Consider the following 72,089-nt stretch of genomic DNA (forward strand, 5'->3'; position numbering starts at 1 on the left):
ATTCATAATGAGGCCCAGAAACTTCCCACAGGATGTACGATGTTACAATGCATGCCTTCACCACACATGCTTTTGCCATGCAGTTTTTACCACGTTTGCTTTTACCACGCATATGTGTTTACCATTCATGCCTTTATCGCACATTCACATTTAATAGCATTACAACTACCTGTACCCCACAAACATTTTCCACACATGCTATTACCTCATACATCTTTACAATGAACATTTCTTCCATAAATGTGCTTTTTTAGAGAGCAAAATCAAACAAACACAAAAATCAATGCCAATATATTAAATGGGCACATGTAACAAACTTTTCTTTTAAAACTGCAACACACTGACCATTATTTTAAAAAAATGTACAGTTGTATTGCACAACACAGAACAAAACCAAAATTATTATTATCAAAGTCACATAAGACACATTTTGTGTAGTGCCTTTGAAGAGAAAAACTTAGTACACATGTCCCACTGTCCCCAACCAAGATGGTGAGCATACATAGTAAAGAAGTCAATAAGCACAACAAAAATCACTTTCAATAAAAAGAAGAACTTAGTCACATAGTTTTTCATAAAGAATTGAGGATTTCAACAATTATTTTCTTATGGATAGTAGTAAAACCATCAAAAAGGTATAAAAACAGATGACTGTCATATTGTGTCCAGTAGTACACTGATCAGTGATGTGACCATGCACTCCTGAGAATTGCTTAATGAGACTGAGAGCTAAATCTGAAAACATTGCCTCCTACATTCCAAAATAATACTTCAATCTAAAATATATGTATGCTAGTAGCACATATTATTAATAAATAAGAAAAAAAAAATTAAAGAGCCTACGTATTCAACTGTGAAGAATAAATCAATTTGCATGTTTGTGTTAATTTTTAATGGGTCTACTTAAAATATCTACAAGAAGTAAGTAGAACAATGTATATATTTTAAATTCTATATTTGAAATAAAATCGCTTAGTTATACTGTTTAGAACATAATAATGAGCTGTGATAAGTTATATTTTTTTTAAAATGTAATTTGATAAAAAATAAATTGAGCATGTCATAGTCAAGAAAATCTTTATTCGGCAAAAGATTGCCACAAAAGCACGAGATACAGATAAAAAATCAATAAATACATATAAACAATCCCATAGTAAAACAACCGTTTAAAAGTGATACAATACAGCCCTTACTGTAATAGCAGCTCGTATTGATTTCTTACACTAAGAGCAGATCTAATAAAGTTCAGGACTGCACAACGTGTTTCCCACGAGTTATGCCCATTCAAGAAATTCATTGCAGACCGTTGGTCTTTACAGCCTGCCAATTTCAGACAAGGAAATAAAAAAAGCTTTCCTAGGAACAGCATACAAAGGACAAAACAATGTAAAATGGCTCATACTTTGCTTAGTGTATTTGGTCACAGTGGCACGGAGGGAGTTTGCACACCCAGCCGTCTAGCCTAGGGGAAGCCACCTTAAAACGTATCAGCTCCAACCTGAAATGTGTTAGCAGGATACGGCTCTACAGCGGCTGTTGTCACTGCCACCGCTGTTTTCAAATGTACAATATTTCACAATTTCAGGGACCTGGAAAAATCAGTATTGTGATCCTTTATCAATGACTTAGCATTCTGTCTCATATGGTCTTGGTCTAAAAAAAGGTCTAGGAGCCCTATTTTCACCAAAGAAGATTTCACGTAAATCAGCCAAGGTAACTTTCACATTTCTTGGAGAGCTTAGCAATCCCTAATGCAGTCTCTGGTAAAATCCCCTTCAGGATTCAACCAACATTTAGCCCACAATAACAGTGGCACAATTTTAATCTGGTCCTCCACAAAATTCAAACCCAATTCCTCATGTGAGATTAAGCTAGCACTATTTTTTGGTTTGGCCAATAAACGATGGGCAAAACCATTTTCAACCTGCTGCAAGGGGTTTACGTCTTGATAGCCCCAAACCTCTGCCGCATAGATGGCAGGGGAGATACATTTTGCCCCACACAAATTAATCAATTGAGGTTTGTGTTTTAAGGTCCTAGCAAAGCAAAACATTGCTTCAACATTCCTCATCCTCTGAGATTTTAAATTTACATGGGAACTCCAAGAAGTGTCAGAACTAGAAGTGATCCCAAGATAATTAGAAACATATGTTTGTTGCTAAAAGTTCTCCCCTAGCCTATGAGTCATAGTTTTTAGGTTCCTTGGGCCACAATACATAACAAAGGCTTTAGCTTGATTGATTTTTAAACCCAACCCCTCCATAAAAACATTAAAAGAATTAGGCCCTCATATGAACATGGCAGTTTTCATCGCCTTGTTCAGGCCGGCGGTCATTCTACTGACCGCCAGCCCCCCTGGGATCCCACCAGCCGCGTAGTAAACATTTTGCTGGGCCGGCGGGCAGAAACATTGCACTTCAAAAAATCTTTGTTAGAAAAGGGGCCCATAATTTGACATCTGATTTGAAAACAACTACTGTAACCCCAACTGGACCAGAGTATTTTCCAAAAGCTGCAATATTTAAAGCCCTTTCCACTTCCAATACCTCAACAGGCAATAATAATCGAACGAGGAGTGGTTCTACTGGCTGGGCCTCACTACTTAGGGGTGCCAAGGCATCTTTATAATGCATGACCCATTCCAATTCCGGAATGAAAATTTGAGGTTTAGTGCTGTCAGAATTAAAAAAAAAAGGGACGGTTGACCACCTCCCTGAAATTTACATTATTTTTTGTGGCAGCTGCTACAGTTAAATCCTTCCATAATAAAGCCCTTATTTCATCCTTCCTTGCCTCCACAATGCTCTTGTAATCTTTCCTTGCTGAATGAACCTCCTGCCAACATCTGGGGGTAGCTCTAAGGGCGTTGAACAACCGTTTGTGGTACCTAGAACATTCCTTATTAAAGTAACGTTTGATAGGAGTAGGACAAGGGGATTTCGAGAATAAAGGGCATCATTAATTGCAGTACATAAAACTTTAAAACCATCCAAGACTTCCTGATTAGGAGGCGCTTCAGACTGACATAATTCAATGGAAGCAATATTTTCCTGTACAATTTTTGGAGAACAGGTGGGGGAATAATTTGATCTCATTTAATCCTCAGACCCTTGTTCTTACTAAGGGACCAATTTGGTATTGAAACTAAGATGTTTAGGCTAGAATTAATATTAAGAAGAGTGCAAACAGGGTTAGGATCGCTCATGCAATTTGGTACAATAATATACCCTAAAATTAGATGCTGCGTATCAGCTGAAATAATCATAAATGAATAATACTCCCCTTTGTCACACCAGTAAAAGTGGGAATCACATCTCGCTTAAAACATCCTGAGGGTTCTAACAAAACCACATAAAATTTACATAACAAAGTATTCAAAGCATCACCCAAAGGACCATGTTTAAAATTAGGCCTATTCATATCCTCTTCATCCCACATGGCACCACAAACATGATTCTTAGCTGTATCCCATAATTGAATGTTGAAATCTCCCACCCAAAAAAACAATTATTTTCTTCCCGAAATTTGATTAAAAAACTGCCCAAAAATTCTTCAAAATCATTTAAAACTCTAATCACCTTGTTACTAAACAATTTGCCAGCAAAAAATCCCACCTGACCCCAAAAGAAACCTTAGAAACCAAGAACTGTGGTTGAGAAAACACAACAGATGAATGTAACTTTTCCAAACCTAGTGAAACAAAGATGACCAAGCCACCCCTGGGTCTACCCGCCACCAATGAGTTGGCCGGTTGAGCCATGGAAAAGAAGCCATCCAAGTCAATAGGGCCTGTCATCCAAGTCTCTTGTATACGGACCACGTTCAGCCAACCCTGGTTTTGAAGTTTTCCCTGAGTACCTGCAACATTCCACTACATAATCCTCAACCTCCTTGAATCCCCTCCTGAATTTGGCTAGCATAAGGCAGGGGAGGTAGCAATTCCAACAGAAATGGCACCATTTAGCTCTTCCTCCCCATTTTGCCTTTCTGATCCTTTGGTACAAGGGGATGAGATAAAAAATTCTCAAACACTAATCTCTGGATTTAGGATCCCCTTGTCACTTATGATTTCTGCAGAAGGGGAGCTCAGTCATTCATTTATCTGATTCAAAGATGCAAGAGCATTAAATCTATTCCCGGTCAAAATATGCATGTCATTTCTGCTATTCAAAGCCAACTGGGGTTGAGGATCGACAAAAGAGGCCTTCCGCCATGCCTGAATCAGGTGACAAGAAAAATAAGCAGTAGGATTTTTATCTGACTTTGCTTCACCCCTCCCGCTCTCACTGTGGCATGAATGTCTCCTACCAGCGTGGGATTACAAAAATGAATGACAATTTTATCTCCTGGAGTTATATAAGGTAAAAGGCCGATTCCGCCAACCCGCTTGCCATATTTATCTTCTGCATTAAATCCCACCTTCCCAGCAAATTATGTGATAGGCAATGAGCCACCTTATTTATTAGGGCCTTGGTTGGTTCGGCCATGTTATCGCTTAAAGGTGGAACATTTGTCAGAACAGCTACATATGAACATACTGCTGGGAGAAGATGTGTCACTAGTAACTCCATTTTTGCCTTCACTGCACCAGGACGACATGCTGAATTACCCAGCAAGGGCAGCCCATTTTACTGAGATCCTAGGGTGACCTGCGGCTGATTTGAAATTTTTACCACAGACCACACTTTTAGCAAGAACAGCCAATTGCTGAGAATTTAAAGAAGTCTTTGTGGCAACTCCAGTAACCGCCCCTGTGAGTTTCCCCCATTGGTTAAGGCCAGTGAATCGGGTGAATCTCTTTTTTACGATTAGTCAGGCCTTAAAGTTCTGCCTCTATAGCTGTAAGGCATGTTAATATTGGCCCCAACTTTTTATCCAACATGTTGCCCAGTGGGCTGCAAAAAGTTTGCAAATATAAATCATGAATGAATTTTGGGGGAGCTACCCACTTTGTAACCCCTCCAGCCCCTAGGTATTGTTTGCATAACGTCATTTAATTTTAGGCCACATGCCCTTCATATATGCTTACTACTTTGTAACCCCTCCAGCCGCTAGGCATTGTTTGCATAACGTCATTTAATTTTAGGCCACATGTCCTTCATATATGCTTGCTACCGGTTCTTGGGCCAGAGTGAGGATCAGGACGTCCCCCAACTTTGCGGTTAAAACAGAGACACCACCCCCTTCTACCGAAATAACCTCATTAGCATCTTTTATAGCCTCATCCGAATGATGCAATGTAACCAGCCAATGATGGGCCGAGGGGCTTCCAGGAGAAGCTACAACGTTTCCCTGAGAGTCTGCAGAATGCAGGTAATCCATTTGCACCTCTTGTATAGGGAGTGGAAGAAACATGTCCTCTGTTGTAATGGAAAGCCTCCATTATACCACATTTATTTCATTTGTGATGGAGCCAGCTGCCCTGACCAAAATATTATCCATTGTGGAGGAAATTTGCCTATGCGAACCAGATGCAAAGCCTGAGCATGCAAGCTTCCGTATCGCCATCTTTGCAAATTAAAAAAATCTGACACATGCAACCAAGCAAAGACTGACAGCACAAAATAGTTTTGCCCAGGGAGAAAAAGAAAATAACCAATAAAGTTGGCAGAATCTTTTACAGATTCGGATGAAGGCCTTAATAAACAATGACCCACTGAAAAGTGCCTCGTTATCAATTTGCAAAAAAAAAAGAAGAGATGGCCTGGCCTCAGCCAGTCTATGACGGGCACATGCCTAGGCACATCCCGTGCTGCAGGAGTCCCACGTAACTTAAATAGAGCGCTGATAGAGAAAAGCACTCTGGGTCCTGTAGTGCAAGTATCACAGCCTGCCTCTCACATCCCTCTGCCTGGGCAGATGACTCCTGGATTGAAGCATGTCCAATTCTGCCGGAGTCCCACGCACCTTAAATAGCACCCTGATGGAAAAAAGCACTCTGGGTCCTGTAGTGCAAGTGTCACAGCCTGCCCCTCTCAACACGCTCTATGGGAAGATGGCTCCTGGGTTGGAGCATGTCATGAAGGAAGCTAATTTAATTGCTGTCTTCACCCACAGTCAACACGGAAAATGGGCTGATCAGTAAAGGGGGCAGATTTTCTATTCCCAACTCGGGGAAGGTGCTGGGCATTGAAGGTGGGGAAGATTTAATATTTCTAACTCTATTGAGGACCAGCTTGGGGAAAGTGCTTGAGACTGAAGGGGGGATGATTTACTGTTCCTGATACCAGTCAGAGCCAATTTGGGGAAGGAGGTGAAACCTGAAGGGGGGAGATTTACTATTCCTGACTCCAGTTAGGGTCAGCTTGGGGAGGGTGCTTGACATGGAGGAGGCAGATTGACTATCTCTAACACAGTCAGAGCCAACTTTGGGGAAGGAGTGGCCACGAATATAAAAAATAAATTAACTATACATTTCTTACTTTTAACCACTAGATTCTTAATTAATCTCTCACATCAAGACATAAAACTTCGGCCCTCATTATGATCTTGGCGGTTTTAACCACGAGATCTGCGCTGGCAGTCAATAGAAGACCGCCAGCGCGACTACCCCCCCGCCGGCCGCATAATGTTTTTCCCGCTGGCCCAGCAGGGAAAAGGGCTGTAACATTGACCGCAGCTCCAAACGGAGCAGCGGCCAATGTTGGTGTGCGGCGGGTGCAGCTGCACCAGTCGCGATGGGGCACTGCACAGGGGCCCCTCCACTGCCCATGCCAAGTGCATGGGCAGTGCAGGGGCCCCCAGGGGGGCCCCGGATCACCCCTTCCACCAGCCTTCCATAGCGGGGAAACCCGCCAGGGAAAGGCTGGTGGCAGAAGGGATCATTATCCGAGGGGCAGCGCTGCTTGCAGCGCTGCCCTGTCGGAAAATTATTCCCTCCACCGTCAGGCTGCCTGTCGGCGGCAGTGAATGAGGGCCGCCATAGGTGGCCCTCACTGTGTTCATTATATGGCAGTTCAGACCGCCAGGCCGGTGGCAGTCTTTGCACCCACCGCCGGCATTGTGGTCTGAACCGCCGGGGTTCATAATGACCCACTTTATCCGCAACCAAAACCAAACAAAGCAAGAATACAAACTACAAAACTTTCTTCTGAAAGGTAACTATTAATAAGAACCCACAGCAGCAATATAATAACCCTGTGTTTGAACCCCAACAGAAAATTAAGTTACAATAATTTCTTTCTTTTCAGCAGCATTCAACATTTATTTTAAAAAAAAAATAGGTACATGAAAAGTCAACATTGACAAAATCTCAATACAACAAAATCGAAATAAACATTATAAATGTATAAATCTTTACAAGACTTTTGGATTTCTTTTTAACCCCTACGGTGCCCTGGACGAGGTGATCTCGTCGAGGGCACCGGTTCCCAGGTGCCTTGGACGAGATTACCTCGTCCTGCACCCGGGAACTGGGGTGCAGGACGCTCCCCCCATGTGCTCCCCACCCACCCCCCCCAAGACAGGGATGGAAGGGGAAGCCCTTCCCCTTCCACCCCGACCCTCCCCACCCCCCCGTTACAACAGCGCGCATCGCGCACTGAAAATCACAGAGGGCCTCCTCCCATCCAGCGCGATCGAAAGAGAAATGCAAAGCATTTCTCTTTCGATCACGTGGGGGAGGCCCAGAGAGGCTTCAAAGGGAAGGAAAGGAATTTCTCTCTGAGCGTTTCAAAAGTCAGATTGCTTGCATTTTTTTTTTCTTTTTGTTTTGTTTTGTTCTTTTTGGAGGTGGGGAGCGACCCCTTAGGCAAGGGTCGCTCTCCTAGGGGGCAAATTATATTTAGGCCATTTCTGCCCCCCTTGGGGGCAGATTGGCCTATATTTATGAGGCCAATCTGACCCCAAGGGGGACAGAAACCACTAGACACCAGGGAGTTTTTTTTTTTATGTGAATTTCACGCAAGGGGAGCGACCCCTTAGGCAAGGGTCGCTCACCTGGGGGGGGAATTTATTTTAGGCCATTTCTGCTCAGCCTATTTTGATTAGGCTGATCTGCCCCCAAGGGGGGCAGAAACCACTAGGCATTGGGGATTTTTTTTTTTTTTTACAGATGGGGAGCGACCCCTTGGACAAGGGTCGCTCCCCTGGAGGGGAAAATTGTATTTAGGCCATTTCTGCCCCCCGGGATTTTTTTGGCGCCAATGTCACGCAGGGGGAGTGACCCCGTAGGCAAGGGTCGCTCCCAGGGGGGGTTGGGGGTGGGGGGCAGAAACCTCTAGACGCCAGGGCAAAAAAAAATTTGTGTTTTTTTTTTAATTGTTTTTTTAGTGATGGGGAGCGACCCATTAGGCAAGGGTCGCTCCCCTGGGGGGCAAATTGTATTTAGACCATTTCTGCCCCCCTTGGGGGCAGATCGGCCAATTTTTGGTCAATCTGCCCCCAAGGGGGCAGAAACCACTAGGCACCGGGGATTTTTTTTTGGCGCCAATGTCACACAGGGGGAGCAACCCCGTAGGCAAGGATCGCTCCCGGGGGTCCATGGGGGGGGCAAATATATTTTAGGCCATTTAGGCCGATCTGTCCCCAAGGGGGGGCAGAGACCTCTAGGCACCAGGGCAAATTGTATTCGTGTGTTCTTTTTTTTTTTTTTTGTTTTTTTTTTAGAGATGGGGAGCGACCCATTAGGCAAGGGTCGCTCCCCTGGGGGGCAAATTGTATTTAGACCATTTCTGCCCCCTTTGGGGGCAGATCTGCTGATTTTAGGTCAATTTGCCCCCAAGGGGGCAGAAACCACTGGGCACCAGGGATTTATTTTTTGGCGCCAATGTCACGCAGGGGGAGCGACCCCGTAGGCAAGGGTCGCTCCTGGGGGAGGTTTGGGGGGTGGGGGGGCAAATTTATTTTAGGCCATTTCTGCCCCCCCCGGGGGCAGATTGGCCTATTGTTGTTAGGCCAATCAGCCCCCGGGGGGGCAGAAACCTCCAGACGCAAGGGCAATTATTTTTTTGTGTGTTTTTTTTTTGTTTTTTTTAGAGATGGGGAGCGACCCATTAGGCAAGGGTCGCTCACCTGGGGGGCAAATTGTATTTAGACCATTTCTGCCCCCCAAGGGGGCAGAAACCAATAGGCACCGGGGATTTTTTTTTTGCGCCAATGTCACGCAAGGGGAGCGACCCCGTAGGCAAGGGTCGCTCCCGGGGAGGGGTTGGGGGGCAAATTTATTTTAGGCCATTTCTGGCCCCCCTGGGGCCGGCTGAGCTAGAGGCCAAAATCCACAGGTAGGCACTTTGGGAAAAAAACACCTCTGTTTTCTGTGAAAAAAATTTGATGTGTCCACGTTGTGTTTTGGGCCATTTCCTTTTCGTGGGCGGTAGGCCTACCCACACAAGTGAGGTACCATTTTTATCGGGAGACTTGGGGGAACGCTGGGTGGAAGGAAATTTGTGGCTCCTCTCAGATTCCAGAACTTTCTGTCACCGAAATGAGTAGAAAATGTGTTTTTTTAGCCAAATTTTGATGTCCGCAAAGGATTCTGGGTAACAGAAACTGGTCAGAGCCCCACAAGTCACCCCATCTTGGATTCCCCTAGGTCTCTAGTTTTCAAAAATGCACAGGTTTGGTAAGTTTCCCTAGCTGCCAGCTGAGCTAGAGGCCAAAATCTACAGGTAGGCATTTTGCAAAAAACACCTCTGTTTTCTGTCAAAAATTGTGATGTGTCCACGTTGTGTTTTGGGGCATTTCCTGTCTTCAGGACCAAGGTGGACTCCCTGGTGCCACTCCTTGTTTGACTACCTCTAACGAAAGCATAAATAATACATGCTCTGTGATATAGTGCAATTCACCTTACTAATGTGGGGTCATAAATAATACCTATCGTTTATGGTGTCCATCATTGATACCTGTGGAAATACAAGAAAGGCATAGTTATCATAGCCCCCATTTGTGATGGGCCGCTATATATGTTGTTTGTGGGTGTGGTGCCACCTATTTTCAAACTGCACCCCACTTGTGGGAAACACCACTCATGAATATCAGGACTGAGAGACTAAAGTACTCTCACAATCAACAGTACAAGACATACTACACTTAAAACTTTAATTTAAAAGTTAAGACATATACTGGTGTGTTCCACATGTCCTGATAGTGAATTACTGCTAAAGTCGTTTTTCACTATTGCAAGGCCTATCTCTCCATAGGGCAATATGGAGATTGCCTTGAAATATCTTTTAAGTGTAATTTGCAATTGGGAGCAGATAGTTATATGGAGCTTGGGGTCACTGCACTCACAATTTAAAGATACATCTTTTGGTGAAGTCAGTTTTTAATTTAAAAGTTACAGGGTAAAGTTTAGGGAAAGTACTAAACTGGGTTCTCAAACTTGGGTGGAGTATGTTGATTGCTTTTGCAGAGCACTGGATGGTTGGGTGAAGGGCAGCAAGGTAACAGACTATCTGAGGTTGTACAATTTGATTGCATGGAAGCACTTGCCTAGTTGTTGTTTTCCAGAGCTGTGCCAGCACATGATTGACAGCAAGCTCACTGATCCCAGGAAGCTTGCCAAGGAGGCGGACCGCTGGTTCAGCACCAGGGTCCAAAAGAAGTTGTATGTGGGAGACTCAGCCAACGGTGAGCAGGGTCCCCAACAGAAGATTGAGGGGGAGGTCAAGGGAGACTCAGACAGGGTCCCAGGATAAGGGGGGAGAAAAAGGTTCTCATGATCCTTCTGACAGGAAGGAGGTAAGTTCTGGTGGGATGTGGCCCAGGGTGCCCCACTTTCAATACCGATGCTTTGAGTGTTCCCAGCTAGGACACATGAAAGGGGATTCTGTCTTTCCTTAGAAAGCTCCCACTTCAGGGATGGCCGATGTGGCCTTAGAGGGAGGTGATTCCCTGGGGTAGGTCGTAGACCATGCCATAATCTCCCTTAGTTGGGATGTGAACTCGGAGAGTGAGTTGGTCATCCCAGAGGATGGGAGTCATCACTTTCACCAAGTGAAAGTAGAGGAGGTCCCAGTCACTGCTCTGAGGGACACCAGGGCTAGCCAGACAATGATTGTGGAAAAGCTAGTTTCCCCAGAGCAGTACACTGACCAGGTGTGTAGAGTGACTCCAGCCCATGGGCAGGGTTTTTTCTGGCCAATTGCTTTGGCGTCCTTGAATAGTGTGGGGAGGTGACCCAGAGAAGGGGCATAGTTAGTCCCCAGATGCCTATTGACTATATTCTGGGGAATGAGTTGCACCTGGTGTTAGGGGAACTGGGAGGGGCGTCCGCCAAAAGTTCTGAAACAGTTCAGTTTTATGTGGGCACCACTCCAAAGCAGAAGGTATAGTACCCCTGCAAGAGGGACAGGGGAAGGGAAAGCCCACCCCATCCTGTGCTCACCCTGAGGGTACAAAACCTATGTTGAGTGACCAGTCTCAGGGCACCACCCCTGAACTGGTGGGAGGTGAAGTGGGAAAAGTGTGCAAGGCATATGGGGCTACTGCCCTCCACTTTTCAAAACCACAGAGACTTGAGACCCCAGGATGGCCTGGGGCCTGGCTCTTTACACTGACAGCTGTCAGTGGCCTCTGTTGGTTGTTGTCCTTGTGGTAAGAGTTTTCCCTGGGATGGGGACTGAAGTCAGACCCAAAGGATGGAACTGGCCACATCACACTGTTGGCCATGGTGGTTCTGTCTGACTACTGGGATGCATCTGCACGCAAGGTAAGGTTAAGTGCTGTACAGATGAAGTCCACAGATGAGGAGAAGTGTTCCCCCTGGGTTAGTAAAGTGGGCCCTGAGAGTGTAGACATAGGGATACACCTCGGTTCAGAGAGGCACAGAACTGGCAAGAGCCCCTGCACTAGTGGACCATTGTCCAGGTTCTATAGCCCTAAGCAGGGAGGTCAAGAAAGGTATTGATTGGCCTATCCTGGCTTTAGGCTGGCAGGGGGGTGTGTTGGAAATGGGCCTTTTTGTAGGGTTATGCCCAAACCTTTTGCCTCTGCCCTCCTGTTTTTGCCTGTGTGCTGCATTTCATATTTGCTGGCTTTAGAACTCTGGGCACTTTACCACTGCTGACTAGTGCTAAAGTGCAAGTGCTTCCTGTCTAAATTGTATTGATGATTAAATTATCCATGGTTGGGATATTTTATTTACTAGTAAGTCCCTAGTAAAGTGCACTCTTTGTGCCCAAGACCCAGTGCCTAATTTGAGCTTGTTGTTACCGGTGCTGAGCACCGGCACTTATTTTTGAGGGCCGGGGCTTATTCTTCTGCCTCAAGAATTTGCTGCGAGCAAAAGACACAGATGGGAGAGACGGAAGAAGGGAAAAATGAAAAAGCGTCACAAAGGGAGAAAGTAGAAAGCTGCAAGAGTGAGCAGAAGGAGCCGGGGGTGGCTTTATATGGATTGAAAAGGCCCGAGATGGCTTCAGGATTACGCTGCCTCAGTATTCCGTGCTCACACAATTAATGCAGCAGCCGCATGTTTAAGAGGAGGGCTTTGGGCACCGGCACCTTTTTATTTACAAATTAAGCAATGCCAGGACCTATAAATCAAATGCTACTAGTGGGCCTGTAGCACCGATTATGCCACTCACATGAGTAGCCCTGTAAATATGTCTCAGACCGCAGTGTCTGTGTTTGCAGTTTTAAAGTGCCTTTTCAGCCTGGTAAGTGCACCCATTTGCCAGGCCCAAACCTTACCTTTTACTACAAGTACGTTATCCCTAAAGTAGACCCGAGGCAGCCTCATGGGCAGGGTGCAGTATATTAAAAAAGGCAGGACGTGTACTGGTGTGTCTTACATGTCCTGATAGTGAAATACTGCTAATTTTGTTTTTCACTATTGCAAGGCCTATCGCTTCCATAGCGTAACATGGGGATTGCCTTGAAATATCTTTTAAGTGTAATTTCCCATTGGGAGCCAATAGTGATATGGAGTTTGGGGCCTTTGAACTCACAATTTAAAGATACATCTTTTAGTGAAGTTGGTTTTTGTATTGTATCGTAAGTTTGAAAAAGTCACTTTTAGAAAGTGGGCATTTTTTTTACTTAACTATTCTATGCCTCTGCCTGTCTGTGGAATATACATCTGGTTCAGGATGACAGTTGGGCTGTTTGTGAATTCACTCTAGTTAGTCACACAAAGGGAGCTGAAGTGTGTCCTGCATTTTCTGATGGGTCTTCCTGAGATAGAGTGTTGGGGGGAGCTGATACTTGCACCTGAATAGGGCTGTGCCTTTCCTCACACAAAGCAGTCTCCAACACCGTGAATGGTATCTGGGGCCAGGGCAGGGAAAGGCAGAGTCTTGTGCACTACAAAGACTGCTCTTTGAAGTTTGCCTACTTCAAAGACAGTAATGGGTATAAGTACTTGACCTCGGACACCTCAAAGTTAGAACAGTTCTGGACTGGGGACATTCTGCCATGGAAGAACAGCTGGATGCTTTAGGAGGGACTGCCACTTTTCTTGTTACTTGTTGTCCTGGCTTGCTGCTTGCTGCCTCTGTCCTGGGGCTTGAACTGAGCTTGCCTCCTGTTAGGAAGTCTCAGGGACATCAAAACTTCATCTGCCGGTGTCTGGGTTCTTCTGCTGAGAGCCCTGACTTGCCAAGTGGTCAAGTGGTGCCAACTCCAGTTCCTGGGCCCTTGGAAGTGTAAGCTGGTGACCTGAAGGAGAAATGTCACGCTCCAACATGTCACAGCTGAAAAATCAATGCAGCGCCTGTCTCGCAAATGCAGAATCAACAAAGCGCCTGTTTCTTTGTGGTTCCATCATCATAGCGTGTCTGGATTTTCCATGCATCATGCCTGGGCATCAGTTTCTCATTCACCCCGCACCCCAGTAAAAGGAAACAAGGCTGCATGTCTGAAAATCAATGCATTGCCTTTCCTGCAAGGAAAGAATTGACACATCACCTTCCCTGCCAGTAAAGAACCGACGCATAGCCTCACCTACGAAAAAAGAACCAACGCATCACCTTCCCGGCACATTAAGGAACGGATGCATCGCTTTGCTTTTTCAGTGCCCCACCTTACCTGCGGCCCACCTCGTCTTTGTTTTTGACGCATCCCAGGTACTTTGTGCTATAAAGATACAACCATTGATTCCTATGGATTTAAGACTCATTTAAACCTTTAAAAAGTGATACCTTTACTTGTGCATGTTGGATTTTTGTCATTTTGGTCTTCTTTAACTCAGATAAATATTGGCTACTTTTCTAAACTCTGTGGAGTCCGGTTGTAGTGTTTTCACGTGGTACTGAGTATGTGTCCAAATACTTTACACATTGCCTCTGAGATCAGGCTAACTGCTCGTACCAAGGTCGAAATATCCCAAAAAGATAGAACATTTAAAAAGAAAACATCTTCCATACCCAGGAAATCCAATCCAAAGATATTGGGGGTCATTCTGACCCCGGCGGGCGGCGGGAGCCGCCCGCCTGGAGGGAACCGCCGAATGACCGCACCGCGGTCAAAAGACCGCGGCGGCCATTCTGGCTTTCCCGCTGGGCCGGTGGGCGACTGCCAGAAGGCCGCCCGCCGGCCCAGCGGGAAAACCCCCCTCAACAATGAAGCCGGCTCCGAATGGAGCCGGCAGAGTTGTAGGGGTGCGATGGGTGCAGTGGCACCCGTCGCGATTTTCAGTGTCTGCAAAGCAGACACTGAAAATCATTATGGGGCCCCCAGGGGCCCCACGACACCCGTTCCCGCCATCCTGTTCCTGGCGGTAAAAACCGCCAGGAACAGGATGGCGGGAAGGGGGTCGGAATCCGCCATGGAGGATTCCCTGGGCCAGGGGTAAACCGGCGGGAAACCGCTGGTTGCCCTTTTCTGACCGCGGCTTTACCGCCGCGGTCAGAATGGCCCAGGAAGCACCGCCAGCCTGTTGGCGGTGCTTCCGCGGTCCCCGGCCCTGACGGTCATGGACCGCCAGGGTCGGAATGACCCCCATTGTCTCCTCCGCTTGATCTTTGTCTCCTTTATTAAAAGTTGAATACTGATAGAAATACCTGAGTATAAATACACTTCCCCACCATTGCCCCTTTATTCCTCACATCCCGGCCGAAAGACTATGGGCCTGATTACGAGTTCGGCAGACAGGATGACCAGTCCACCGAACTTCTGACAGGTAGGTTGCTGCCTTACTGGCTGGACCCACTACATCTTTCCCGCTGGTCTGACGGGTGGAACCCTCACCCAGCATGAAAGTGGTGGCAGCATTGTCATTGGCTTGTAATCGAGCCAACAGCAATGCTGCCATTTGCAGGGTGCATCAGCACCCCAACAATGCTCACTGGGCAGGGGGACCCCTGCACTGCCCATGCCAAGTGCATTGGTAGTGCAGGGGCTCCCCCTTCGACCCCCTGCACCTTTTCTCCACCAGCTTTTTCAAAAGGCTGGCGGAGGACCAGGTTGTGATCAACAGGGCAGCTCTGATTTCAGCGCAGCCCTGGCTGATTCCAACCTGGACCGGCCAGGACCGTCAGGAAGGTTGTTCCCGGTGGAGACAGTAGTGGTTTGGCAGTCTGCGAAACCACTGTTGATCGCCAGACTCATAATCAGGCCCATAATGCTGCATATTTGTAATTTTAACCCCTAACATGGCATCCCTGAAGGATATTACTGTATATTTCAAAAAAGCATTACTTTTTAAGTTAAAAAATCAATACTCAGGTATTTTCATTAACTTACCCATTACCCATACATCCCTTCATTTCACTCCTACAACATAATTTTAAAATTATTTAACATATTTATTTAAGCTATTATAAATTTGTTTTAAATAATAATGGGAAATTTATAACATTTGGAAAAATCTTTTTTTAAGCACAAAGGGCTCTTTGTTGAAGCCTAATTTCTTTAATGTATACATGTCTCCTTCAATATCTTTGATTAACTCATTTGGCATTTCTACTATGTCATCCGTTAATGACACTCAAATGATTTTGGGCCTGATTATGAGTCTGGCGGTCAGAAAACCCCACCGCCAGACTCGTGGTGAGGAGACTGCTGCGGTGCTGGGAGTCTCCCACCCAGCCCATTACAAGTTTTCCACTGGGCTGACTGGCGGGAATCTCTTTATTTGAAAGTTCCTGCCTGTCAGCCCAGTGGAATCTGTGCAACGGCATTGGAGCCGAGTCCAATGCTGTCGCACATGGAGGCTGTCCAACACCCTTGGAATGTGCACAACAGAGAGTGCACATTCCAATGGTGCTGGGTAGAGGGACCCCTGCACTGCCCATTTCCCCGTGTGGCCCCCTGCACGCCCTTACCTCCAGCCTTTCCATGTTCGAGTCCCTGCCATGGAAAGACTGGCAGTAAGGTGAGTTGTAATCAGCCAGGCGGCGCTGAGTTCAGCGCCCCCCCTGGCTGCATACAACTCTGACCACGGCCATCCCATCTGGAACAATGTTCCCGGCAGGAACAACAGTTTCCTAGTGGGTCTGTCTGTCAGGGTTGTAATGTGACAGTCGGACTACCACAATTGCGACGGTCTGACCACCACCGCGAAGCTCGCAGTCATTGGACCGCCAGCCTTGTAATGAGCCCTTTTTTCTTTGGACAGAAACTATTTATGTTCCAAATTGAATTTTAAAAGTTGTTTTGACTAAGCTTTTAAACGGATGAACTGTAATTACTTGAAATGTAACGCAGAAAAAAATGAAATCCTTTGTTTTGGTAAAAATAACCAAGGGCCATATGTACGAACACTTTTTCCCATAGACACAGAATGGGTAAAAACCTTTGCTACATCTGGCCCCAATTTTCTGCTTCAGATTGGAGGCCAGAAGGTCTTACCAAACCTCTTCCTTCTATGGATGTGGCTAGAAACTTTAGAGTTAAATTTGATACAGACTTGTCCTTTCACCATCGAATTGGTTTAGTAGCAGGAAATTGCTTTGTGGTGATCAAAGCACTCAGGAGGTTTTTAAAATTCCTCCCTTTGGAATTCAGGAACATGGTGTCCCGTGCGCTGATTGCCTCCAGGAAAGACTGCAGCAATAGTCTGTGTCTTGGAGTAGCTAACCACCTGATTAAGAAACTACAAGTAGTACAAGATGCTGCAGTTCCAATTGTACTGAAACTTCCCCGTAGGACATCCATAACTTCATGGCAGAGGAAACGCTACCAGCTTACAGTCGAAAAATTAATTCTATTTAAGTTCCATACAACAGTCTTTAGAACCATCTGCCTGACTGGGCTGAAATTAATTTCAGACTGATTCACACTATACACCCCACCACAATTTTATGCTCAGCCAATGCAAAATGTAGCCTACACTTATCATTATGCTTGCTAAAGACCTATGTGTTCTGAAAGCATGAGTGGTAAAGATGTGAGTCATGAAGACTAGTTGGTAAAGGCATTTTGTGGAAAAGATTGCATGGTAAAGGCGGTTTGCCTTCCCACTTCACTACCACCCAGTCTGTTGTAAATAACACATGATGGGAAATGTGCAGCAAGAAGGGGCAGGGGTTTTCCCATATACATCTAAGATACCCTTTATTTACTTTTATTTTTACTTATGTCATTTAATGACATAGCCACTTCTACTCCAAGGAAAATACACAATGGTTGCCACTTAATTTTATTGTATGTATAGTTCTTGTATAGCACTAGCACAGCCTGGTTGGTTCTTCTAAGTACTCAGAAACAGCGTTGAGAATAAAGGAGGGGATGGGAGAGTAGATGTGGAATGCTACTGGAGCCATGTCCATTTGCTTGCCAGAAGAAATGTAAACATCTATGTGAAGTTTAATAGAAAATGATATCATCAGTGCAGGAAAGTGAGAGGATTCCACCAGATGTCGGCTGAATAAATTTAGATTCCAGCTTGGCCCAAAACAAATGCCTGACTTAACGGGCCTTCAGCTCTCCTTTTGTGTACCTATAATCCTGGCTAGGAGTCATCTAGAGCATAACACCTAGATGTCAATGCTAGAATACAAAGGTGTGCAGCTCTTAATCACTTCACAAGTACTACTGGAGGTAGGTTTTCAACTTTGTTAAACTTCCAATGTAAGAGATGTGCTTGTACTGTTAGAATGCAAGATATATCCGCCTGTATGAGTAATCACACACATATTGATTGATTGAATGGCACCTACTATTTCTTTCCAACTCTGTTTTAGTGCTACTTATTCGAGTGTACATTTTCAGAGTGTTTCACATAACACACAGAGGCACAACAAATTAAACAAGTGTGTAAAATCATTGTACACAACATTTTACATAGGAGAATGAGGGTTATACTGTGTAGAATTCTCATATCATCAATGTCAGGATAAAAAAGTACTGCAATGATTGTTGTTGTTTGTACTAACAGAAATTTATTAGTTCACAAAGGAACCCTTAATCTAAGAGCAACAACATACTGAACAAGAAATAATGATTTAAACCTATGACTTTCAGTTTGCATGCAGCTCTTTATGCCAATAAATATATAACTGTGCTATATTAAAAGGCTTGTACTTTATGAACTGCAAGTATCAAAAGCAGTATCCCACTTACCTCTCTAGATAAAACACTGATCTGTGATCTAAAAAGCAAAGAAGGAAGCAGTGGTTATGCCTCTACCGCCCTTCCCTTTTGTAAACAATTAGTACAGGTAAGTAATCTTTGTCTGCTTAATGGGTAGGAGACACCATGCTACCCCACTAGTGTCAAAAGCGTTGTGAGAGAATGTCCCTTAACCACATAGATATGCCTAAAACCCTAGAGCAGAACCATGTAATTTGAGTAATAGTAGCAAGACAACATGAATTGTCCAATTAGTACACAAAGAATTCATAGTCCATTAACAAAATGAAGTTGTTTTAATCCACACTGGACAGGCAGCCGACGTGTTTCATCTTATGATTACTTTTTCTAGGCTCTAAAAAGACCAATAAAGTTCACAAAAAGCCCGACGTTAAGGAAGAGAAATGGGCGAAGTATATTGTTCACTATATCAGCAGAAGCAAAGATCCTCATGGACAAAGATAGTGTATGGAAAGTCCTTAAATGTGAGAGTCAGTGGCCCAATGTGTTAAAGGCAGCGATCCAGACAGGGGTGCAATGATAAGTTCCCCGTCAATCTGTTTATCGGCCAACCGGCTACCCATTAACGGTGTGGGTACGAACCTGTGATCTGCATGGTGCACAATGTGCAGGATAATTAATCCTCTTAAACTGTGACTTGAAAAAACACAGAACTATCCAAGAACTATGTTAACCACTAGAGTTATTTTACCACTATTATCATGCCTTCAAAATTGCTGAGCACACAATGATCTCTGCAGCAGGTGTCTTAACTCTGTAAAATATTTTAAAATGCAGCTTCTTTCTGACCAATTAAGTAATCTAGAACAGATTTACTGTCACATATTTCCTTGTTGACAATTTCTTTCCAACAGAATTTTTCAAATACGTGTATGTCAACTGTCAGGCTCTGCTTTTCAAGCTACACCACTTGTGACTCCACCCTCTTTCATCTGCCACACCTTGACCCTAATTTACAGGCTCCCTCAGTACACTTTTTCAAACTCCATCATTGGTTATCATGAATAGTGAAAATTAAAACTAAACGGTTTTACTTTGATTTTTTTAGAAATCAGCAGAAATTCCATATTTTGTTAAGTTATCTATTGAATAGTAAGGTACATATTCACTTTTATTCTTAAAATTATGCTGACACTTCTTCACTAAAACCATGACAATTTTGGCTCAATTTCTATAGAATGTGTGAACATACTGTTTTCTCAAACATCCGTAGAAGTTTCTTTAAAATGCAACCCTCGTGTATATTCCTTCGGGTGGGAGTGCTCTGGTATGAAATATTATAGATAGTAAAGTGCCCTTAACCAAGGCCGGCTCTAAAGCGGTGCAATCGGTGCCACTGCACAGGGTGCTGACTTAGGGTGGGGGCACTGTGTTTGCAAATCAATTGCAAATCAATTATGGTTTTAAAAACATCTGATGCCCGTTTTTTTGGCTCAAGCAATTTTCAGGCAACAATAAATAGGTCATGATAACTCCATTAATTAATGCTATTTCTGGAGAGAGAACCTGCTAGTGGAAGGTTAGCGCAGAGGCTAAATATGCCTGTTGCACAGAACATGTACCATGCACATCACAAAGTGCCTGTAACGTGAATAGGTCAGTGAATTACTGCCTTTGTCAGAGAGATCCTTTTGTTACCTGCAGTTTGGAAGTTAAAATCCTAATATAGAACAGCAAGCTATTAACTGTCAGAAAAAAGAGCTGCATGCAAACTTCAAGGTATGGGTAAGAGTGTTATAAATTTACCCCAGTCTTTCATTATCCTAAATGCTGCAAAACAGGTTCATTTGGGTAGAAATCAATTTTTATTATTAAAGAGAACCCCCAAACCATGGTTTTATGTTTTAAGTTCTGAGTTTGTCATTCTCCAGACCAAGCACTTTCAAACTATACTGCCTACCAGCAAAGATTACACTGATTTACACATGTATGATTGATTGTTTCTGTGTAGTTTGAGTGTGAGGTCAAGTGCTCTGACACCCTACCTTGGTATGAGAAGTGCTATAAAGTGAATTAAATGCATTTGAGAGAGAGTGGTTATGGAGACTTATGGGGCACTGTTAAAGGGTGGTAGTGAGGATATCAGTGGCCGAGGTGGTTATTGGGGGGCGCCAACAAACATTGTGGCACTGGGCACCAGCAGCACCAGAGCCAGCCCTGCCCTTAACCACATGCTAAACTTGCAATACAGTCCTCTTTTGCAATTTAAAACGGTGTAGTGTATATTTATTTCAATTTACTTTTTCTGTGGAATGAAGGGTATGCGTGAGCCTACAAATAAAACTAGAACACGTACTTCAAACGCACTAGATGAAGAGTTCAGTTTAGCAACGGCGGGAGTGGCAAAACATGTGGTATTGGCTTGACATCTTTAGATTAATTACACCCTTTAATGTTTTCAATATGAAACGTAAACAAGGTTTATGTGAATTCATTCTAATGCCCCCTTTGAGCCTTTGAAAGTGGGCTGTTAACACACAAAAGACAGTAAAGAAGGACAATTTGCTTTTCAATTAAAGAACATTGAGTCCTATGTGTCTGCAGTGTTGATTGTTTAGTCCTGGGGACAGCCAGCAAGTGCAGGCAAAGATGGGGTCACAGAATGTAACTAAAGTTCAACAGAGTTTGAAAGAGCTGAACGCTTGCATGTAAATATCCAGGATGCTGACTGACCCTGTTTCCCCCTGAAATGTCTCTTTTGTCACCAGCTGTGACTATAAATCTGTGCCTCCTTGCCTGCATAAGATTTACTCAAACAGGTTCAGGCTTAGCTGCACAAACATTCTCAGCAGGCAGCTGGCTTTATAGCGACGATCTGAAACACTCTGAGTTCTCCTGCCTGGGAGGGGTCGGAGCCTGTATTCAGTCGAAAAAAAGATTTCACGTGTGTGATGTTCGATGCTTCATCGCTATTAGTGGATCAGTGGAAGATAGAAGGAAAATATACTACCTTCTTTTAACCGGGTAAATACATACTGTTATAAATCGTCAAGAATCGGATCATATCACTGCTTTACTAAAAGTTCAAGATCATTTCAGGCACACTGACGTGCTCAGACTTCAGAGATAAAGATAGATAAACAGATTCCCGTTTGATTCGGATGAGATTTACGGCTTCGAACTTCCTTGATTCCGACCATTCAAAGAAAGCGTCCCCTCGCTTTTGTGGAGGTAACTAAGCGCACCCAGATCCCTAGCTGAATTTTGGTTAAGAATCTTAGAGAATGAACGGTCAAGTGCGATTAACAAGCATCGGCAAAGCCAATAGTCCTCGCCTTTGAGACCCATTGGGTTTATAAGTGGTGTTTAGCCACGGTGCACAGCATCCCAGATGTTGCTTGCATCGGCGTAATTTTTTAAGGCATGAGAACCACGCACGCACCCTACTAATGGCGCATGCCATTTTTTTTTTTTATTTGCCGATCGGAGTTGAAAAGCCTAATAATGAGAAAAAATTTCACAAAAACATTTCTTAATTGCAGATGGGGAGGGCAACACAGAGGGTACAGGTAGGGGAAGCAACGCAAGGGAAACAACCACACAGAGAAGGAGGAGAAGAAACAACAATGACAAAGAAGGAGGTTATAGGTGGGGAAGCATCACTGACGTTGGGGGCAAAAGCAAAACTGAGGGAAGGGGTGGGGAGAAGAGACATTAGGCGAGATAGCAACGTGGGGCGAGAGGTGGAGAAGCACACAGGTGAGAAATCAACTGGCGAACTCAAGAGTGAATGCAATGTGGGGTGTAGCAGGAAGAAGAGCACAGGTGACAGCGAGAAACCAAGAGCAGGGGAAAAGAAGTACACAAGAGAGACAGCTGTTAAACACATGCACTCTTGAGAAGGGGTTAACTAAAAAGAAAAGAACATGTAGTGATTGGAAAGCAAGCAAAGGAGACATAGAAGACAAGCCAAACAAAAGAGATGGTAAAGAGGCTCTGCTACATGGGAATGATAAACACAAGACTGACACACTGGGGAACTAATAAGGAGCAGACAAATGAGAGTGAGGGGAAGCAATGGGTGGGCTCCAAGCCACTGAATATTGTTGGTAAGCCTACAATATGTTTCACAACCAGACAGCTGTGCTGTCTGGTAGACTCGAAACGAAAAGCAGACAATGATATGTGTGTGTCACACGAACACCTATATTCACTCCTGTGCCTCTGTTGTTGAATCTACAAGTCTCTCTCCCCAGAAATAATGAGGAAATAAACCTTGCTTATTTAATGTAAAGGAAAGGGCTTGACTTTTTAGAAGTAATAAATAAGACATGCTTCTTTAAATGTACTACTTTGTGGAAAGGTTGTCATGCAAAGGATATGTTTTATTCATTGCTCTATCTGCTGCACTTTGACCTCTTTGAAGTAAGTTTAATGTCATTTTAGGGACACTGAAACCAGGTTAACTCAGTAGTCAAACCTAAAATTAGCAATGAACACACCTAAAATACCTCTGTATGCAGGAAGTTCATATTGCAGGACCTCCTTTACATTCTAGACCTTAAGTAAGACATTCTTGATCAAAGTACTGATAAAAGTTGTTATGTAGCTAGGTTCTCAGTTTTCTTCTCCTTAGTAACAATTGTTCATCAAAGAAATCAGATATAGGATCACTAAAGGTTGATTATTTACACCCAACTGGCTTCAAGTAGAAACACTATGGCCCAGATTTACGAGAAAATGACTGAGCACGATGCTGTGCCAAATTTGGCAGCGCCGCGCTGCGTCATTTTCAACAGGCAGGGATGCTCCGTATTTAATAGAATACGTGCACCCCTGTGTTGCCCCTGTGCAGGCCCCAAATTTGCTGCAGAGGGCCAATGCAGCCAACCTTGCACCATGGTGCAAGGATGGCTGCGCTGTGAGGGAGATTGTTTTTGTGCAGGAAGGGATACCTTGCTGCACAAAAACAATCTTCAATAGCCTTTTGCTCTTTCCATGTGTGCTGCAAAATGCAGCACTCATAGAAAGAGCAAAAAACAATGACAAATGAAAGCATTTCTCCTCGTTGCGCCATGCTAACACCACCCGTTGCCTCAGGTTTACGAAAAACTTGTAAATTTGGGGCAGCATCAAAATGCAATGGGTGTTGCTGTGGCATGCCCACAGCAACACCAGTTGCACACCCCTTCCCTGCAAATTACTGCATGTGAAGGGGATGTATTTACAAAGTAGCGTTAAGCCACAAAAAGTGGCTTAACGCCACCTTGTAAATACGGCACAGTGCATAGCGCCACTGGAGTGTCACTGAAAGTGACGCTCCGGTGGCGATAGGGCCCTGTAAATCTGGCCCCATATGTTAGACAGTTCATTGACGCCCGCTCCATCTGAATTAGTCCTCATGAAGCAAAGGTTTCATTTGATTGTTTAATGTGCCCTTCTGTTTTCAGTTAAATGGTATGTCATCCTACTGTTTTATTCATCAACTGGTTAATGAAAGGGAACCTATGCATATTTCACACTTTGCCCAAAAACTCCACGAGCCCCACCAACGGAGTGGAGCTCACTGTGTGAGCACTGCAGCCTAGTTATGGGCCACACACCACATGTTCAGACAGTCTGCGTTTACGCTGTGTAGCCCATAACTGTGCTGCAGTGCGTACTCTCGGCCCAGTGTTGACACAGCAGCATGGGGCTGTTGCAGGCACCAGCTCTTGGCCAGCTCCTCCAGGTCTCCCTCTGCCAGCACCCTGAGCTGGGCCAGGGAGCAGGGGGCAGACAGAGGCAGAGCGCCAGGCCGCTGACAACGAGGATCCAGGTGAGTCCTCGAGTTTAATCTTTTTTTTCTCACTGTGCACACTTGTGCACAAGAGGCCTGAAACGGCAGCTTTCACCGCCTACGGCCCTCTCCAGGGATGCACCCAATCTCAGAAGTGCTAAGTAGGGTTGGGCCTGGTTAACCAGGCCCAACCCTGCTTGGAGCTTCCGATATCGGGTGCATTCAGGACTCCGTGGCTCGTGGAACACCTCCACGGAATTCCACTGAGTTTTTAATCAACTCGGTGAAATTCTGCAGAGTGTAACTCCATGAACTCTGCCCAGGTCTATTGATGTCCCAACTTGTATCAATACACACTGCCATGTGAGACTGAACCTCCTGTCTCCAATATAGATGATATATAGCAAAGGGCGAATAAGCCATAATCATGCTCCTGGTACATTATGATCTACCATACACTGTGTGAGACCATTCTGCATTATGTTGCGCATATATTAGGGACTTATTTGCAACTGTGAACAGCAGAAAACAAAACTGCTGAGTACAGTGACATGGAGGCAGATAGCTCTCAATTGCTCATCTAAATAGTTCACTATCCCCGTTCTTAGGTAATTTTGGCCAGGGGATGGTGACTGATGATTCAGAAATGGGGGAGAATAATCCTAAATAGGTCAAGACATCATTTGACACTAGACGGACCATGAGGGCTGATTCCTCTGAAAGAGTGAGGGTGGTTCAAAAGACTCCTCTTTGCAGATTGAAGATCCTGACATTAAAATGCTCTCTCTCACTATTCAGGAGAGACTCACATTTATAAGCGATAAACTGGATTAATTGGCAATACGAGTGGGCAAGATAACAGCTATGCTCAACAAGCAGGAAAAGAAACTCAGCCGTGGAATTTTGAGTTTCCACATTAGACTATAAGGTTGGCACTAATGAGAAACTCCTAGATATGACAAAAGTTCTCATTGTTAATTTGCCTGGTTGGTATTCTGGAGTCCACAAATACTGGTAACATGGCCAACTATGTAGAGACTCTGCTTAAGGCCCTGTCAGCGTGGAGAGTTTCTTCCCACTGTTTGCTGTTGAAAGAGCCCATCATACTCTGGAGTCTAGAGCCTCACCGGCTAGACTTCAAAATTTCAGAGACCGAGACACGTGACTTCAATTGACCAGGGAAAACCAATTGCTTACTTATGAGGGTTTCACTTTGTCGCTCTTTCCTGACTTCACTCAGGCAGTACAAGATGCTCGGAGACAGTTTTCTTACTTTATGAGTGATTTCCTGTCCCTATTGTTACAATTCTTCCATTGCAATCCTATGGAGCTGTCCATTCCTGGCAAACACCCATATACAAGATGATGTTGGCACACAAGTGCACATGGTGGCCACAATAGTATCCTCATTAACCAACTGTGTTGCTATGTTCATTATGCATGGCACTGTTATGCCATATTTGAGTTGTTCTGTGAATAATACTGGGGTATCTTCCACTTCTTGGTTGGGTTCCTAGTGTGGGTCTAGGGCAGAAACGTTGAGGGGGTGTTGTCATAAGGCAGACGTTACATTGTTGAACCATATCTCCCATCTTTATATTTCTATCACCTGGATAGACTGCACGGCTGGAAATAAGGTCCTTAATTTTTAAGTTTGGTAATATTTCTGTTGTAGGTTTGGATATGTAAGGGTATACAGCGTATCCATCTTTTTGTATGGAGTGTAAGAGGGCTCAAGAACCCCCTAAAAATTAAGTAAATTCTAATATATCTAGATCATGGTAAGATGAGTTTGGCGCTTCTTCAAAAAAATACATCTTACAGTTGCCGATGCTTTTGGAGTGGAGGCTAAGTGGAAAAATTATCATACATTTACCACATTCTCCTCCTATAGTAGGGTTACTGCTATTTCAATAATAGAGAGTATTCAGTTCACTCTTCTTCACAAAGTCAATGATCGATAGGGATAACGTACTATAGTTCAGGGGGATAGTCCAAGGTAAACATATCACACTGGTAAATATATACGACCCGATCTAGATTCCCCAACCTTCATGCAACATGTTTGGCAGAAATGTTTGAATATGACAACCAGACCATGCTATGGGGAAGTGATTTTAATTTGGCAGCGGACAAATCTTAGACCGCTCCACAACACAGTCTTTACTCATAATACTGCGGCACACATGTAGTCAGACATGATGGCTGTGTGTGACCGATCAGACATATAGAGAATGAGACCTGACTATATGAGAGGGTACACGTGTCCTCTGCCCATGGTTCCAGGGTACACCTGAACTAATAGGTAGCCACACATGGACAAATTCAATCGGCCATTTGCTGTGTGTCCACTTGGACTACTCGGTGCTCCATTTGGTGTTTGAAGTGTCTGTCTTGCAGCACAGTGCATTCACATGGTGATTATTACTTGTGTTACTCCTTGATACAGTATTCATAGAAGAAGTAAAATCTGAGATTATTACTTATTTTCAGATTCATTAATTCTCAGTGAATACAGTGGGCACACTCTGGAAACAAACTACCATGGCAACTCTCTATCGGACCGCGGTCGGGCCGGCAGTTTGCATTTTGGGACGCCGGCACCGCCGCAGCCCGTTTTTCTGTGCTCATTTTGCTCCAGTGCAGCTCAGAAGGCACATTTGATGCTCTGGGTCACGCCGCAGCCCGTGCCAGCCTCCCTGATTTTCCCTCTACTCACCTGCATGGGTCTTTCCTCTTCTTTCCTCCTTTTTTCTTTTTTCTTCTGTCTTCGTTTCTTCTTTCTTCTTGGTCTCCATATTGTCTTCTTCCTTGGTGTTCTTCTTCCCAGCATGCCTTTTTCCTTTTCCTTTTCTACTTGGTCTTTTTTCCTATTCATTTCTATTTGGTCTTTCCCAATCCAAGATGGTGTCATACTTTCTTCCTGCTGTGTCACCTCCTGTTTTCTGGTATATAAGCACTGCAGTGCCTTTCTTCCTTGCTTTGGAAACACTTCTGTTTTGGTGGTGATCCTCGCTCCTGTTTTTTCTGTTTTTCCATGCTGCTGCTTCTTCCTGCAAGATTATATTCTATTTTTTTTCCCTTTTTTCATTGTTTTTTTCCTCTTTTTTAGGAGTTCCTGTGCTAGAGTTTTTTTCCCAATTTGGGATTTTTTCCTCTGGGACTCTTTCTGGAGGGTACGGTCAGCCTTGGTGTCTTTTCCAGTCAGCAGCACAGTGGCTACTAGAAAGCGACACCCCTATCTTGGCCAGTCCAGAACCAATAAAAGACCGGGTGTTCCTTCAAGTTCTTCAGCCTACGGTGGTAAGAGACGTGCAGACCGTGACATAAACGAAGTTGAAGCTTATCTTTGCCATGCTCATAATTACGCTGTGATGTAACAGTGAAAAGCCGTTTTTTAATGAAGTTGAACGCTATTGATTACCCTTATGTTTTCATAGTAATACAACGTGAACTATAATCCTTGATATTAACCCTATGTTTTCAGTGCGATCTAAATATTGAATTACGTTCCTTGCAATACTAACACAGTACCATGAATATCTGGGGAATCTAATTCCCTGAGAGTTTGTTTGTTATTATTGTTGCCTATGTAAATGTCTATGAGTCGAGTGAGTCAACGTCTTGGGAAATCTCATCAAGGTGAAACACGCAAAATATCCACTGAACGTCAAGGAACATCTAGGTACGCTTAATTGAGGTGACGAGGGACTAATCTGGGATCACAGTGGGAGTAGTTATAGAAAGGCTCTTATTTAATTACAGTCTGAAAATTCCTAGACAGAGGGAGAGCCATCAAAAGCAGGAAAGGGGACCCCAACAGGTACATCTAGCTTACACATCATAGTTTAGCAGTAGAGTATACGTGGGTTTTGAGATATTAGATATTTGACTGATGTGTAATTTATCATAGGAAAGACTGGCTCTTCAAGAACCATCACTAGGCGACCGGCTCCAGCCCTGCGACTCCAGTGTCTCTCTCCTTCTCTCATCCATCCATTTTACCCCAGTACATTGCAGTACCAGTCATGTGTATTTAAGTGGGAGGCATGCAACGTTTAGGTTCAATTGAGAACAAAGAGCTTGGTCAAAATTGTGTCTCTGTGGGACAGACAGGTTAGTGCTTGACACCAACGTCAGAACAACCATCCGGGAAACTCTTGCATACAGACCCCCAGGGCCTAACCCTGCTTTCTGCAAGGCCATTGCTGACCTCATCGCCCCCCACCCATCGACTCAACAGACTACAATTTCCTAGGAAACCTGAACTTCCATCTAGACAACCCCAGCGACCACAACATCACGAATCTCTGGAACTACCTAAGCAACATCAGACTCAAACAACTAATCACCAGCCCCACACACACCACGGGCCACATCCTGGACCCGATCTTCACAGCCAACAAAAAAATCATGTTCACACACACAACAGAGCTCACATGGATTGACCACCACCTACTATATTTCACCATAACCAGCACACCAGAGCCGTCCACCACACCACTACCTTCCCCTCTCCGCAGACGGGGAAAAGTCATAGGGACGCAATGAACCACCGCCCTCCAGTTCAGCAAACCCATCCTCTCTGGCAACCTCGAACAGGACGCCGTCAATTTTTCCGAATGGATCCTCAAAGGTGCCAACAACGTCACCCTGCAAGGAACTCCATATTCAGAAGATTCAGCAAGCCCATAAGGTGGTTCACCCCACAGCTATGCAAAGACAAGAGAGAATGCAAAAGGCTAAAAAGACTGTGGTGTTGTAGCAGGGATCCCACAGACCGCACCACTTTCAAAGATGCACTGAAGAAATATCGTCTCAGCCTCAGAGAAGCAAAAAAGGTCACCCTACTCAGTCACAGTGGGGAGAGCACCAACCGCCTGAAGGACCTCTTCAAGATCATTAAAGAGTTCACCTGCCCAGCAGCCGCCGAAAACACAATCCAACCCACCCAGACCCTCTGTGACTCACTAGCCGACTACTTCCACTACAAATCACATAATCAACCGAAGACTGAGGCCAGGGCCATACTAGACTCAAAACGAATACGTAACAAACGTTATTATTTATTGGACTGGAAAGGTTATTGGCTTTCACCTTCCAGCCCACCAGCATCGAACACCCACTAACCCCATTTGAGGACTCCCCCAGCCACCTCATCACAGACTGGAAGCCACCATCAATCCAGTAAACAGCTGTCCTCATGACTTCAACCCACTCTAGCTCTCCAAATGTCCCATGCCTATATTACATCTTCAACCTGGGCCGGAAGGAAATCAGCAGCATCCTCTCTCCCATCTTCAACACCTCCATCAGGACTGACACCATTCCCGAAACATGGAAATGAGCAGAGGTGAAGCAGCTCCAGAAGAAACCTTCTGCCGACCCCAGAAAACTCATCTCTCTACTCTCCTTCCCAGCTACAGTCCTTGAAAAAAGCATCAACAAGCAGTTCTCAGAACACCTGGAAAGACACAACCTACTTGACTCCTCCCAATGTGGTCTCTGCTCCTACCACAGCACCAACACAGCCCTTATCACCTCAATGGACAACATCAGGTCCTTCCTTGACCACGGAGAGAAAGTGGCCCTGATCCTCTTAGACCTCTCAGCTGTGTCCACCATCTCCCACTTCATCCTCACTGCCAGCCTTCACCACATCGGGTTCCGAAACAATGCCCTCAAATAGATCCATGCCTTCATCACAGGCCGCACTCAGAGGAACCACCTTTCACCTCAGAACCTAAAAGCAACATATGCAGCCCCACAGGTATCCTCTCTCAGCCCCTCGCTTTTCAAGGTATATGTGATGCCGTTGGCCAAGATTGTTCGTTCCCATGGACTTAACATCATCTTTTACCCTGATGACACCCAACTAATACTCTCCCTTTCCGAATGGATGAAATCCAACTGCTTATAAATTGAACATGGAAAAGACTTAGGTGATCTTCAGAAGCAACCCCTCCCCTTAGGACGACTCCTGGTGGCTCTCCACGCTTAGACAACCCTTGCCCCGACTGACCACGCCTGCAACCTCTCCATCATCATTAACAACAAACTCACCTTCAAACAGCAGATAAATGCAGTGGCCTCCTCCAGCTTCCACAAAATCCGCATGCTACAGAAAATCTTGGCCATGGCCCTTTTTGCGGGTTCATCCCAGACGTTTTGCTTCCTTCCTCCTATTTTTTCTGACCTCTTGCTGTTGACTCTAGGACTCATCAGTGCTAAAGTGCAGGTGCTCTTCCTTATAAAGTTGGTATGATTGGCTTACATCTAATCTGCACATTTAATTTACCTGTAAGTCCCTTTCACAGTGGTATCTCTATGCCCAGGGCCTGTAAATTAAATGCTACTAGTGGGCCTGCAACGCTGCTTGCGCCACCCACTGAAGTAGCGTTTCAAACCTGTCTCAGGCCTGCTATTGCCACAGGGACCTAGCATCTAAATTTACTTGCTAGGCCCAGAACTCCCCTTCTACTATATGTAAGTCACACCTAAGGTAGGCCGCAGCTAGCCCTGTGGGCAGGGCTCTATGTATGTAGAAGGCAGGCTGTGTGGCCTGTCCTGGTAGTGACAAACAGCCTATTTGGCTTCTCAATGCTGTGAGTGCTGCCTTCTCACAGGATTGCATTGGAAATGCCCTGCCTTATGTCTAGGGGGTATTGTCTGATTTATGAGGGGTAGCGTAGGCATGTTTGGTATGGTAGAGCGAAATGCTGATTACTGGTGTATGTGGATTTTTTATTATCATTACATAAATGCCACTTCTAGGTAGTGAGCATTTCTCTGTGCTTATGACTGGTGCTTTACAGCTTGACTCCAATCCACATCTGGGCAGAGTGACAGTTGGCCTTTGTGCATGCGCTTCAGACAGCCTGTACACAGGGAAGGTGGAGGTGTCACAGAGGTGTATCTACATTTTAAATGGTCTTCCTGGGATAAGAGAAGGCAGGCAGGGCACACTTGCATCTGTAAAGGCTGTGCCCTGGCCTTACACAAAGAGCTCTTTTACCCCCAACTGATGTCTGGAGCCTGTGCTGGAGGAGAAAGGGCCACTCCTAGAACCAGTTGTAACTCATTGGAACCTCCTCCCCCCTCTTTGTTAAGCCTTTTCAAAACTGAGTATAAGTACATAGGATTTTTTTCCCCACATTTTAGAGACACTCTGGACTTTAAAGTGCTTGTAACTGGACACAGACTGCAGTGCGTGCAGAGTGCTGTGCTGGATTCCTTCATAGCGCCTTGAGGAGCACTTTTCTTTTGATAAATATAGTGACTCGAACGTGCTTGGTTTCCTTTTCTCCATGCAATGGAGCACTTTCTGCCTCTCCCCCAAGGGAGTAATCACTGCCATAGCCCAGGCGTTTCTGAAACCCGAGCACGTTGAAAGTTCACTATCCAGCATGCCCCCGGGGCACGAGCAGAGGAAGGACAAAGGGAGCACAGTGTTGTTGTGCCCACAGGGGGCTGGACCACTTTGAGGAGCATGGGTAGGCACCACCTTTTGTGAATTCACCACTGCGGCCCGAGTCTGGAGGGCGCAGGTCTCTCACTGTGTGGGAGACCCACCGTTGAGAGCCTCATGGGGCCAGAGGAGCTGCTGCAACCCGCCGGGAGGAGATCATCACTGCTGGCTGAGAAGGTGAGTCGGCCTCCCAACCCAAGCGGATTTAAGGGCCAGACCACCGCATTTAGGAGGTGCTTGGCCTCCTTGGATGTGGGTGGGGGGGCTGTGCGAGCCTCCCTCAGCCTCATCAGGAAGTTTCTGCTGCTCCAGGGGACTCCAGTATGAGGAGCGGGGTCACCTCCAGTCGCTGTGTGGGCTTGCTTGGTGGCGCCTTCCCCATCCCCAAGCATATTTTGGGGGACTGTGGGGGGGTTTCGATTGTGGTGAGCACCTCATTGAAAGACCGATGAGGCCTCATCAAAGGCCCCGTCCCGCCGAAGGCCATTTTTGGGCCCCAGAGCCAGTGGAGGGCAAGGAGCTCCCGAACTGGGACACAGATGCCCCCCTGCTTCACCTTAGGGCAGGCCGCCCCAATAATCAAGCCGACACTGTGCCATCTTTGGGCAATGGCATTCACATGTGCCTGACAGTATAGTGTGCTGATGATCTACATTACTGATATGTTTTTCATGTCTGGCCATGTGCTCTCTAATTCACCATATATTATCTGATTTGCTTGCTAATGTTCCTGTTATGAATATGTATGCTGATCTGTGTTTATGACTTGCCATATGGATATTACTGACATGTTGTGTTTTGTCTAATGATGTGTACAATATAGTTTATTTTGATATAACTTGGTGTTGTGTTTCCTTTGTGGTGGGGATAGTGTGTCACATGTGTGGTGTGAAACCAAAAGACGGTCATTCAAGCCATCATCACCAGCAGACTAGACTAAGGAAATGCCCTCTACATCAGACTCCACACCCAGCTTCTCCACCGCCTCCAGACCATCCAGAACTTAGCAGCAAGACTTGTCCTAGACCTCCCCAGAAGGGCCTGCATCACTCCCCACATCAGAGGTCTACACTGACTGCCTGTGCACAAGAGGTACAAATTCAAGGCTCTCACCATTGCATACAAAGCCCTCCACAATATCAGACCTAAGCTAATCAACCACAGACTTTCCTACCACCAGCCAACCAGGGAGCTCTGTTCAACAACTCTCGCCCTTGTGCATGTACTGACAGTACAACGCACCCACAGCAGATGGCGCTCCTTCTCGTACCTCACTGCCAAGACCTGGAACGAGCTCCACCACCACCACCTTCGCACCTCACACACCCTCCTCGACTTCAGGAAAAAGATAAAAACATGGCTCTTTGAGGAGTAGCTCTGATGCACTGTGACAAACCCAAGCGCCTCAATATGCCCCTGTGTGACAAGCTGTGCTTTACAAATCCTATGATTGATTGACTGATTGATTGCATTTGCTTAGATAAATACCACACTTGAGGAGATTATCGCCATTTTCTCCTACATGCCAACATGTAAGACTCCTGACAATGATGCTCTGCATACAGATTTCTATAATACATACTACCAATGACTGGCACCTAATCTGCAGGTGTACAATGAAGCAATTACATCAGACATGCTTCCGACAACTATTCGAGAAACTGTACTTTTCATGTTATTGAAATAGAGCAAATCACGGGCTCAGTGAGAATCCTATACACTACTGTCCCTTAATAATACTAATGAAGAGATACTCGCTAAACTATTGGCCAATAGACTGATAATCCTACTCACTGAGCTGGTTTTACCTGATCAATAGAGATTCATTCTAGGTAGATCTACCTCCTATAACCTGAGGACTTTGTTCAACCTGCTGCATTTGCTGAATCCTGACATGGAAGCTGCAGCTGTGTTTTTGGATGCCATTAAAACCTTCAAGTCTCTTAAATCACCATTGCTGTTCACAGTGCCGATTAGAATTGAGATTCCAGTGAATTTTATGAAGTGGATTCAACTTCTTTATTTTACAAGCACATGTGGCTTAATGGCCTTCTTTCAAGTCAAATTCCCATCTGTAGAGGCATTTGCGAGGGATGTCCCCTGTACTATATACTATAACATCAGAGCCATTGGCCTGTGTGGTAAGACATCTTCACGTTAACAAAGGTTTATAATTTACCTCCCATAACATTATTGTCTCACTCTACACTGACAATATTACCCAGCACAATCTTGCCCAAAATCTTAATCCCATCATTAGAGAATTTACCCTATTCAAAGCGCTTTCTGGGGTTAGCATTACTTGGAACAAACCTATGATTTTCCCAGTGTCCCCTGGAACACACGCTAGGATGCTTGACTTCCCCCTCGCTTGGTGCCAGACCTCGCTTAAATATCTTGGGATTTGGGTTAGTTGTGATAACAAGAGGTTATATCCAAAACTTACAGTATTGCAATTGCCAAAACTGATCATCTTATAGAAAAATTTAACATACTCCCCCTCTCACTTGTGGGTAGGTAGGTTTGTCCTGATGAAGATGATTTTCCTGCCCGAAATGCTTTATCTAATTTGTAACGTGTTCACTAGACACGTCTTTAAAGATTTGCGATCCAGGATGTTTACATTAGCATGGGTGGGCAAGCAACCCAAAACTCAATGGGAAATCTTAACTTTATCGAAAGAGCGGGGGGGACTTGCAGCCCCTAAATTTGAACTCTACAACATGTGTGCTCAGGCATCATTTGCTTACTGCTGGATGCACCCCTCACTGTACATAGCACAGTTGGCAGTGGAAAGGAGAAATGGTGGATCCGACCCCATTGAGCGCACTGATTATATCCCACCACTGCACAGAGGGCAACACCCTCACCCTCATTTGCACACAAGTGCAATGGAAGGGTTTTCATAAACAATTAATGTGCTCAATGTTGTATACCCTGAACATGTTGGTTCATTATCCCCCGCATCAACTCACTGGGGCTGTAGATTTGGGGCCTAACCACATAGGGAGACATGTTTATAGATGGGCAATTTATTGCTGGGTTGCGGAGAGGTGTGATTGGTCTATGGGGGACTTAGGGCCAGATGTAGGTAGAAATGGTTTTGCGACTCGCAAATTGCGACTCGCAAAACCGTATGCAGAATGGTGTCCCTGACACCATCTGCGAATCGCAAGGGGGTTGCAAAGACCCACCTCATTAATTTTAATGAGGTGGGTCGCAATTTGCGATCCCCTTGCCATTCCCTGCACTCGCAGGGATGGTGGCCTGCTGGAGACAGCAGACCACCATGTCTGTGACTGCTTTTTTAATAAAGCATTTTTTTTTTTTTGTATTGCAGCCCGTTTTCCTTAAAGGAAAATGAGTTGCAATACACTCGGGAAAATGAAACCATTTGGTTTCATTTTTTCAGAGTAGGCAGTGGTCCACTGGACCACTGCCTGGTCTGAAACAATATTTTTGGTGCCATTCACAGTCCCTTTTGCGAATGAGTTAGCACCCACTTCACATGGGTGCTAACTGCGAATTGCTTTGCGACCGCGTTCGCGGTCACAAAGCAATTCTGCATTGCAGTGCGAATCGCAAATAGGAAGGGGAACAGCCCTTCCTATTTGCGAGTCGCATTCCCATTTTGCAAGTCGGTACTGACTCACAAAATGGGAATGTGCATCGCGATGCACGTTTTGCATGGCGCAAACTGCAAATTTTGCAGATTGCGCCATGCTAAATGCTTTGTACATCTGGCCCTTAGTAACATATTCCCAGCTCAGGCACTAAAGGCTAAATATCCTTCATCTATGGGCAAGCCCGAGATCTGTAGTACCCAAACGTTAGCTGTTACACTCACATCAAACAAGCATATTGTTACTCAGCTATACACTACCCTGCAGATGGAGGCACCAGTGGATCTTCCTAAGGCAAGGGTGAGCTGTGAGATGGATCTGGCTGTGATATTTCTGATAAAGATTGGTTGTTTTGTTGTACCCAGACAAGTATTTACCCCACAAAGGATGGTTTAGACAGATACACTTTGAATTTTCACACTAAACCTACAGTATTCAGTTACAGATGGAAGGGTACAAACTCTACACTGCCTCATGATGCACAAGCTGTAGAGCTCCAAATGCTGATTTTCTTAACTTAGAGTGGAGTTGTCCCAATATTTGCAGATATTGGAGTGGTATATTCAACAGATTGTCAGATGTGGTTGAAATGGTTATCTCCCCATCATCCGCACTTGTAATTTTTAAGGTGTACTATGCACATGCCACAGCATGGGCATCATCATATATCTTTTTCTCTCTTACTGAAAAAGAGAGTAGCCTGCATATGGGGAAGAAAAAAATCCCTCACTATTCAGGGTGGATAGATGACATGGTATGTTGCAATGAACAGCTAAAGAACTACTCTTCTTTGCGTCCTTAGACAAACATATACAATAATATTTGGGGCTGACTTAAATCCTACCTGATGAATACTGCTATGTGGTATCTAGACTGTTTGGGTCCTGTAGATCGCCTTGATATGTATCATGATATGTACGTAGGAGGAGTAAGAGACTGACATATGTTTGACTTCATAATATGTACTGTTTATTTCACTCTAGGTTGCCTCTACTGTATTTTATGTACCTTCTCCCCAATATGCTTTGCACCTGACCTTAAACCTGGAAGTCTGCATTTTGTGGGCCTGCCTCAGACAAGTGGTTCATAATATAATTAATTGTGATGACTATTATTCTCTGTCAAACATACACTGCCGCAGCTAATAAATAATAGTAAGGTTGTTTTTGTAAAACTCAAATAAATAATGTAAAAAGGAAATTGCTCTTTTTGCATCATCACCCCCAAAATTCTAGGCTGATGCTGCTGGTTTTTCAATAGTGCACTGAGACCTGCTAACCAGACCTCAATGCTAGTGTTCCTAGCTTTTAGAAAATGTATGTTGAATTGGCTACCTTAAATTGGCATAAGCAAAGTTACTTACAAGTCCCTAGTATATGGTACCAGGGGTATCCAGGTCATGGAAGCTAAAGTTCCCACCCAGGGCTGCAGCACTGATTGTGCCACCCTGAGTGAGACAAAGAACAACATGGCTTCCAGTCGCCACTGCAGCATGGAAGGGCAATTTTAAACTGCTAGTTAAACCAATGGCATAGCCCCCACCTCCCATAACAATATATATGTCTCCCCAGTTTCTGAGATTAAATATGGCACCCTTGGTACCCTGAACCTCAGATCAAATCTGGATTGGAAAGAGGACTAAAGAAGGCCTGCCCCGTTGACACCTGGATCTAGCAAGGGAGGCTGCACCAACTGCTAGACTGCACCTGCTGCTCATGGGGCTAGTGAAATTAGGACTGTGCGTGTGATGCTCAAGAGCCCCAGACAAAAAAGTTGAACTCCAATAGTTAGTCAGTTGATTCCCTGTTCCAGCACAGGGCCCATAAAAGCTGAAGTAGTCAATAACAACTTTTAAAGAAATGCCTCTGACCTCTGACATGCGGTTAAGAAGACCACCCCTTGGCACTCAAATGTTGCACCTGTGTCTGCCAGACCAGGGAGAGGTGTCAGGAAGGTGGTCAAAGAAGGACACTAACCTGCACCAAAGGAAACCACTGGACCTGCTGTGGCTTCTGCTGGTTAATAAGTACTTCGAGGATCTGGGACTTCTGTGGCCAAAGTCACTCCACCTCAACTGAAGGAGAGGAACAACACCAAGAAGACCCCCTTAGACCGCAGAGCATCTTTGAGCATCCTCATTCTGTATATCAGTACCAGGACTAGGCCCGGAAGAAATTTAAATTCCGCTAGTGGAATTGGAGAATTTGGCAACTCCCATTCAAGCAATGCGATGACCATGGGAACAATGCAAGCCTTCAGAACGCAAGTTGTTGAGTAAGATTTGGCATCCTCTGGCAAGATTTGTGGTTGCGAGGAGAACTTCCAGAAAGATTTTACAAACACAGGCAGTACTGGAGCAGTCTCGGTCAGAGGGATGCTTCTTAAGTAGATTTTGTACCTGAGCAGCAGCGGAATCAATTAGAAAATGTTTTTTTGAGTAGGCAAGACCAGGCAGGACAAAACAAGATGGCAGCACGCTTGTGCACCTTGTGGTACCGTTCATGCAGATTTTTCAGCACATAATGCACTACCGGCGCTAAAATCAGAGCAAGTGCATTTTCTGCCCATTGTCAGAACTCTGTGGAATCTCAAGCAGTTTGTATGTAAATCCGCATTATTCCATAGAGTGAAATTCCACAAGTTCCACCCAGGGCTAATCAGGACCACTCCATTAAAGTCTATGGCGGTCCTTGCATAAAATCTAAAAGTGGACTCGAGACTTATGTGGTGACCAGGTAACGGTCCAAATACTCCTTACTGCCCCTACTGACCTTCTACCAATTGAACTGGTTGCCCAAACTGGGCCAGAGCAGTCAAACCCAGCTCTTTCAAACTTTTCAAAAGCTTGTTTGCAAAAAAGCTGAGATTTACATTTTCCTTGAAAATCTGTATCTCCAGAACCGTTTGGTGGCTTTTCTTCATCTTGGTGTCTAAGCATTCGAGAAAATATAATCCAAGTTTATAAATTGGTGCTGGATTTCTTTAATTTTGTGTGTGGTTCCTATTCCAGTGTTTGGTGTGTCTTTACACTTGTTCCTTTGTTTAAGCCTTACTGCTCGAAGCCTCAGCTACTCAGGGTTGAGCGAGGGGTTTTACAAATGAGCCTGACTGGACCCAAGACAGTTTCTTTAGTATATTACATGATGAGACCACACATTCACACCATATAATAAACCACAATTCTCACAAATACATTTTTTTCAAAAACATACTCATGTGACTGAGTTACGCGAGGGCACCTTAACAATCACACAGCTTTCAGGTAACATAAAGGCAAAAGTCTTGTTATTGTTTCTCTGTGTATGATTCCCCCATCCTACTGTACATGCCCTTATGGTCAGACATCTAAGAGAAAATGACCTTTACCAACTGAAAACCACTTGGTCACATGCTGTGAGCAAATCTAACAATTGCTTTATAGAAAACACAACAACATAGATCAGCAAACTTAACCTACCATGATCATCACACCCAACCCTATTTTTTAATGAGTGTGGCAACATCAACCCAACAGAGATTTAGGCCTTGATTAGGAGTTTGGTCATAAAAGCAACCAAACTTGCACATAAGGTAAATACCAGTAACAAAAGGTTCTGTGAATAACACGTCTTAAATAATGCTGAATATGAGTTTGTACCATGCACTGCGAAATCGTTATTTAGCACATGTACTGAATGTTCTGAAAGTGTGTAATTAAGAATGTGTGGTGAATGCCAACTGTGTTATTTAGAGCATGTGATAAATGAATAAACAGGACATGCACAAAACATATGGAAGTGGTCATTTTCAAGCATTAGAACTACCTGGAGTGAGGAAATGTGTCCCTAGAGAGCAGAAAGAGCTACATCAATACACTAATGGACCTTAGAACACCCCAAAAGTACATTGACAACTTGTTCCCGTGTGGGAGCGTGTAGGCATTCATTTTGAGTGGACAAAGCACCTTGAAAAAAGGCAAACAGAATCCAATGCCATCCTCTGCTATCACTCAGTCATCACAAGTAAAATCCTGCTGGATTCTTCCATCATGGACCCAGGCAGGGAAAGGAACTACAGGGCATATTTACAACATTTTGGCACAAGACAGCACCACAAGACTTCTTGCTGCGCTGCCCTGCGTCACAAGTAAAGGGCAGGAACAAGCAGTATCTATGAGATACAGCACATTTCTGTCCTCTTCCATTGCACTGGAATTGGCTGCCTGGCCCCAATGCAGACAGCCTTGCACCATGGTGCAAGGGTGTCTGCACTGTAGGAATTATTATTTTTGAAAAATAATCAAAGGAGGTGTTTTCCACCTTCTGTGTGAGCTGCAGACTGGAACACACAATGAAAAACAAAAAACAAGGAGAAATAAAGTTATTTCCCCCTGTTACGCCTCCCCTCAGGAGGCTTTGGCTTTTGACACATTCCCAGGTATACAAATCCTTGAAAAGCCATGCAGAGTGGCTTTGAAGCCTGCGCCACTGGTGCATCACAAAAGGTAACACACTGCCATCACAAGGCTCTCGTAACTATGCCCCTGCAGGTTAAGGGATCCTCAGCTGGATATTCTGGCCAAAGAGATGGCAAGGCACCATGAGCGGCTAATGCGCCATCTCATGCTGAAGAAGCCAACAAAAACAAACAAAAATATGGTTGTGGAAGGAGACAAAGGTCAAAATCAGTTCTGAATCAAAATATCCACATGATTTTGAGAAAATTAAAGGTTGGTTCGAAACACTGAAGTTCTAGGTATAGAAGCAAGTTGCCAAGCACAAGAACTAAAGAATGGCAAGTGGTAATAGTTCTCCACCTCAGCTCTCAAGTTGTGGGAATAAACAATTGTGACCATCCTCAACATGACTTGATTGTGAAACATGAAAAGGGTAAAAGACATGAGTTGTAGTGTATGTACATGTAGTTGTTAAAAATTTGTCTTGGCTGAGAATCATTATCATTGTGAAGAGTGTCTGATGTAATTTCTTATGCATATTGCTTTGATCAACATATATGGTGCCATAGGAGCTACCAACTCTATAATGGTACTTCTGGTGTATTGGAATTGGACTAGAACAACCACAATGCACTGTAATCTTGATGATGGGTTGATTTGCCTGCCTAGTAATTTAAAGGTGATGTGTTACCACAGTGTGACTAATATTGCTTCTCGTCAGGATCATAACATTGTGGTTTCAACCAGAGCTCCTAACACACCAGATCAGTATACACAGATTCACATCACACAACATCTGCAAACAAATAGGATGCTTTATTCAGCACACTTGTTCTTGTCTTTGTGAAGCCAGCGGGGGAACATGTGTGCAGTCAATTGACCCTAGGATGTTAGGAAATCATGAAATAATACAGTTGTTTACTTTGCTGTACGTACTTGTGTGGGTGCCCAAAGCACGATGTATATGCTGCTCACTCACCCTCTGCAAAGCACCCTCATTTAGCACAGTATTGTGCTAAAGGTTGACTGAAATGCCACACACCAAAGCTACTGTCAGATGTGTGGTGTCTGTTGCAAAGATGCAAAGAATTTTCACACTGCTAGCAATTCTAGGATGGGAGGATGGCAGTGGATCCATATGCTGGTCTCCAGGGGTTTCATAATGATGAAAATATGTTTTGTGTGGTACCCATATTGAGCCTGTGTATCCTCTGCATCTCTCAGGCTGATTCATGTTTATGGGTTCCAGCCTTACTGGGTCTTATCCTGTGTTACTGCACCATTTGAGCTTAATGTTTGGAGGCCTGGTTTCCAGTCTCATGCTGCATGGGTTGTTGTATCAGGACATGGATCTGGCATAGCATGATATACTGGCCTAGCAGTGCTGCATCCTACAGAATGGAAGTGCACACTGCTGCAATCAACCTGTGAGCTTCTCCTGCCCAAAACTGTTAATGTAGGCCTGGCACTGTGTGCAGCTGTGTGGGAGTGTAGGACATTAACCGGCATTTGGCCGCCATGCGGTCAAAATACTGCATCCCGCATTCGGACATTCCCGCTGGGCCGGCGGGCGCTAAACAAGTTAGCGCCGGCCGGCCCAGCGGGAATGGGGGCCGCAACACAGGAGCCGGCTCCGAATGGAGCCGGCGGTGTTGCGGCGGTGCGATGGGTGCAATTGCACCCGTCGCGCTTTTCACTGTCTGCTAAGCAGACAGTGAAAAGCTTCATGGGGCCCCCAGGGGCCCCAAGACACCCGTTCCCGCCAGCCTCTTCCTGGCGGTGACAACTGCCAGAAACAGGCTGGCGGGAAGGGGGTCCGAATCCCCATGGCAGCGCTGCTTGCAGCGCTGCCCTGGCGGATTCGCCCAGCCGGGGGAAAACTGTCGGGAAACCGCCGGTCCCGGTTTTCTGACCGCGGCTTTACCGCCGTGGTCAGAATGGGCATGGAAGCACCGCCAGCCTGTTGGCGGTGCTTCCGTCATTCGCGACCCTGGCGGTCAAAGACCGCCAGGGTCAGAATGACCCCCTATATTTTTTGCTCATACAGTGCATGTATTGCTTTATTTTGCATATAATATGTTGGTCTTTGAATGTTTCTATTGTTTTACAGCTTTTCTATCATTCTCTACACTTTCAGCATTTTTCATAACCTGCTTTTGACTGGAGGTATTTTAAGAGGGTATTTTCCACAGGTTTTTATGGGCCTCTCATACTTGTAATTGGGTGTTATTTACCACATGCATTATTTTTTGGATGTGGTAAATACCACATCCTGTAAATAGCACATGTGTTAATTAGCACACATGGACTACAGACAATCAGTATTTAGTATGTGTGCTAAATATCAGATGTGGTGGGAGTGTGCCATAGCAACATGGTGACAGGACATGAGCTCTTGAGCTTCCTATAGCCAGCTTAAAGATCCTGATTAATCCTGCCTTTATACCCAACTCATCAACTCCTTGAACAGCCATCCACAAGAAATAACCTCAGATACACATGATGCCTGCAGCAGATGGAGTCCCTCATGTCTGAATAAGATGTGCAGCTGAAGTCGCCCTTGGGGCCTAGTCGAGGCCTGGGCCGTGCTGTGTGGCTGGCCACCCCATAACACCACCACCACCAGCTGCTCAGGACTGGCGCAATAACAGCCGGTAAACTGCAGGAGCATAGGCAGCCCCAACAAGAGTGTGTCTTGCCCCGGGCGGCAATAGAGATCAAAGATGCAATGCGCATCCAGAGAAGTGAGGGTTAGCCTGGCAAGGAAAGAAAAGCTAATAGTGCCAGGCAGGAGGAGAAGGAGAGTGGAGCCAGACCCCATCATCCCTGTGCACCCATCAACAGTGCCCGGTGAGGGGGCCCCACGGGAGACAGCAGAATGAGAAATGGAAACATCGGCAAGCTACGCATCCACCCCGCCGTTCTGAGGGAAAAGCACCTCTCACCCCGCTGCGTGCTGAGAGACAGCTGGCAGCTGAGCCCATTCACCTTCGGCAGCCTGCACCATAACATCACCAGTGGCTGCTAGGGAACAGCACTGCAGTAGCTGGGGGCTGCAGGGGTGGCTCCCAGCAGGTGTATGTTCAGCCCTGGGTGGCACTTGGGGTCGGCATGGCCACATGGCCCAACCACTGCTCAAGCCCACTGAAGTGAGACAGCAACCTGCCTGTGCTGGAAAGCCAACAGCACCACAAAGAAGACGAAGGAGAGTTGTGCTGAGCCCCCCGACCCTGGATACCTGCCGAAGGTGCCCAGTGAGTGGGCCCCAGGGTGACAACAGTACAGACGTTTGGAGGGGATGAAATTCCCTGCGATTACCTCACTCGAACTTGAGGGAAAAGTACAACACACTGTGCGGTGTTCTATTAGCCTGTCCATAGCTGGGCCTGACAACCTTCAGCAGCCCCCTGCAGTGCATAACTGTCACTTGTGTAGCCATGTGTGGGAGTTGGTGCTGCCTGCGGGGTGAAATGCCTGGACCCCCTCCAGCCGAGGGCCTATAAGTGATCTCCTGGGGCCCGACTGCATGGGGGTCAGTGGAGTGGGTAAAGGCTGGACCCACATCAAAACCCCAACTGCCTGGCAGCAGGGAGTGACACATCGTGGAGACGTCACTGTAGGCCTCAAAAGGGCCAGATCCCACTCTACCAGCAAATTCCGACCAAAGCACACAAGTAAGTAGTTGCCCCAGCCAGAAAGCAAGAAACACATAATGGCAGTGCACCGCATCCCTGTCTGGTCCAAGGTCAACAACAGTTTTAAAGGTCCCAGCAACTGCAGCATTAGAGACATACAGACAATTGGGGGAACCTCGCACCTGGGACATATGGGAGCAAGTGGAGTGCAGCGGTGTACCGAGCTGTGTGAGGTTCCCGTCCGACGGAGAAGCCCCACACCACAGGGGCAAAGAATCACCCCCGATACTGACCTTGGCAGCCTGACTTTCTCCTCAGTAGAGTGGAACAGACCAACGAGGCAGCAGCGGAGTCCCTGGCAATCAGGTCAACACAAGACATCGACGGCCTGGTAGGGTGAACTACCATCCCCTGGAATGCACCATGGGTAAGGACAGACCAGCACGCTCTCACACAGTGAATACCATCACTCAGTATACCACCTGGTGCCAGTCTACCCAGAAAATTATGCCAGACCTGCCAGAAGGAGACACCAAGCCTTCCAGGGCTGAACTGTTGGCAAGTATCCAGGGCTCCCAGACCATCCTAGAACACAAAATATAGACAGTATCTTTTGATCTATTGATGTTGATCTCCTCTTAGCGGACATGAGAAAGGTCCCGGATAAAGTCACGACTGATGAAGGTAACATCGCTGAGCTGCAGGGTGAAGTGTCGCCCCCCAAGCGTCAGATAGCCCAGATAACCACAGTTACAGGGGAGCTGGAACGTCGTGCTGAAGATGCACAGAGCTGCTTCTGCTGTAGCAACATCTGCATCTTGGGTGTTGCCCAAAAGGGTGAAAGTGGTTCCTACAGAAAAGTTCCTAGAGGGCTGGGTGAGGACTGAGATAAAAAAAATGGCCCTGTCACAATTTTTGATAGCGGAAAGAGTGCATAGAGCACTGATGGCCCCTTCACTCCCCGCCCCCACCCAGGGACAGCTTAGCCAAAATCCTCAACTACTGCAACAGGGACAGCATTATTTGAGTGCCCAGTGAGAAGGCCAAACCCCTCTTCGACAACAGCAAGATAACCATCTATCTGGACTATACAAAACAGGCACAGGAGCAGTGCAAATCTTTTTCTCAGCGTCAAGCAAAAACTAAGGCCCATATTTATGCTCCCTTTGCACCACATTAGCGTCATTTTTTTTACGCTAATTGGGCGCAAACTTAACACCATATTTATACTTTGACGCTACACCCGTCTAACGTCAAAATATCCTAGTGTGCGCTATTTTCTGGATGAGTGAAACTGCCTTGCGTCAATGATCTGCAAGGTAGGCAATCCCGTCCAAAAAATGACTTCTGGTAGGCGGAGCTGGAAAATGGCGCAAATCCCAATTTGCACCAAATTTTAAGGCCTGGGTCAGGCCAGGCGTTAAAATGGGGCAAACACACCACTACTTAAGGAAAACTCACACAAGCAACATCTTTGCTCAAAAAGGAAGACATGGAGATAATACTCATGCAGCATGCACGAAGACGCAGAGCACAGGAGCAACAGCAGCAGCAGCTACCACCACACCAACATGGAGCCCAAAGGCAATGCAGAAGGCAGGAGAGGATATTCAGGACCAGGGCAACCCTTCAGGGCCTCAGGGAACATGATATCATCCAGAGGCACAGACTAAACTGGCAAGCCATACAGCAGCTGCTGTGCCACATTGAGCCACAGTTGGCAGCCAGCTTGCAGACACCCCACATCATTCACCGGAGACCAAGCTGCTAGCTGTCCTGCACATGTTGGCAAGTGGCTCTTTTCAAACCACTGGTGCCCTGGTTGCCGGGATCTCACAGCCCTCATTCTCTGCCTTCCTTCCCAAGGTACTTGATGCTATCATCTCCCTCACACTCGTTACATCAGCTTCCCCAGCACACAGCAGAAGCAGCAGGAGACCAATCAGGGATTTTATCAAATTCATGGCTTCCCGCACGTGCTTGGTGCCAATGACTGCACACATGTCCGGATTGTGCCACCTGCTGCAACTGAGCACCTATACCACAACAGGAAGCACACACACACTCCATCAATGTGCATGCCATTGTGGATCACCGTGGATTGTCTACCAACATCATGGCAAAGTATCCTGGGAGTGTACATGATTCATTCATCTTCCTCCACAGCACCAACAATCGGCACTTCCAGGATGGACGATATGGAAATGGCCTACTTGTTGGTAAGTACAGAAACCTAGTAATTTTCACACAGCACAGCAATCCTGTAGGACACCCAACACATACACCACTACATTGACACTTGGCCAGGAAGACACTGAGGTGTGACACTGGCAGTCATGTTTGATATCCTGACCCAATGGGATACACACCTATGGACAAATGACAGATACCAATAACAGGAGATGCTACTCTAGAGACACAAGGGACCAATTTAAAACCACACAGTGACAATTACATGGCCTTAACTGGCAGTACAACTTGGAAGATGAACCTTTCAAAATCACATCAAGAACACTCAATCTCACATCCTTCAAAGCAATACGTCCTGTGTAAGGGGTGTGTAATGTGTGTGGCTGCAGGTCAAACACCATGAGACACATAGCATGATGACGCTGACTCTAATGAAGGTGACATGGAATTATTGAGGCAGTACCAACATCTCACATCACTCCTGGGGTGACATTGCTAGCTAGCAATAAGGACGTGGACTGTGCTATGAAAACATGTGGATGTGACAGTAATGCAAAGTGCAAACTGCTACACATACAGATTGAGACAATTCCCCATATACATAACAGATGTACAGGCAGATGGACCTTCCTACACTAAAACCTTCACCCCACAAGCAAGTTAGCCAGCTTACCTGGAGCAAGTTCAGTAGTGTAGGTACACGTTTGCACATGAGCCAACTCAGTGAGGGAACAAAAATAGGTTTGCATACAACTTGTCACACATGGGATAATTTTGCATTGTCAATTGTGAACACTTCAGTGCTGCTAACTTTAGCCAAATCAAAGGGACTCACTGTTGCATTTCACCTGCAATTAAATATGTCGAATTGGATGAGATGTTCAGGCCATATAGTGCAACCATGTTACCACCACAGTGGAATCGATTGTGTGTGTGGAAGTATCATGTCACCTCCAGTGAAGGCACACAGACACTTCTTTCACATAACATAACGCATGGGAGATACACACTGAACAAGTTTCTAAATATACCATTGATATCATGTCAATCAGCCAAACACCCGTTTTGCTAGTCAAACAAACCAATGCAGAAAGAACATCACAGAAGCCTAAGATCCCACATAATACCACAAACACAGATGAGTCACAGACGACACAAGATGACAACTGCCATGCAAAGTGACAATCATGGTGCAACCAACAACAAAATACTTACCCTCATTTTCTCTTTCAGCTGACCAGTGTTAGGGATCCAGCCATGGACCATGACCCCAATTGCCAACCCAGGCACAGCAGCAGAGCGTGCCTATGATGAGGCACATTGTAGGACGCGCATCATAGTTGAGCGGACTTTTGGCATCCTGAAGTCCAGGTTCAGGTGCCTGGACATCACCGGAGGCAGCCTCCTATATTCCCCTGAAATGGTCTGCAAGATCATTTTGACCTGTGCCATCCTGCACAACATTTGTGTGAGGAGGAACATTCCCCTCTATAAACCGGATCAACAAATGCCTGAAGAGGAGGATGCTGTCTGTGAAAATGAGGGGGAACATCCAAACACAGCTGCAGGATTGCGTCGGAGACAACACATCGTACAAAACTTCTTCTAACTATAGTCACCATCACCACTTTGTTATCATATGTAATTAAACACCACTTCATCACTCAATCATGCTCCGGGTAATGATCTCTAGGAATCATAATCAGAGTTTTGCCTCATGGAGCATTGCAGAAATACAAATTTGCATACAGAAAAAGCCACATCACATTTGATGGGTATGAATGTACAGCAAACATCAAACACAGTGTTAATGACATATATCCTGTCTAATTCACTTTTGAAGGCCAATGTCAGAGGACCACAGCTATGAGACACATCCATGTTGCCAACACGGTCCATTGCAGCATATGACACCCAACTAAGACACCATCAATCATAAGGTAAAAAAGAGCATCATACATGAGGCAGTGGATGTGCAATTGCATTGGTAACAGGAATGTATGACCAGACACTTGACAGCAGTAAGTGTGACATCAGCTATCTCTGCAAGGAGCATGTGTGACAAGAAGTGCATCAAACCTGAAAATGGATAGCATAAGTGCCCCAGGTATGACAAGCATTGCTCACAAGACATGCCCTCCGCAGTCCATCCCAGGTAATAAGTCCTGCCACTGCCATGTTTTAAGTCTCTACCCACCCTTCTCTAGGGGGCCCTGTAAATGGACTATCTGTACCCTGAGAATCTTCATCTACACTCACCCAGACTCCCATTTTGACTTCTGTGTGCTTCCCTCTTCAGTATGGCATGCCATAGTCATAGTTCATCAGTTTGCATGGACTTCAGGTCTGATAATGAACAGCCTGGTAGTCAGTAAGACCTGTAATCAGCTGTCCATTGGTTCCCATGTGAAAGGTCCAGTTGGCCCTTTGAACTTGATTCTCAACTCCAGGACTTGTGATAGACTGAAGGTGCACACACCTGTGAGCACTTCCATGCAGACCAGCCATTTTAACCTGCCCTTGCTGCTGCCTGGAACTGTTTAGAAGCTGCCATTTGTTGAATCTCCTTGTTGTGCGTTGGCGTACAAATCACTTGTGTACCAGAGCCCTTGGGGGATTGCATAACAGTGCAGACCACAGCACAAACTGTTTTTTGTTCCCACAGTGTTGTTGCTGCTTGTCCCAGTCAGAGTTTGCTCACTGTGTATTTGCCTTGTTCAAGTTTGTTCCTGACAGAGCCTGCATCCTGTTAGCCAGGCTGGTTCCAGTCTTTGCATTAAACATAGAGGTTCCATGTGGCTACATTTGTCTCATAGTTGCTTTCCATGCCCTCTGTCTCCTGGGGTATTGTGTCTGGTAGGTCTACGATGAATCCTCAAATGTATAGTATAGTTTAATCAGTTTACTTATCGTATTCTGTTCTGGGACATGTATTGCAATGGCCTAATCCAGCCCCCATCCCTTGTCTGGTTTTGCATGTATTCATTGGTGCCAAACAGTGACAATGTGCTATGGCTGTATGCATGGATTTGGTACTGTGCCCCCAGCACAACAAACAAGGGTTGCTAATGTGTATATAAGGACAAAACATGTTTGTGCCCTGACGGTCCGGACACAGATTCAATTCTGCCATCACCTTTTTTGTGGGGCTTGCGTGGTGACTAGCTGTTGAGATTAATCAGCATAGAGTCACTGATGTTCCCTGTTGCAGTGGGAATTTTAGAGCCCATGCTGTGTACAAATGTTGTGATGAAACCTGCCTGTTTCCTGTTACTGATCCATAACGTATTTGAGCACACCAAGGTTGCTCTGTTGTCAGCCTTCGAAAGGTTCTGCTGTGCCGTAGCTGGACTATCCCCATGTGTGTCGTTAGTTGATCTTTGGCCTTTGGTCAAATCTGCTTGTAGGGATACTCTGTTAATTCAAGGGTTGGCTCCATAGACTCATGACTAGACCTGCACGTAACTGTGACAACATGGAGGCCAATACTGACACAGGGTACACATGGCCACACACTTGAACTGGACACCTTTGTGCGATGAACCACTGGAAATATGTGAACACGTGCATCATGGTCTGCTGGTCGTCCACAGCCACAGGAGAAACATAGATCATTTACATGACTCAAACTGTGGTGTACATAACAATTTTAGGATTGGATTTGAGACTCTGTCACAAACACTGTACCTACCTAGCATGTTCAAATGCCTGACTCATGAGTGATATACACACAAGTGACCATGAAGTGGTATCCAACATTTCATTACATGTGAGAGGTAAAATATCTGACATGGCCATTATTAACCGTCCTCAATCTTTCCTGTGTATAGTTAGTCATGGGAAATGTTATGTCCCCAAAGTCAAGGAAGTACACACAGCATAAGACGCAACAGATATAACAAACACATATCATGAATGATGTACCTCAATGAATGGCATCTGATGGTTATACACATTTCTAACACATTCATACATGCACGTTACACCAAAATGTTCTCATGACGTTCCCACAGAGGCACAACAATAATTTGAACAGACAATTCATAGACATAAACACATAGGCTAGGAGTCTATTTGTTTAGTAGCGTAGCCTTGCTGTCCTCTATTGATGCAACACCTGTTCAAACTAGAAAATACATATTTATTTTCCAAAGTTTGTGTTGCTGTTGCGTCAGTTAAGAGAGCTAATCCTGCACAACAACATGAGTATTATGGCCCGCAGTAATATGGTCTGACACATGTGCCCAAACACTAGAACACACACTGCAGGTCAAACCATCCTATCTTTGTATAGTTATAGGCTGCATGCATGTAAAAAAAATGGAAAAATCACACAAAAACAGTTTAAAACAGATTTTTTGATGCAAACGCGTAAAAAAAGACGTATATGCGTCAAAATATAACGCATGTACATTAAAAAATAATGCTCACACAGTATACATCAATTGGTCCCTAGCGTTAATTCCAACACCGCAGCCCAGGAAAGCGGTTATCCATTTAAAAGGTATTGATCCTTGAATGCGGGGGAATTTTCATGCATATGCGTAAAAAAAAATTGACGCAAATCCCGTAACCGTCATAAAATTTCACACAATACAAAACAAAAAACAGCCTGCAATTGAGACAGGAAGTGATGTAATAGGATATCCTGTTTGCAGAAATGGTACAGTGGGTGTACTTTCACTTTCACTTTGCAGTCTGTGATTATTCTAGACTGTGTGGCTGTGTCTTGAGTTGTCTCTGTGAATATTGTGAATTCGTCTCCTGTGTGCTATTGATATTATATTTTGGTGTTTTGTAAGTGTCAGTGGTAATCTCTTTTTTGTCATTTATTGTAATTAGATTTGTCTTTGTACTGTTGGGAGTCTGTTTGTGGTTATTGTCAGATGGGGTATTGTTGGGCTGTCTGTGGGTTAGTTCAGTTTCCTTTACCTACCTCTTTTCCCTGTTTTTCCCTCTTTACCCTTTTCTCTCCTAATTTTGTTGATATGTTGGGAAGGCCACGTCTGGGGCGAATGGGTGAGGAGGAGCTATGGGCATTTGTGTGGCTGGTGGGCCACTTCCTCCCCCTGATGTTGGAGGCTGGGGGCCAGGTGATACAGGGGTATCACACAGAGGCAAGAAGGCTCAGGTGGGCAAAGGTGCTGTTCCACCAGCGCAACGACCACCGGCTGAAGCGTCGCTGGGCTGACGTGGTGGCACAAGAGCAGGACCTGCTGGACCACCTGGGTGTGGTGATTGGTGGCCCTGTTAGTGAGTACAAAATTAAGTAATGTGTAGAGTACAATGCTCTGGAGTGACAGTAGCAGATTTTGTGACATGCAGCATGCAATGTTGGTGGACATGTGGAATACAAGTTGAACAAACTGTGGCCCGATTTATACAATTTTTGCAACACATTACTGTCATTTGTTGATGCAAAAGCTACACAAACTTACAAAAGACAAATTTATATTGTAAATTAGTGCCTCTTTTGCGTCAATAGATGATGGTAATGCAGCACAAACAAAATGATGAATCAGGGCCGTTGAGTGTACCAGGAATGGGATGTATTTCACATGCTAATACAAGGAACCAATGTAGTCCCCAGTTTTTTTAAACCATGCCTGAACAGAATTCATGGCCATACGTATAAAGCTCTTCCTAACCTCTGCTAATATCTTATGCCGATATTTCTACTTTGTTTGTGCTGCATTTGCGTTATTTCTGGATGCAAAAGTATAGCACAATTATTAATTTCCATAGCTGTACCATAAACAAATGAAGCAAATGCAACACAAAAAAATGACACATCTGGCCCTAAGTTCATTGTTTCTGTGTGTTTACGTCTGGACAGATAAGCTTTCACATGGCCAAACCCAAATGTGCTAGGATGATACCAGATTGCAGTAGCACAAAACAGGTTCATCTTGTGGCTTTTCGGAGTAGGCGTTGAAATCCTATCATTGAGTAGCAGGGCCCAACAAAATTTTTGGCTTGGGCGCAATTGCTGGTACTGAGCTAGTGCAGGTACCATCTGTGTCACTTTATAGCCAAACTATTTTGTTAAGTGAATGGGTCATCATGGGATCCCTGCTCTTTGTGAATGCATGGCCACAAACTATTTATTAGCATGATGTTGTGCAAGGGACCACTGACTGCCTCCATTATACCATTTAAGTGATGAAATAGGTTGTTATTTTACTTTTGGCACACCCCTGCTGATATAGTGCAGCATGTGTACAATTATTAACTTCTCAGTATGAAGGCTGTCACAGACATGGTGGTATGCTAAGATCAGCAGGCCAGCATTCCTGTGAGTGCTGCCATTCCCAAGGTGCTTTCAAATAGAGACCTACCTCATCATGATTGCAGAAGTAGGACATTTGCTAACCCATGTTTTTATTAGCGGACAGTGTCAGTTTGGTTGTACTACCACTGATCACCCAACTTGGCAATTCTAAGTTAATGAATCTGGCAAAGTGTGATTTACAATACCTGATATAGGTACACAGGGCCCAGAGTAACACATTTCATGTGCAATGACTACACCTGTGCCCATGCATTCTGTCTAGGATGATCAAATTTGACACTGTCAGCATACATCTTTTTGTTGTTTTGAATCAGAAAAGTGGCCAATCCATGTTTAGCGTAACATTGTCATCAAGTAACACACAGGATCCCTGCCATCATGTTGTCATAGGGCGCATATACGGCTCTGGGTACACTGCCAATGTGGCATATGTAACCTGCATACAGCACTGGCACACATATAATGGACCACTGAAAGCACAATAATTCCTGAATGCAAATCAACCCACATGAGTGTCACACAGTTACTCATTGCCCCTTGATGCACAAACCACAATACCTGAGTCACTGGTATTGCAGTGCACCAGGAATGTGGCATTGCATGTGTCTCCCAATTACAAATAATGAAATGGAGTACCCTCTGGAATGAATTAAGCACAAAACTGAGTAATCATCTTTGGCACCACATGATTGTTAGCGACAGTGCATGTGTGCATGTGTGCATATGTGTGTCTATCACTCACTGGAGGGACAGTGTCAATGCATGTTTGCAGTGGTATGTCTGTTGGGGTGTCTACATGCCTGATGTGCAGCTCTATCATATAAAATGTCACACACAGTGATTTGTTGTTCCAACTTTTATACAGTGGGCAGACATTGAGCACATATCACCCTTCCATGTTTTACAGGTGGACCAGCCCCCTACACAATTGGTGAAGTGGCTCGATTTGCGGACCCAGACTTATCCAGTAAGTGTTAATATGTTTGTCCTGTGTTGTGTTTGCAGCTGTAGTGTGATTGACTCCTGTGTGTTGGACTCATTGCAAGGTATGATGTGCTGGCACGTGATCTGATATGTGGCTTGACTGTAGGTTGACATTTTGTTCCATGGTAGAGTTAGACATTCTGCGTCAGAGAGTCATATATTTGGAGTTGAGTGCTGTGTAATAGGCATGGGCAGGTAAACAAGGTGATTTGTTGCTACATGTATGCAAAAAATTGATTTGGAGGTGGCCAGTGTCATAATTTAGTCAGCAAGTCATACCTAATTCACACAGAACAGCGATGCATCAGTTTTACACACAGACTTGCGCATCCCTGTTAAGTAATGAACATGTAGGACTGTATGGGTGACTGTCCCGCAGCATCTAGCTCCACATGTTGTACTCCATTTATGTGGCACTTGAGTGAAATGTCATAGGCATGCATGCAGGTCAAGGCCAGATGGGTGCTTGCATCAATGTGCTTGATTTTGAAAATGTGTAAGTGAGATCTAATGATGTTGACAATTGTCCACAATTAGAAAAATGAGTGTAGATGTGTTTGTCCAATGGTTGACTCAATCCTAGTTGGCAGGCCTCCTTACCTGTGGTGGACTGACTAAACCCATGGACATCTGTCCAAAGCTTCATGGTTGTCCTTGATGTTTGAAAGTATGTGTTGCATGTCCATCCCCCCCTGAGGCCCAGGGTTAGGGGTAGAAAATATCTGTACCTAGGTGTGATGATCATAGTGTAGATGACAGACATGTAATTGAAGCATGTGTTCCAAACTACAATGCCCCCTCATGATTACCAACTGCATACCACCCTGGCAGTTCCATATACAAATCACAGGTCTTGTGTGCCTTGATTTTGATCCTGAAGATAGTTATTAGTCAGCCTGGCACATGTTGAGTACTTGCAGCATTTGTTATGTGACTAATAGCAGGACAAATATGCACAGATCATTTAATTGAGTACACACCTTGTTGTGCATTGCTGTACTGTTAGATAGTTGATGGGTAGGCTGCGTTGGCATGTCATTCCTCAGGGACATTGTATCATCTGTGCTGTGATTTGGACTGTATGTGCTATTTTTGATAAAGTGTTAGAATATCATCTGTACCTGTATCACACAATGATGTCACTAATGTTTGCCTGTCTCTATTTTTACAGCTGCCAACATGAATGCCCAGGAGATATAGGAATTTCGGAGGCGGGCAGTGCGGTACCGTCACATACTTGATGTGGAGACTGGGTTCCGCAATATGGCAAGGAGATATCATCATGAAAGAGCCACGGGGAATGGAGGGCATTTAGCCAAAGGGGGACAGCATTGCCCACAACTGCCACCACCACCACAGCTCTGACCACAGTGGCCCCAGGGATGACAGCCACTCCAGCAGGTCCCTTGACCTCGTTAGCCCAGGGCTCACAAGCAGCACCTCCTGCACCTCTCCCTTCAACCACGGCACCAGCACCAGCTTCTACAAGTGCTACCCAGACGACCCCAGCTGCTGTATTGGACATGACTGAATTCCAGACACTACAACGTGACATGCAACGTATGACTGCGGGGGTTAAGAAGATCCTGCGGAGGGCCAATTTGTGACATTTTGATCCTCACCCATAGTTCCCTCCACTCCCTCCTCTTTCCTCATTCTTTTCTTTAGTGGATTTAGGGGGCTTAGTGTTAGGTTAGAGTAGGCTGTTAGTTTAGTTAGGCTAAGTGGGTTTGGGGTGGAGGGTGTTATATTATTACTTGTTTGTGGGTGGGTGGGGGATGATGTTGGGGTTTATGTGTACAGTATAAAAAAAAAAAAATGAAAATAATTATAAAATAGAAAATACAAAAAAATATATATTTGTTTACTATAAGTTAGTATGTGTTTAGGTTAGTATATGTTGTCCTACATGTGTCCCGTCATAAAAGGGGGGTAGAGGGTTGATGTTTAGAGTGTTTAGTTAAATGTGGTAAGTAAGTTTAGCTTAGGGTAGTTAGGGCCAGTTGTGGGTAATGTATAGTTAGGATAGGCTAGGTTAGTTTAGGTGTTTCCCACAGTTTAGGTTTCCTTTCATACTGATATAATAAAGTTTTATGTGCTCCTTTACAGTATGTGTCATATGCTCGGGCATCAGGGCCTTTGCAAGAGTGTACAGTGTCAATGTAGAATTTGAATTTGTGTCCCATCCAGCATCAAAATCCCATTCTTGACATGGTTATTCCCACTTCCAAATGAGCTGTCACATTGGCAGCTACAACAAAGCTACTTCTCTATGCATCTGTCATCCATTGCACCCACCACTCAAGGTAACTATGGTTCCCAGTTTGTTGTAAAGGTTGGTGTGATTTTAAATCTGTCATCGTTTAAGTCCTGTGTTGGAATCTTAGGCACTGTTGGACTTCTGCCTGATGTTCATGTGAACCCTGATAAGATGAGTGATGTCATAATCTTATGAAGTTCTGGGTACCTAACTCACACCTATCATTTCTTACATTGTACTCCCAGGTTACATAATTGTCCATACACTTGTACACATCCATTCCTGCTGTATGGTGTGTGTGTGTGATTAAAGTTTAGAGTCAGATGTCACATACATAATGATTGTCTTGAAGGGAATGTGGGCCACATTGAGTTTCATCTTGTACACACTTTGGACCTGACATATATTCAGTTCTACGCAGCATTATACTGTCTGTGATCTTTTAACTTCAGATATAAGCCTACGGAAGCACAGATGATGATAAAATCCAGACCCCTGTGCATAGTTATCAGCCCACATTCTTTCTACACTGTTGTATTGACATTCTGTGGCCATTGACATGTTACATACATCACAAATCACATTACACAGAGACAAAGTGGTTGTGTAAGTGCTATTTATTTTACAGTGCTGTAGTGCAATATTTACATAGTCCAGGATTGTAAGTCCATTAGTGTGACGCCTTCAATTATGACTCAACACAAGTGCAATGGTGAGGGACATGTCATTGGACATGCTGTGGTGAAGTGTCATTCAGTGCCGAGGAACATGAATTGCCAATGAGGTAGTGAGAGACAATTGCAGTGCATAGTGGTAAGGTAAACAGTGTGCTGGGGAACAGTGCATGTTACCAACTGTAGCAAGACTTGCATGTTAGCAAGCACAGGACATAGGAAATCAGTGCCCATGTGGCATGGACTGGTGCTACCGGGTACTCCTACAGGTGAAGGTGATCTGTTCCACGTCTTCATCTTCTGATGTGTGTGTTGTCTTCTCTGCCCTTGGTGGTGGTAGGTTTGAAGGGGCAACACACACTTCAGTGTTTGAAGACGTGGAGTCAAAATTCCTGGTAACTGCCAACTGTGGGGCTATTAAGGGCATTACTGCAGCAAGGAGGAGCTGCTGGTTCTTTACTATAGCAGCTACATCGCTGTGGTAGGCAGCCAGATTGGCCCTGAGGGGGTCATGATTGCAGTTGTGCACACAGTGAAATGTTTGGGATGCCAGGTGTTATGGCAACTCCCTAACTGCTGTTGTGAAATCCCTCACACATTGTTGTAGTCCTTGCAGTAGGGATTGTTGCACTTGCATGGCTACTGACTGTTCTGCAGATGACATCATGCACATGTGCATCCCCTCAAGGCTGGCTGCCATATTTTGCACCCCCACCCGCACCTCCTTGGCCAGCTCCCACTGTACTCCCACTACTGTCCTCTCAAAGATGGTACCAGTGTCATCAAAGTCCTCAGCTGGGTTGGAGCTGGCAGGTCGTACTATTGGGGTGGTGGTTGGGTCCTCTGTGATGGCTGCTGCATTTGTGCCCCTCCTTGCAACTGAAGGTGGGATCTGGAGGGTTCCAAAGTACATCTTGGAGGGTTTGGTGCCTAATGGTTGTCAGCTCGTCATCCATGTCATCAGGGAAGTCCAGGACAGGCATATCCACAGGAGATCCATCGTCCTCTGCAATGAGATATTGTACAATTAGTGTGTCTGTGTTGTGGCAGTTGTAATGTGACGTCACTGACTTCCTATTAGTGAGACATTGTAATCTTGGTTCCTGTTCATTGTTCCTCTCATTAATATTAGCATTCTCACAGTCCTATGCCCCACCTGCATGTCACATGTAGTGTGGGCAGTTTGGGGAATTGTCTGCATCACATTCTCTAGGTGTAGGTTCTGTCCAAATTGTGTGTTGCCACCTTCTTGTCCTACTCAACCCTCCCTCTACTTCCATTAGCATGGTGAGGCCTTGCAATGGCTGTGGGTGTTCTGATGCCACTTGCACCACACTTAACAATATGGGACTGACCTGGTCTCTGATGTTTCATATACACCTATACGTTGCTGAGACCAAGCACACACTATGTATAGCATTGGCATGGCACGATACAGGTGTTAGCATTGGTAGTGTCATGTTGAAGTTTGCAAATGTGTGCTACATTGCATTGCAATGATGGGCCTGCCAGTGTTCCATTTCCTCTTATGACTGTGCAGGTGTGTTTAACTAGCTAGACACATATGTCCTCCCCCTCAATGCTGTTGTCTTAGCAGTATGACAGTTGAGATGTTGCAAGGTGGCATTGCAGCTATTGTAACACAGGCACGGGTGGACCCTGGAATGGGCAGCATGGGTATGACGTTACTGCTGTGTTCTTCATAATGTAAGTAACAATGCCTGATGTTTATTGCGCCTAAAGACATGAGCATTTGACAGGATTGACACTTTGTTAGGAATTAAAGGGGATTGATAGCGTTGTCATCCTGAACCCTCTATTTTGGGTGTGTTTGATCCATGGGCACCTAACTGCATTTGCTACTTGACCAGCACGCACAGCACAGGTGGTAGTGGCAACTGTTGTCAATGGTACATGCCACTTGCGGATATGGCCTGAGACTGGAAATTGAGACCTAGCTCATGTTGTGACAATACCATCTGTCCTGTGACAGTAGGCCAGTTTTACCTTCTACTCTGCCCTCCAGGACTGGCTTGACCTTTCCAACAGCCTTGGAATGGCAGAGTACCCCCATGCAAAGGTTGTTGGTGTAGTGTTGTGCTGTGCCCCTGGTCTTCCCTGCACAGCCCATGCACCCGTCCTGTGCCCCTTTGCCCTTTCCACTGCCTTAGTTCCATGGCTGACATGCATTGTGTAGTAGTTATGTACCTCCCCCTGCTTGCAGTTGACATTTAGGCATTTTTGTCCCCCATGCAACTTACCCTGCATCTGTGTTGTTTCCTGGCAGTCTGTGCTGTCCTGTCATTGAATTCCTGGGACGATCTCCTCTGGGATGATTGCTGCCACCATCTCCTCCATCTGGTCCAGGGCCTCCTGCGGTGCTGGATTCCCACCTCCAGTCTGCAGTGCTGCCTTCCTGTTCCTTGCCATTTTAAATTTGGTTCTGCACTTGCAGTCATGCCAGCGTTTCTTCCACTAAGTGACTGTTCTCCGTACCTCTGCCACACTGTTGATCTTGTCAACAAGTTGTTGCCAAATTGCCTCTCTCCTCCCAATTGGCAATTTTGAGGTGACAAAAAGTTGATGATGGTGTTCCGTCACCTCTCTGATCAGTGTTTCCTGCTCCTCTGCACTGCACCAACACTTTCTTTTCTTCTTCTCCCTCTCCTGGGTCTTGTCTGGGTCTCCCTGGGGTCTCTCCTGGCTTCTGGGATCCATTTTGGGGCTCCTTAGCACTGTTTGCTGCGTTTGCGTTGCTTTTTAATGCTATTGTGGGGAAAAATGACGCGTATCCGGTTTACGACGTCTAACCGGATTAGAGTCATTTTTTCTGCGTTAACGTCGTTTTGCGCCACAGTGCGTCAAAGTATAAATTTGACGCCCGGCTGGCAGAAAGAAATTGTTTTAGCCGGCGTTAAACTTTTTGATGCAAAACTGCGTTGGTGCAGTTTTGCGTCAAAAAGTATAAATATGGCTTCAAGAGTGGTATATTAACAGTGCATGCTCTAATAACCACAGAGAGTGAAAGTCATTCTCCAAAGATTTTTTTGATCATCCAAAGGAGGTGTGGGAATGGTTGGAACTCTGGAATAAGACTGCTGTACTCTGACCAGGAAGCAGCCAACAACCAAGCCGGGGGTCCCTCCCCTGGCGGGGTCCCCACCGGCCTTGCTCAGAGAGGGAGGACCCGAACAGTCTCTCCCTAGGCTCACCGAAGTTGATGATCAGTTAGGATGGGACCATGCAGGTACGCACCTCAGAAACACAAGACATGGAACTGGACAATGGCGCTTAACATCTTGTTGATGGAGCAGAGACTGGGGCCCAAGCCCTACATTTGACTTTGTACTAGATACCCTGGTCGTCCCAGAGGTCAGGATTAGAGATGACTGACTAGAGATGCCTTCTGTTTGTATTCATGAAATAATAATTTAGGGGCTGGTATGATGCAAGCCTGGGGGGTGGAGTTTGCATGCTGCTGGCAGCGACTATGACTCTGACTCTGGCATAACTACAGCACCATATGGTGGTATACCGGACTGCCAGACAACACAGAAGCGATAGACCATGATCACGTGCCTCCAGGTCCTACAGATAGAGCACACAGACTCGCTAGGAGAGAATAGTGTGGCTGGAATGAAGCAGGTGTATTGTATGCAGCTGTCAATGACTGGCCTGGTTGCTGACTGGTGGAGTGTGTTATCCAGTCCCCGTTGGACAGGCTGGGATGCTGTGCATATCCTGGCACAAGCAATGGGTGGGCAGAGCTAGTCAAACAGATGTCTTATGTTTGTCCATAGGTGGGTGGGAGTGTTCTATTTGTATTGTTTCTTTGTGTTGACAGTTGAACGACAGTTAGGAGCAGTGTGAGAAATCACAAAGGATGATGGGGGGTGACATCAGAATCCTGATCAGGATATTCAGGGGATTGACATTAAGAGGTACAGGGTATTCACCTTGTTGAAATGGCATCAAATCAAAATAGCATGCTTCCAAGAAATACACTTGGATGACATAGGTGCCACATGACTGGCTAAAAATGGCAGGGACAGGTCTTCCACTCCTCCTATACTACATATGCCAAGGACACTCTAATCTGGGTACCCCAGAAGTGCTGTTTTCTTAACATACATGGAGGCCGATGTGAGAGAGCGGTGTGTCTATTTACAGGTGACTCTGGGCGGACAAATTAACCACACTGAATGCTTATGCCCCAAATAGTGGCAATCCTGCCTTCTTTAAGAACATGCAGGACCTGATAAAGCAGGATGTTGGTCCACCCCTGAGCAAGCACTAAACCGATTATGATCACAACATTCAACAGGGTAATGCTAAACATGGGATTAGAGAATGTTTGGCGGATGAGCCACCCCACCCAAATGGTATATAAATGCCATGCCTTAACATTTTCAGCATGTAAGATAGGATACTGGATGCTGGATTCCCGCAGAGAGAAGCTGTCAGTTTTTTGTTATACTTTGGAGGCCCAGCGTGAGGTGTGAGGTCCTAGATGATGCTGATGGACATCCAAGCAGATCTGTTTAGGTGGGAGGTGCTATCACAGACACTGAGAGACTACATGGAGGCTAAGTGGGGCTCTACAGCCCCCCGGGCCTTAAAGCAGTAGTGACAGGAACCTGCCTGGGGCTAACCTGTGGGGTATGTTGAAAGTTGCAGCGAGAGTTAAGCAGGGGGAAATGGCACTGGTCTCGATACAGCCAGATACCCAGACCCACCCTGAGACACACAGGAGAGAATGGAGTGAGTGCAGTCACATAGCAGATATCTGGGATCGATTAGACAAGTACAGGGTGAAACAGTATAAACTGAGGCTACATGAAGAGGGTGACAAATCGGGTAGGCTATTAGACTGGATCCTGTGTAGGGAGCACAACCCACCACTTACGACACAGCTGATGATGCCTGAGGCACTTGGGTCACCTCCACAGGCATAGTGGGTGCTTTCCGGGAGCACCAACAGCAAGTGTACACCACTGACCCAGACGTAGACCCGAACTGATACACAGCATTCTTTGAGAGTATGGACACCTAAGGCTTGGACCATTGGCTGCCGAGGCCCTGACCCCCCCATAGAACTTGAGTAGCAGATCAGCATTTAGCATGTTCCCACGGGCTAAGGCACTGGGCGGGGATGGCTTCCCACCCGAATTCGATCTGTCGTTCTCAGCAATGATCACACAGGGACTCCTGCAGGCCATCCTCGAGACGTGCAATGACAGAAAACTGCAACCTACCATGAGGGAGGGAGTGATATGTATCTCAAACCAGGAGGTGATAGGGCCGTCCGCAGCATACAGGTCATTCACAGTGACTAACTCAGACATGAAGGTCCTTTGAAAATTACTTGCTAACAGACTGACATGAAGACTAGTGCGGCCCAGAATACCAGAATGAATCTCAGGCACTTAACTCAAGTCCTCCGTGAAGTTGAGCATCATGATGAGGAAATGGTGTTGGTCTCTATTTACCAAAAAAAGCCTTTGACACAGTGGACTGGGGTTACTTATTCGAGGTGCTGAGAGTCATGAGTTTTGGTCCTCAGTTTCGTGGGTTGGTGTGGCTGCTGTTTACAGAGCCCAGTAGCAGAGTGCACATGGGACAAACTCACTCAGACAAGTGGGTCTTGGGTTGTGGAACATAACAGGGATGCCCACTTCCACTACTCCTGTTTGCACTCGTGATGTAGCCCCTGACAGTATGGGCATGACATGAGCTGTGGGTCTAGGGCATATTCCTGGGAGAATTTCACCACATCATATCGCTATATGCGGATGATGCCCTGTTTTATCTCTCCCTCCTTACTTTGGATTGCTGTTACTGCTGCATCTAATGGATGAGTTTTGAGACCTCTCCGGTCTCCGGCTCAGCCGCACCAAATCGCTACTGTTTACCCTTGTGTCCCTGGTCAGAACACTGGTGGAATGCCTCCGGGACATTGGCTTGCCCTGGGAGCTGGCAGAATTTAAATACTTGGGATCAAGGTTACTCACACCAGAACACAACAACTATGCCTCAACATAGATAATGTGCTGGATAAGCTAAAATTGTTGGTGGCCTTCTGGAACACACTGCCCCTCTGTTTGATGGGCAGCCTGGCCATCTCCAAGATGATGCTCTTACCACGATGTCTGTTAGTCCTGCAGAACTTGCTATGACCCCTTCCGACAAGGGTGTTCAGAGAACTAAACTCAATCCTCATCTCCCTGCTGTAAGCAGGCAGGTGTAGGAGGGTGGCCCTGACCACAATGACCATACTGTGCAAACAGGGTGGATTGGAGGTGTCACAACAGGTGTATTACTATGCTACACACCTACACCAAGAAGTCTGATGGCTAGACACCGAAGACAATTGGGAAAAGCATTTGCTAGCAGGGATGGTGGAGTCAGGCTGACTGCCAGAATAATTAATGGAGGGTACAGGAATCTCGAAAGACCACACATAGTTCGACAGACAGGGAGAATATGGCAATGCTTCATTAAGGTAGTGCTGAAACGGTCCCATTCCACCAAGAACTCCCGGTTCGCACGTCAATGCAAATCAGACAAATGATGGCCCATATGACCTTACAAGCACAGAGGAAGGGAGGGTGTACCTTACTTGGGGACTTATACCCCGGAGATACTTTCATAACCTTCGAGAAGGCTTGCAAAGAATTTACCTTTGGACCTGGCTACTTCTTACATCATGCTGGCTTAACCAAGATAGCCAAGTTGACCTGGCCCTCTTACCTTGCTGCGTCCAAACATACCCAAACTCTGGGTATCTTATTATCCTGCTGGACAGGCAGTCGTATGATTACACTGACATATAAAGCTATGTGAGCTGGCGCAGAGGATCACCTGTCACAGGCACGTATGGCCTGGGATGCTGATCTAGAAATCCCACTGGACGATGGGGACTGGGTGCGTATCTGCAAACTTACTCATACAGTCTCTTGTAATGCCTGCTTTAAGCTGGTGCACTGCAGTTTCTTGCATTGGACCTATGTAACTCCCAGGAACCTTCATTGCATGTCTCCAACTTGATTGGACAGCTGCCCATGATGTGGTGCTAGCGGGGGCTGACTTTCTGCACTTGGTCTGGAACTGCGGGGCAGGGCAGAGTTATTGGAACCAGGTGAAAGGGGACTTAAAACAGACTACGCACCTTAGAATAGAATACACACACCAGAGCTGCCTACTGGATAACATTAAAAGGCCGAAGAGCCACAAATGGCATTTACATTTTTGCAATTGGCACTGGTGCTGGTGAGACATAGAGTCACCATCACCTGTATGGATAAAGGAGTAATACTAGCAGAGAAGACCCATATGAAGCTCAGCAGATGGGACAAAGAAGTAGATGAGGACCTCACAGTCTGTAGAGATCTATGCGAAAAACATCTAGACCCAGATGTCAATACAGAGACAACAAACAACTATAACTCTGATAACAATGTGGAAGATGACACTGATAAGTGAAAGGAGAGGACCTTACTTAGCAACAGCAAAGGGAACAGATTGCGAGCATGGATTGATGTGTTGTACCTTGGAGGGACTCCGATGACACTAGTGTGTGATGGAAGGTTGAAGATGTGTTTTCTCATGTTAAACCCACAGTGCAATGTACCTCATACTAAAATAACTGTTTTGTGTTTAATAAAACTGAAAAATAAAGGTTTTAAAAAATATATCAGATGCGTTTTTTAACTCATGATCAGTTGATTTGTTAAAGTCATGCACAATTTACCCTGCCATGCCGTAATTACCACTAAGCCTAATTCATCACAACGGCAAGAAGACTACACTCCTTTACAATCTCGTACCAGCACAACCGTTTGTGCTCATAAGGAACATCTGATGTACTAGATAACATCCATACCTTCCCAGCATGACATCAACTGAGGAAACTAATGCCAGATGCAACAGCCCAATCGGTAAGTGCAACTTATCTAATGAAATTTGCAGATGCCAATTACTTTGACCAAGCAATACACTCTACTAAATCAACAGGAAACTCTATAGGAGCACTCTGGTCAATCCAACAACCAGCCTGTATGATAATTGCAGTGGCAGGTTATGCCCTGGTCCACCTCCAGAACTAAACATTCAAAACACTAGATACACTAAAAGAACAGTTTTCTCAGGCAAGGGAAACCCAGCATTGACAAACCCCACTTACTGTGGTTCCTATCACACAGAAATAACCCTAATAATAGTTGACTTTACTAAAGAAGTAACTTCAGTGACAGAGACCAAAACCCCAGAAGCCATTGCAGATCTTAACTATCAATGAACTCTGCACAATAAGCAACTAACTATTCTCAGGAAAATAAAGTTCAATGGTGACATGATTAATGCAAAGAAGTTAAACACTCCTAGGGCCTCATTCAGAAAGGTAAATCCACTGGCAGAGATTATTCCATATGTAGGTATGCCAGTACTCATAATCATAAATCTCTGGTAGATTCATATTAGGAGCTTTACACTTAGTAGTAGCATTATGAGTCCCCGCCTCATTACATGAGTTAGGATTATTCATTTTGCTTGTGTATTTTATGTGTAAAACTGTCATTTCACAGCCACTCGCCTTTACCCCTCCCAAATGTACACCTAAAATATAGGGCTACATGTACACTGTACTAAGGCCTCCTGGTGGTGAACTATAGGAGTTCAACTACACATACTCGTAAATGCCTTTCTGAATTGCCAACTGGAATTCAAGGGCCTGAAACCCGGGTGTTCCATTTCCTGGCAATTGCAAAACCCTATTTTCTTTGAGAGGTCAAACATGGTTATGGTTGAAATTCTACTCTGTAATCGAGAACACTCAAAACAAGAATAGAGAAAGAGGCAGATAATGTGGCAGAGTGTGCCTTTTTGCCACAGAGCTCACATGTATATCCTCCCTTTAACTCAGTCATAGTTCACCTATTTAATAATTTGCGCAGTAAGCAACCTAAAAACTGGTCAGCACTCCACTTTCTATACAGAAAACAAAAAAAGAACTGCCACACTATGAGATTTACATTTTTGGCAGATAAAGGGAAGAAACAAGAAATTAATTTCTTCAAGCACGACATGACTGAGATTTGAACAGCTTATCTACTAAGTAATACATATAGGGGAGCATGGTGACACACTGGAATTTGTCCTTGCCTACAAACCAAATACGAAGAACATCAAATCAGATCATGTTTCATGGTTGGAGAACAATTTAAAGTTTGCTAACTTAAACATTACCACTCCACCCACCCAGAAAGGTTTAAAAAAACAGAAATCCCACTCCTTCCAACTGAAATACCCCCATCCTTCTTCAATGAAACATTCCATCAGATATAGACTAGAGAAATTGAGGACACACTTTTTGCACCCTGTGCCAATACCACAGTCTCACTGGAGAAGATATCATCACTAACATACAAATGAAGAAAAAGTCGTTTGGCGTACTCACCAGTAACAAATGGTCAGAACAGAACTTTGAATCCTTGAAGAATAGTTCAAAATCATCAGCAGAGTTTATTCAAAATTAATTCTGAATCAGACAAATAACCATGCAAGACCTTCAGCAAGATTCCCGCTGTGCATTAGAAAAGGAATATAAATGTATTAAATTGATGGGACAGCAGAACCCCGTACTCCAAAATCTTAACTATTCAAAACCGACTAGGGTGTAGCCAACAGAAATCCAGATGGATGCAGTCTTGTCTTATGATGACCATTGTGAAGCCCTACATATTAAGGAAACCATCACCACAAATCTAGAATATTACCTTTTCTTTGTTAGCTTAATGCATTCAGTTGGGTCCTGACAATGTTGTGGAGTGGTTCACTCTAAACATGCACAAGCACACATTTTCAAAAGTGCTTCACAACGCTTCTGATGAGCTTCACATTTGCCATGAACACTTCCATCCAATAAGGCACAGTTCTTGGTATTCAAAGATAAGCAATTGTAAATCCACTTCTCAAGAAACATTGAGCAGAGCCTTAAACCCTACTTTACAGGATTCTTGAGTTAGAGGGCTTGCACCAACATTATGAGTTCATGAAGACTAGTGAGATACCTGATAACCATTAATTGTAATTCAGGCAAGGAAGTGCACAGGATCATTCTTCAATTACTTTTCGCATTCTTAGCTGGAAGCCTTTGGTCATAATCCTGCTAGAACTCTAAGCAGCAGATGACACATTGATCTACCACAATCTAATAACATCATTAGATAAATGGAAGAGAATTTGAGAATTGCCTTAAATAGACCAAAAGTGTTGTAGCAGGCCAGAACAAACATTCCTGCCCAGCACTTAGAAGATATCAAGAGTGGTTCTTTCAAGAAGAATCCTTACTCACTCTTCTACAGTTCCATATATACTTGTGTCTCTTGAGGAAAGCTAAAGAACAACACAGAATGTAGTTTTAAGTGTATTTAGATGGTGTTCTACTACATCTTCCACTAAAAAATCAAGTTGGGAAATCACCTAAATCTATCGTCCTGGTTGAAACACATTTTCTTCTAGGTGAAGGAGTGCTTCCTGTGCCTATATGGTTCACAGTTGTGGTCCTGCTGATTAGAAACAGTTTAGAGAGCTTCTTATCAATCAGTGACCATAATGATTATGAATCTCGTCACGTTGTCTCATTTAGTTAAGAACCTTGACATCCCTTTTAGGTCACAAACAGCACAAGCTGTCAGGCTGTGAAAGACCTATTGTGAAATTACAATTGCCTTACAGCCCACTCATTGCTTACCATTGGTTGTCTTTGTCTCATGTGCTTACTTTTTACTTAATGGCATTCCTTCCCCCTTTGAATGTTTGTCCCTCTTCTGGAGTGTAGGCTCTTTACGATCATCTTGGCTGACTTGTATCCCGCCGTTGCTTATATTTAGAGAACTACTTTTTCTTTTGCATGAAGCACTCTGTGAGATTGCATGTGTTCTCTAGCTCTTCTTCTTTTCCCCTCAAATATACCCCACTCCCATTTGTTGCTTCCCACCACTCCCGGTATGTCTGTAAAACACAGCAACAGGAATATTTTTGCTGGGCTATGGCTGAAGAGCATGCGTTAAGAGTTATTGAAGGCTTTTATGGTGCTGAGGAAGTGCTATTTGCTGCACTCACTCAGATGGCTTCTGAGACAGCAGGTGTACCTACCATGATTCTTCTCTTGGAGGCCCATAAATCTGCTCCCTAGGATGTGCCAGAGATGCAAATGACAGAATTGTGTGCAAACAAAATTGGCAAGCATGTCAGTTTACATTCTGACACTTCCTTATTCTTTTTATTTTCTGTTAAGAGTTTACTAAGTGAAAAGTATTTGAAAAATAAACCATGACATTTTTAAAGATTAAAAACATTGACTTAATTGAACAGTTTTAACATGCCATAAGACGTGTTTGCTTTTCCTCCAGTATGTTGATTGTTTTTCTTTTACTTTTTTAAAACAATACAAACATTGGAAAAGCCAGCAGCTCAACCTTCCATTATAAAGGTGAGATCTATTGGATTTGCTAATGGTTGTTGATACTGACATTTACTTTGTCTCACAATTAGTGCTGAAAAGAATCAAACTATCAACCCCATCTGGTCCGAAACAATCTTCTGCTCCTCTGGTCAAAGCACTGCTTCAGCCTAGTTATGGATATAACTTGATTACTCCAGTCTATCAATGCCTGCCTTCCAAACAAGCAGACCCAGAAAATCCTTAGGGTCCGAAACAAAGCAGCAAAACTGTTGCTCCACTGCATGAAACAGAGCCAATAAACCACTTAAAACCCTCCCTTGGCTGAGTAGAGAAGATAATTAAATGTAAAGCTCTGTGTACTATGTTCAAGGTGTTTTGGGAGACAGACCTTCTGAATAAAGTCCTCATTGTAGGTGAAGTGAGGTGTCAGCCAAGAAGGTGGGGCAGCAAAGGCACTGCTTCTCTCAACCCCGCAATAGCTTAGGGTGATTGGAGTAGGGACCGCCAAAGGTTCAGCAAGGCCGTTCCGGGTGCTCAAAGTTGCAAGCGGCAGAGTTTGGCAAAGCCATTATGGGTGATTGGAGTAGCAAGTGGCAGAGGTTCAGTAGGGCTGCTCTGGGTGATCAAAGTTGCAAGCGGCGGAGTTTGGCAAAGCCGCTCAGGGCGATTGAAGTAGCGAACAGTAAAGAAAAGCAAAAGCTGCTCTGAGTCACTCTGGGTTTGGTGAACAAGGCTTGGGTTACCGGGCAGAGATCAGCAGGGCGACACAGCAAAGCAGGGCAGCAGTTCCTGGGAGCGGTCAATCCTGGCAGACTGGCAACCCTGGCACACAGTAGTCTTTACTCCAGCAGTGTTTACTTAAATCCAAATGTGTACTGATTTTAGTGGATCATGGACCAAGTATTTATGCTAGAAAGTGCCTTTGATGTGGGGGGTGAGTGCAAAGAGTTCTTGTGAAGTGCACAGGTCCCCCTTTCAGGTCAGCCTCGGCTCCACACTTCAGTGGGAGGTAATCAGCATCTTTGTGTGGACCCTGGTCATTACCCTTTGAGGTGTGAGAGCCCTATCCAACCTCCTCTCCAGGCCGACCCATCAGTATGCAGATGTATGCAGATGTGATTGAGTACCATGTTCTGTGGGTGTCTGAAGGGAATGCACAAGTGTAGCTGTCACTTAGCTCAAGCCAGACATGTATTAGAGACATGCTGTAGGCACACAGGGCAGTGAGGATAGGAAAATACCCACTTTCCAAAAGTGGCATTTCTAAATTAGTAATAATAAATCTGACTTTAACAGTATAGAGGATGTATTATTACCGTTCCAATGCTTCCAAATATTATGTAGCTACTCCTCTCAGATCAGGAATTACAGCTGAAAGGTAATATAAGGAATTCCCAGTTCTGGCCTATGAGAGGAGCAGGCCTCACTGTAATGAAAAACAAAATCAGGAGTTTTTCACTACCAGGACATGAAAAACTCAAAAGTACATGTCCTGCCTTTTGACTACATGGCACCCTGCCCTAAGGACTACCTAGGGCCTCCCTTAGGGGTGACATATGTAGGAAAAGGAGAGTTCTGGACTCGGCAAGATGCCAAGTCAGAGTGACAGTGAAACTGCACACAAAGGATCTGCAGTAGCAGGCCTGAGACATGTTTGCAGACCTACTTAAGCAGGTGGCACAATCAGTGCTGCAGGCCCACTAGTAGCATTTAATTTACAAGCCCTGGGTATATTGTATACCACTGTACAAGGGACTTACAGGTAAATTAAATATTCCAATTGTTGATAGACCAATGTTACCATGTTTAGGGTAGAAGCACATGCATTTTAGTATTAGTTAGCAGAGGTAAAGTGCTGAGAGTCCTAAGGCCAACAAAAAGATACTGCAACAAAACAGGAGGTAAAGGCAAAAAGTCTGGGGTAAGACTAGCCTAAGAATACTAGGTCTAACACGTGTCTCTCCCCCGTTGAATGTGAGAAGAGCTACCCAAACTCTAGAGAGTTCTCATCACTTAGGAGGAAAAACCTGGATAGACTTTCATCATTGGTGCGGTCTACTCCAGGTCTCTGTTCCACCCTGATGTCCATACCATGTAGGGAAATGGATGTCATCAACAATTTGGGGTTTTCACCCCTCATTTGCGTTAGCCACCTAAGGGACCTGTTGTCGGTCTGAATCAGGAAGTGAGTGCCAAACATGTATGACCTCAACTTCTTCAGGGCCTAGACCACAGAAAAAGTTTCTTTTTTTATAACCTCCACCTCTGTTCTCTGTGGAGTAATCTTCTAGAGATGAAGGCTACAGGTTATTCCAGGCCTTCTTCATTGAGTTGTGACAATACTGCCTCTACACCATGCTCTGAGGCATCAGTTTGTACAATAGATTTGTTGTAGAAGTTAGGGGGTTTGAGCACAGGAGCTGTGCACATGGCTTGCTTAAGGGAGTCAAATGCTTTTTGGCATGCCTCTGCCCAAACTATGTTCCTGGGCTGCTTCTTAGAAGTCATCTCAGTCAAGCGTGCAACAATGGTGTTGTATCTCTTGACAAACCTCCTATAGTATCCAGTGAGGCCCAAGAGCGCTCTGAACTCAGCCTGGGTTTTGGGGGTCTTTCAGGCCATGATAATCTCAATCTTGGCCTGGAAGGACTGCACCTTATCCCGGCCCACCACGTGTCCCAAGTACACCACAGACACATGCCCTATCTGGCACTTACTGGCCTTGATAGTCAAACTTGCCTGTTGCAGGGCCTGAAGTACTTCACTGGGGTGGTATAGGTGGTTTTCCTAGCTGCTACTGAAGACAGCTATGTCATCGAGGTAGGCAGCAGAGCAGGCCTCCAACAAGCAAGGACATGGTTTACCAACCTCTGAAAGCTATCAGGAGCATTTTTTTAAATATAGGGCATCACTCTGAATTGGTAGTGGCCCTTTGGGGTGGAGAAGGCTGACCTTTCCTTGGTTCCATCAGTTAGGGTGATCTGCCAGTACCCAGAGGTGAGGTCAAAAGTACTTAAGTACTGGCAGCCCCTAACCTGTCAATCAGCTCATCAGCCTGGGGGATCGGATGAGCATCAGGTTTGGCTCCAGAATTCAGCCCTCTTTAATCAACACAGAACTTTATTTCAGGTGTGGTGCGTGGTGGGGAAGCTTTTAGTACCAGAACCTTAGGACCGGACCAGGGGCTGCTGAAGGATCTGACACCCCCAACCCCAGCAAAGTAGTGGCCTTGATCTTGATGCTGGCCCTCACCTTAACAGACAACCTGTAAGACTTGTGCTTGAAAGGGAGGTTGTAGCCTGTGTCCACATCATGGGTACACAAGTGGGTAATCCCAGGGGTAAAGGAGAAAAGTGAGAAGAACTGTTCCAATACTTGGCAGCAGTCCCTCTGCTGTTCAGGAGTCAAGGTGGGCGAAAGGATCACTCCTTCTACAGGCCCATCCTTCTTCTTGGAGGCTAAGAGGTCAGGCAGAGGTTCACTCTCCTCCTTATCAGCCCCATCAGTCACCAGCAGCATGGTACCCTCAGACCTCTCAAAGTGGGGTTTGAGACGATTGATGTGAAGCACCATATGGAGTGTCGTAGGGGTCTTAAGGTATACCACATAGGCGACCTTACCTTTCTTCTCAACCACCTCGTAGGGTCTAGTCCAGCTATCCTGGAGGGCCCCAGGTTCCACAGATTCCATCACCCACACTTTCTACCCAGGCTGGAATTACACAGTGTTAAAATTTAGGTTTAAAAACTCCTTCATTACAGCCTGGCTGGTTTATAAGTCGTCAGAAGCTTGCTTCCACAACCTAGGCATTTGGCTACGGAAGGCCAGAATGTAGTTCACTACATCCTCTGGGACTTTCTTGGGAGCTTGCTCTCAACCCTCCTTTACAAACTGCAAAATTCCCTGACAGGGTGTCCATACAGAAGCTTGAAGGTGCTGAAGCCCGCTCCCTTCTGCGGTACCTCCCTGGAGGCAAACAACAAGCAGGAAAAGCAGATATTCCACTTTCTCTTTAGGTTCTCAGGCAGACTTCTGATCATTCCTTTTAAGGTCTTGTTGATCCTCTCTACAAACCCATTGGTTTGGGGGTGGTAAGGGGTGGAGACTTTGTACGTTACTCCGTACTCTTTCCACATGGACTGCATAATAGCAGACATGAAGATGGTGTACCGGTCAGATACCACTTCCTTTATTAAACCCACCCTAGTAAAATCCCCATAAGGGCTCTTGCCACTACAGGTGAGGGTGGTCCTCAGAGGTTTGGCCTCTGTGTACCAAGTGGCATGATCCACCAGAATCAGGATGAACCTGTGACTGAAACTGGTCTGGGGATCCATAGGCCCAATGATGTTGATGCCCACCCTTTCAGAGAGGGATGCTAATGATGGTCAGTGGTTCCAGGGGAGCTGTCAGCTTCTTCCCTGTCTTCCTACTGGCCTGGAAGGTCACGCAAGTCCTACAGAACCTGTCAGAGGAGGTCCTCAACTTTTCGGCAATTGGTATCTCATAAGCCAGCTCCACTAGGAAGCCCTGTAGCATTGGGGGGTCACCATGGCCCTTGTCGTCCCATGAACAGGTTGTCCTCCCAGTAAATGTGATAACTCTCAGAGGTATCACCTGCTGCTTGGGCTTCAACCTATCACCTCATGCCCTCAAGGGTTGGACACTCCCTCTGAGCCCTACAGAACTCCTCTTTGGTGGGTCTTCCTTTCACATGCCAGTCTGCAGGTGCAGGTAAGTCACTAAGAGAAGCAGTGTCCTCCTCAGCGGTCACTGGGACAGCCTCTGCGGGTACCCCATCCATCCCACTATTGGTACACTCAGGGGCTGGTTTACCATGCCCTCTGCCTTTCCCCAATTTAGCAGCTGGC

General features: G+C 45.2%; 1 long non-coding RNA gene across 1 annotated transcript; it reads left to right on the top strand.

Moving 5' to 3' along the window:
- The first annotated feature begins 26,955 nt into the window (after nt 1–26,955).
- LOC138284484 (uncharacterized) lies at nt 26,956–54,093 on the top strand. Its single transcript, XR_011201404.1, has 3 exons — nt 26,956–27,496; nt 52,744–52,803; nt 53,992–54,093. It is a non-coding gene; the product is annotated as an uncharacterized lncRNA (long non-coding RNA).
- Nucleotides 54,094–72,089: the final 17,996 nt, after the last annotated feature.

This window comes from Pleurodeles waltl, chromosome 1_1 (assembly GCF_031143425.1).
Source record: "Pleurodeles waltl isolate 20211129_DDA chromosome 1_1, aPleWal1.hap1.20221129, whole genome shotgun sequence".
In the NCBI taxonomy this organism is placed as follows: Eukaryota; Metazoa; Chordata; class Amphibia; order Caudata; family Salamandridae; genus Pleurodeles; species Pleurodeles waltl.